The sequence below is a fragment of the Hibiscus syriacus genome, unplaced genomic scaffold (assembly GCF_006381635.1).
Source record: "Hibiscus syriacus cultivar Baekdansim isolate YM2019G1 unplaced genomic scaffold, ASM638163v2 tig00009009_pilon, whole genome shotgun sequence".
Lineage (NCBI taxonomy): Eukaryota > Viridiplantae > Streptophyta > Magnoliopsida > Malvales > Malvaceae > Hibiscus > Hibiscus syriacus.
Genome location: NW_024062181.1, coordinates 2,156,152 through 2,228,240, shown reverse-complemented (window position 1 = coordinate 2,228,240; position 72,089 = coordinate 2,156,152). Strand labels below are relative to the sequence as shown.

Below are 72,089 nucleotides of genomic sequence, written 5' to 3'. Positions count from 1 at the left end.
AATATGAAAATCTTGTTCAACATGTATTCAATGGGAAGGATGAAGTCGATCTGGGGGGAAGATTGCTGTGAATTCAAGCCTGAGAGATGGATTGACGAGCGAGGAGGTATTAAACATGAGCCATCGTTCAAGTTCTTGTCTTTCAATGCAGGGCCAAGGACATGTTTAGGGAAGGAAGTTGCTTTTGTTCAGATGAAATCCGTGGCATCGGCTATAGTCTACAATTATCGTATCTGTGTATCGGATGAAACTCCAGTTGTTCCGGCTGTATCCATCATCTTGCACACCAAGGATGGACTGATGGCTAAGATTTCCACTAGATGGGACTAAATGCTTGGTTGAAAGCCTGTTATTATTATTATTATAATCGCCGTCGTCGTCGCTTTCGTGGTCGTCTGAAATCTGGGATTGTTAATTTCAAATGTAGTTTTTATTTTCTATCTTTTCCACTCTGAAATCTAGCAAGTCACGAAGAATGATCCACTCGGTTATTAATCGGTGCTTACGTAAAGAATAATGGAGTAATACCAAAAGATGATTCTAATGTTTGTTTAAATAGTTCTGTTGGCTTCTATTTATTTCGAGTATTTTTGTCCTTACGTTTCAGTTTAGGATAAAAATACTCATAACGTTTGACTAAATATTTACTTTAACCCCTGTTCTTTTTTTGGAAAGCATTTTGGTCTCAACATTTTATTTCAAGGCAAAAATTCTTAATTTGGAGCGTTAACAATTTGTTGACTAACGGTTTTTATTCACGAAATGATTTTCTCCCAAAATGAAATGCTAAATTCCAAAATACATCAATATATATATATATATATATATCAAAATAATTATTTAATCGAACGTTAATTTTTTTATCATTATCCCAAGAATAATCAACAAAACAAATTAAGCCACTAATTCTACTCTCACCTTTTTGGAAAGAATATCATCACTCATCAATAACCCCAAATTTATGTCTATATCACATAGACCAGATTTTACGTTAAAAATTTACTAATAAAAGATTTCATTTAAAACATTATAATTTGGATTTTTATTTTTATAAAATATTTTTATTAACATATTTGAACTATAAAATAAAATCATTTAAATGTGTATGAAAGCTTTTTAAAAAGTTTGAATGTGTCATATTTGTGCATTGATCGTCTTCAACAATTATAGTTCTTACTTGAGCCAAAAATTCGTTAAAGTACTACTATCCAATCTTCAACAACTTAATTCTTACGTAATATCTGTTAAAGCACCATTGGATCGACCGGAAATTACTCCCTCTATAACTGAAAATTCATTAGAGCAAAATTCATTATGCATGTCTCCAAAACTGCTAACAAAATCCGCAACAACAAATTCCTTCAAAATTTCATAGCTCAAATCATAGCTATGATACCACTTGTTAGAAATTTGTAAGCAGAAAACAAACATTCTGTGATCAGCATAGAAATAAGATATGTGCAAGAGACGAGATTTAACTTGGTTCGACATTGACTATCTCAACGAACGAGAAAAACAAATAATCTACCTTAAATGTAGATATCACAAACATTACAAATACATGGTATCTCATGTATCTCAGAACCCGATATATATCTTAAATCTCGTGTACAAATACATCCGATATTTAACATTTGATTGCAAATAAATTCTATATATTATGTGTGAACTAAATGATGATATATTACGGATAATATTTTGAAATTAAATTCATTAAACTTATTCAGAATTTCATACAAAGAAACCAAAAAAGGAAAGGTTAATTAAATTGTAGTCAAATAGTAATCAATATTTTTTGGAAATATTTTAGAAAATAGAAAAGGCAAAAGCATAACAGTGTACCGTAATTTAAGCAAATTTTTAAAATAGGTTTCCTTCAAAATACTATAAAAAGGTGATATTAAAATAACCCTAATTAACAAAACCGAAGATATATCATGGGAGTCCCTAGCATGAAGACTTGGCTAATTTGCTTGGCAATAATCAGCATGGTTGCCGTCGATGAGATGATCCAAGTGGATGCGGCGGCGACGCCTCTTGATGGAGGAGACTCAAATCTCAGCTTCAACCGTCGTCTTCTCCAGGATCCTGTTAATCCCTGGCAACGTGGCTGCTCAAGAATCACCAAGTGTCGAGGAGGCAATGGTAAATGAAGAATAACTTGATAATGTGAAATGGGAGTTGTCTCAGATTATATATAACTAAGAGCCTTAGCATGTTAAAGCAATATGTCTAGTTTTTGAACCCTACTGTTTCATGGGAGTTCATTTGATTTAACTCAGAATAATTATATTAATGTAAAATAAACTTTAATGAATTTGAAATTTTGTTTTTCCAATATGATTCAGTTTAGTTTAGTGATTGTTTGCATTATGTTTTAGAATCTTAAAGATAAGATTGATGAATTTATAAAATTTTAGGGGCATAAAATTAAATAATAAATAAAAAACACAATATATAAGAATTTAAAACTTTTTTGGAGGACGATTGTCTCCAACCGCTCCCCTCCAATTAGAGGTGGAAGACAATATATAGGGATATGTGGGGTCACGGTCTCCCAAAAATTTTAAAAAAAATTATAATTTAGGCTTTCAAAATTTTCAAAAAATTTAATTTATTCCTCACAAAACTTTTAAAAATTCATATTAAACTTTAATTTTTTAATGTTCTTAATTAAATCCCTTACATAATTTTTAAAAATTCTCATTAAGTCTCTCAAAATTTCAAAATTTTTAGTTAAATCTCTATTTTCTTGAAAAATTGTAAACTTAACCTTTCAAAATTTTTGAAAATTTTAATTTAAACCTCGAAGTTATTTAAAATTTTAAATTAAGCCTCCAAATTCTATCACCTAATCTTGTCATTGTCTTATATCCATCCCTACTCATAGGAGTAGTTGTTACAGACTCATCGTCGTCGTCATCTTTATCTCTTGAATTTTTTTAACACTGTCAAGCTGAAACTATCTTTTTCCTTTCTCTTTATTGGGTTTGGGTTTCTTGCGGCTTTAATTCTCCAGTCGAATAACAGCTCGGATAAGAGACAAGTTTTCTAACATCCTCGAATTAATCTAAACTCAAAAATTATATAAAATTAACGTATAATTATTTTTAATAAATATTTTATTAATTAAAATGTCAAGGAGATATACCCCATTAACTTATGTTAATCAATCCTTATTCTTCTTTGGGAAATATCTTATTAACTCATAACTTTATCTATTAAACAAATGTGATTACAAAGTAGTATTTGTTTTAAATATTCTCAACCATTTGACAATGAAGGTTTAATCACATTTAGAGTCGTTGGTTCTCGAACTTATTAACCTCTAAAAACAACGATTCTTTTAACCACTGAGGTAAGTTGATTTGTGCCAATGTATTAAAAACTTTGTTTTTCAAATATGATTCAGTTTAAATTAATTAATAATTGGTTGTATTATGTTTTAGAATTGGATTGGACTAATTTCGGATTGGTTGATTTCAACCCATGAAATAAACTATTAACGATCTCAATGACTCAACTACCCATCTAATTTTTATAACATTGATCGGTTGATTTCAACTACCCATCTAATTTTTAATTTTTTAATATTCTTAATTAAATTCCTCTCATAATTTTTAAAAATTCTCATTAAACCTCTCAAAATTTTAAAATTTTTAGTTATACCCATTTTTTTGAAAAAAAAAACTAAATCCTTCAAAAATTTTGAAAATTTTAATTTAAGCCTCTACATTTTTTAAATTTTAAGTTGTCCCCCTAAATTATATCATCAAGCTTCGCCATTGCTGAGGTCCCAAGTTCCTTTTTTTTTTACTTTGATAACGTTTGGAGTTTGAAAGTTCCACCAAAAGTTCAAAGTTTGGTTCCTTAGTTTTATCACATAACAGTTAACATGTTAACGTCCAGCTCATACGACTACCAGTTTTTTTAATAAAAAATGAATTTCGAACATATGAATAGTCGAGTGACCATTTTATAACTTATAATAGTCAGGGTATTCAATAAAGCAGCATCATATAATCGGATATTTATTTTGTAATTTTTAATAGTCTAAGTATTTAATAAAACAATGCCTAATAACAGGGGACTATTTGTGTAATTTACTCATAACAATAATATATTTTTTGTTTTCCTAATATAAAATTAATAATCTAGCTGATGGACCAGGACGACCACACTATTTTAAGTAGCGAACCGTCATGTCTGGAATTAATTACGTCAGTGGTCCATTTGTGGCCTCTACTTTCAATAATATAGCAGTGGACTAATAAATAAGATTTGTACAATAAATCAACTGCATACGACAAAGATGCATCGATATGTGGCACCTTCGAACAAATTATTAATTAGTTGTTTGTTACAATCTGATATCGTATCATAAATAACTGACACATGAGATTGAATGATTGAATTGGATACTTATCAAACAAGAATGAAAAATTTGTTAACTACATAATTAAAATTTATAATAATTTTATAATTTTTTTAACTACATATTTTTTATAATAATTTTATGATTGAATAGTATATCATTTGATTTTTTTATTAAATATATCATTTGATTTCTTTTAATATATAGATTCATCTTTTGTATTTGTTTGACTCAAGAATTTAAATTTATTACCTATTTAACATTAACATTTATATATTCTTATAATTGAAAAAAACTTTAAATAATAAAAAATAGGATAAATTATAAATTCTAACGCTAAACTTTGACCTCAATTTTGTTTTTGTCATTAAAATTGAAAAAAATTGAATCAATCACTAAATTTTGAATTTGCTTTTATTTTGGTCTGCCTCGTTAAATTATTGATGGAAAGGATGATATGAGAGTCATGTGTGTTGACATGAATTATTTTTATTTTGGTCACATCATTTTTCCTCTTTTTCTATTTTTGATTTTACCTCATTCTCTTAAAAATAAAAGTTTTACAATTTTAGTTTTCTGTCACATTGACGTAAATCACCATTCATTTGTTTCTTCTCCTATCATTTAAGATACTGACAAACTCATCACATTATTCTCTAGCGATCTAGCAATTTATATTTTGTCAAAATTGTTTTAAAACTCGCAAAACATCAAATCACTTTGATCCACAACATCCAATCAATGTAGAACCAACATATATCGCTCGTTTCCTCCTTCTCCACCTCTTCACCGTTGATATTTGAAAGAAGAAGCTCCGTTATCGAGAAATCAAAAGGAAACTGAAACTTGGATGATTTTTCAAAAAATGAAGAAAGTTATTGAATCATTTCAGAATTTTTAAACGAAAGATATACAATCATAACAACGTAAAAGTATTTAACAATATAGTGAACAAAATAAGAGAAAACCGAAAGTTCGGTGATTAATTAAAATTTTTAAAACTTTAGTTACTAAAATAAGAGTGGGAAGAAAGTTGAGTGATGAAATTTATAATTTACACTAAATAATAAACTGCATTAAGTCAAATCAATTACAAATATTGTTTGTTCATAACCATTGATAGATATAGTAATAACAGTGAATCAGATATATATAATTTTTGGATCATTTAAATTTAAATATATTTTTATTTTTTCTATAAATTATCTTAATATTATTACCTTGATCTGAATCTAAATTAAATACTATTATATTCTAAATATATGAATTTGTATAAATTTAAATTTGAGTCAGCTAAAATTTAAATAACCAAATTTTGAATATTCTTAGAAGAAAATATATTATACATTTTATAATATGGAATTGGATTCAAATACCCACATCCACATATATAAACTCGAATAACGGAGATTTGAGGATATTTATTTTTATCCACTCCAATTTCATAGAAGACAGTATATTTTAATATACAAATCATATTAAATGTAAGTTTGGTATTTAATTAAGTAGGGACAGATCGAGAGAGTGGGAAGTTGTTGTATCCTTTAATGAAATTAAATTTTCATATAATTTAGATATTTTATTTATATTTTATATTAATAATTTAATTCCGCACCAAATAATTTTTTATTATAATTTCTTAAAGGTTCGTATCCCTTATATAAAATATTACATTTGTACTCGTTAAAATAAATATTTTTTAGTTATTTTATTTAAAATTTATATAAACACTACGAAAAATATTATTATAATAATGACATTAAATATTTTTTAAAATAATTTGAGGTGAGTAAAAGATATTATATTTTCATAATATTTTGTAGTTATTGACAATACATACACCCTGCAGACAGAGTCGTCTCAGACATTTTTGGGCCTTAGCTAAACTAAAAATGTCCTTATAGAACGAAAGTATATTCTATTACTTTTGAACAATTAATTTAATATTACATTAATAAATCTTAGAAAAATGATTAAACTAGAGGCCTAAATTATAAAAGTAAAAAGTGGGAATGAAAAATTAGGGGCTTCAATTATAAGGTAGAAAGTGAGATTAAAATAATTAGGGGCCTCAATTATAAATGTAAGAAGTGATATTGAAAAAATTAAAGGTCTCGAATCTTGATTATAAATATAAAAAGTGTGATTTAAAAATTAGAGGCTTCAATAATAAAGAGAAAAATAAAATTAAAAAAATTAAAGACATCAATTATAAAAATAAAAAGTACGATTGAAAATGTTGGGTCTTAAAATAGGGGCCTTGAGGGCCTTGAGCAGATACATAGGATGTTCTCCTTTAGTTTACCCGGTCTACAGACATAATTATTCAAATCTAAAACATCTAAAAAGAATAAAACTTCGAATAACACCTTTTTAAACGAGTTAAATCGCTTAATGAATTCAATATGACATTTAATATTTGGACCATTTGCGTTTTCATTTTAAGAATGTCCCTACATTGGATTTGAAACAACTGGAGCTAAAGAAGCCAACGTTTGCCACTGCTTAGTAATGAATTGCATTGGTCCTGAGAGGATAAGTTCCGTGACCGATTTTTTTAAAAATGATTTTCTAGATCACGTTGAAATATTTTTAAAAAGTAGTGCCAATGGGTCGGTTTTAAATTAGTTTTATGACAATGATTTATCACGACATAATAAAATTTAATTATAACATTCAATTATATTATATTTTAGCCAATATTAATGTTTTATTTTGTAACGACACTACAATTTTTTTAATAATATAAAAAATTTATCCCACCATGATTATTATTTATTAAAATGATTTTTGTAAATATATTTTCACATGAAATACTTTTAACCATATTATTGGTGTGACTAGATTTAATTAGAATTTATATTAATACTTTGATAATTCGATTAGAATAATATGAAGTTTCTTGATCAATTTGAAATTTAACCACAATTTAATGATGCTGGATGAAATGAACCAATAGATATTCTAAATATTTGCTCGTAAATAGGGGTGAAATAAACTTGATTCGATTTAGAAAACCAACTCAAGTCAACTCAAAAAAAAATTAACAAAATTTGAATGATAAAATATGACTTGCCAACTTGACTAAGTTGAAAATATTTAACTCGACTAACTCGAATATTCAACCATAATTCTTTGTACCCTTAATTCTTCTGTCTCAACTTTATTTTTGATCAAATTTAAATCACATGCTCCTCTAATACTAGAATATCTATGTAATTTCAATTCATACAGAATATATATGTAACTTCAGTTTCTATAAAAAATATAGGTAACTTCAATTCATATTTTTAACAATAAATCTACTTTTTCTTTTACAATTTAATCTGTAAACTTATAAAAAAAATAAAGACTCAGACTCTAGGTTGAAGGGGTTTGTCCTAGTTTTCTCTCTTTTCTTTGACCACCGTTAGTCTCTTTTCTTATTCATCTTTTTGATCGACAGTGGCACTAGCTTTGGTGTTGGTTGTCGACTGTCAGTATGTATTATTTTTCTTTTATTTTATTATAGCGTATCTTTATTTATTTATTTTTATTTTTTAATTTTTAATAACTCTACCTTTATGGAACGTTTTCGGTCATTTGACCGTTGTTTTTGTTTATCTTTTTTTAAGGGTTGAATTTGACATCGCCACGACTGATCAATGTGACACTTATTTATTATCATGTTGGTCTTTCATGCTTTGGACCATCATATTGGATTTAGATACATGAATTGCGTTCGTGAATAGTTTTTCACGTCGCTCGACTCTGATTTGCAGTTTGTCAGTGGTATTTCAATAGGTTGATCCCCTTTTGTGGTTTGTTTGCTGATGCAGTCAGATCTATTCGAATCTACCTTTTGTTTGAGTTTATTTGATTAGGGTTTTAACATTTTCCTTGTATTGTCTTTTTGTGATCTTAATAGACTAGTTTTCTTATGCTAATGATTATAGGAAAATATTTTTATTATGTGTTTAATTTACGATTATAATTAAACCTTTATTGTAATTTGTATATTTTCTATTTTTAATAAAAATAGTGACTCCTATTAAAAAAACTATGTATTTTATTCAATTTGTTTTTATTGCTTTTTTACAATTTTTCTCTTCTCATCATTCCTTGATTCCTTCATACTCTCATCGATACTTGATTCCTTCATACTCTCATCAATACTTTTTTCTCAAAATACATTTTTTAAGAAATAAAATTATCAATTTATTTTATAATTTTAGGTGGTATTTTATCAATTAAATAAAATTATAGTGTGAAAAAATGAATATATATATATATATATATCTTATATACTTAGAAAATTTGTTAAAATGGACTAATCCAAACCATAACATAAACTCAAAAACTTGACTCGATTCGATTAAATTCAAATTTTATAATTTTAATTAAAAAAATCAAATAAAATTCAAATCCTAAATAAGACTAGTTGATTTAACTAACTCAAAAAATTATTTTACTCTAATCAATAAATACTCATTTTTAATTATACATATCAATAATTATAAAATTATAAATACTATTTGAGTGTCCACGTGCAAATCAATTCCTATATACAAAATTCTCTTAGTATTAAACTAGATTATGCAGCATTATATTATGTGCGAAGGGAAATATTTTAAGTAAAAATATATAATAAATTATCATCAGTAGAATCATAAAAAAATATATACAAATCTATCATTCACAAAGCAAAACAGAAAAAGGGAAGCCACCAAAACATTAAAAAAAACACACAGAAAAGATATGTCACCAAGCAAAAGTGCAGAAAGAGTAGCACTATTGGCAAAGGGCAGCCATGGAAACGAAGAAACAAAGGAAAGATGGTGGAGTATGAGGAGAGTTTTGGATTTGGAAGAGGCAAGACATCAACTTATGTTGTCGTTACCAATGATTATTTCCAACATTTCCTATGACTTCATTACGTTGGTGTCTGTCATGTTTGCTGGCCACCTCGGTGAACTTGAGCTTGCCGGTGCCACTCTTGCCGATTCTTGGGCTAGTGTCACCGGTTTCGCTTTAATGGTAAGTATCTTTCACGTATATATATACGATAATTCCAACCTAAACTTATATTAATCATCTTGTTTCAGATAGGATTAAGTGGAGCACTTGAAACACTTTGCGGTCAAGGATTTGGTGCAAAATCATACAGAATGTTGGGGCTTCATCTCCAAGCATCGTGCATCGTCTCTTTCTTCTTCTCTATTATTATATCCATCTTATGGTTCTACTCTGAATCAATCTTCATTTGTCTTCACCAAGATCCACAGATTTCGAAAATAGCTGCAATGTACCTCAGGCATTTGATTCCAGGTTTATTTGCATATGGTTTCTTGCAAAACATTTTGAGGTTTCTTCAAGCTCAAAGCGTTGTCATGCCGCTTGTCTGGTTTTCGATTCTTCCTATGGTATCCCATTTCGGCATCGTTTACATCCTGGTTAACTGGACGAGTACAGGTGTAAAGGGAGCTTCAATGGCTGCTTCGATTTCGTTATGGATATTATTCGTTTCGTTGGCAATGTATGTTACTTGCACCAAGCAACTGAAGCAAACCTGGGAAGGATTGTCGTCTGAATCATTTCGTCACATTTTTACATTCCTCAAAGTGGCCCTCCCTTCTGCAGCAATGAATTGGTATGATTTTCAAAATGTACATAACATTTATGTCATGTTTAGCATACGTTATCTAAGATAATCTTACATCTTGAGAATCAAATTCATCTTTAAATACGCAAAGATACATATCTGTGTTTGACATTATAATTATCTCTATAGATTAATTATTTTATTCATTTTGTCCTAGTCTGGAGGATTGGGCATTTGAACTTCTGGTGCTGCTAGCCGGATTGATGCCAAATTCAAACATATCTACTTCACTGATTGCAATGTGGTAAGTTTTGCTCTATTCATTTTCGAATAAACTATATCGATGATCACTTAACTATGGGTAGATTCTAATATGATCATCGATCTTTTAATTTTATCAATCAAATCATCTAACTATTTAAATAACGACAATCAAGTCACCAGCCGTTAATATTTAATAGAGTAGCTGACGTAGTAGTCAACAAAATTGGTATAGTTACACATTTGATCTTTAAGTGGTTAGGACGCATACTATTTCCCCACACATAAAGACCAAACGTGTAATTATACAGATTTTGTTAACTATCACGTCAATTAATTCATCAAATGTTAACGACCGGTTATTTAAATAGTCAAGTAGTCTGATTAACAAAATTGAAGGATTGGTGGTCAAATTAGAATCTACCTATAGTTAAGAGGTAATGGGAGTAGTTTACCCTTATTTTATTTTGAAAAATCTCTTGTTACTTGTTTATTAAGTTTGATAATAATAATAATACACTCCCCCCATTGTATTTAGTGTAAATACACAAACCACTGCCTTCATGGTTACAGGCGGGGTAAGTGCTGCAGCAAGGTTAGTGTTCGTCCCAATGAGCTTTTAAGTCTATCAATTTTTACAGGTACATGAAATGAATGGCATTTGTATGACAGCACAAGGGTTGCCAATGAACTGGGAGGTGGGAACCCAGAGAAAGCTAAAAGTGCAATGGCTGTGACACTCAAGCTCTCCACCATTCTTACGCTTGCAATCGGCCTAGCTTTAGCCTTCGGTCACAATGTTTGGGCTGCTTTCTTTACTGATAGTTCCTCAATCATATCCCGATTCGCCTCGATCACACCCTTCCTTGTCGTCTCAATAACTTTCGGTTGTTTTCAAGACATTCTGTCAGGTTCATTCATCTACCTCAATCTTTTCTTTTCTTTTTTTTCGATTCGAAACTTTTTAACAACAATACTAAACTCGGATCTGAATACGATGTTGCAGCCGTAGCAAGGGGATGTGGTTGGCAGCCCTTAGCTGCATGGGTCAACTTGGGGACTTACTACTTCATTGGTATTCCAATTGCATGCCTTCTGGGATTTATGCTCAAACTCTATGATAAGGTGAACTGTATAATTTTGATTTTTATGCTAAATTCATATTATAATGTTTGTTAATTCTTATTGATTTCTATCTAAACTTTAATTTTTCTTCTTCCTCAGGGTTTGTGGATTGGCATAATATGTGGCCTGTTTTGCCAAAGCATTGCTCTCTTATCATTTGCATTGTTTAGGCAGTGGTCTAAAATTGATATTTCAGTCGAAATTGACGAGGAAACTCAAGTTTTTGTTTAACTAAACTCCACCAGGAACAAATCAAGGCTTAATGTACATCAACTACATTTGGGTTTCTTGAATATCTCAAGTTAATTGGAACAATTTCATTCTACTTTAATTCAATAAATTATATATTGCTGGGAGAAAATAAATGTATTTTCCAAATAAGGAATCATGGAATTGAATGAAATATTTGGATGTCAAAAACTATACATGAAGTACATTATGCAATTTAATTTAAAGGAGACAAAAATTGTACATGAAGTACCTTATACAATGTATAAAATAATGAAAAAAAATAAAGATAAAAATTACATATAATATATAATTTATCAAAATTTATATAAATTAAATTGTTATCATCATAATATGAACGCATTATGATTTAGATTTGAATTTCGTTGTTCTAATTTTTATAAAAATATAATGATAAATTTATTATTATGAAATATTTTTAAAGGAATTTGAAAGAATCTAGACCAAATTTATTGAGTTCACGGTATTTTTAGGTGAAATAAACACCGAATTAGTGTTTGGGGATCAAAAGGGAGTGAATTATAAAATTTGAGGTCTAACGGTCATTGATAATAATGACCAATGGTTAGCAGTGACAACAATCGATGGTGACCAACAACAGTGATTAGCAACGATTGACGATGGAGACTTTCATTGGATTCATGTGTCAAATTGAAATTTTACCTAAACTTTAGGAGTTAAATTAATATTTTATCTAAAGTTCATATTTATATTAGTATTTCCCCCCTAACATTAAGGGGGTCAAGTTAAATCTAACTATTTTACTTGCATGTCATTTTATCAAACTAATGAAAGTTAGCAGCCTAGTGATCGAAACGTAATGAATCAATAACGTAAATAACTAAAATATTATTTTTAAAAATATATAATTAAAATAAGATAGACAGAAAACAAACAAAATCATTAATATATTTTACTCTATACAAATTCTATACGTGGATAACTTTTTTATTTAGATTTTTAACAAAATCATGTTAAAATAAGTTGACAGACATATTCACTGTTTAGCGTGTTCTAAAATAAGCAAGTAAATAAATAATATTTAAATTAAATTATTACATATAAATTAGTTTTATTTATTTTATAAAAATATAAATAATATTTATAAAATATATTTAAAAATATACTTTTTACTGTTCTATGATTAATGTATTTGTTCATGTGCGATCCTATAATGCGGCTCATGCAAGCTGACGCGAATATTTTTAAAGAACTAATGGTTGATCGTGTGGAATAGGGGAAGTACTTAATGTTACTGTTGCTGTCAGGGGTTATTGATCAGTTGCGGTGAACCGATCTGATTTGTTGGACGATTAGCTATTAGCGATGTTGTTTGTAGGTTATGTACAATGGTTGTGCATTCATGGTGTTTACTGGTACTTTTATCAAGTCCTAACTGACTGTAGTTGAACTGAGCTGATTGTTTGTCGGCTTACTATTAGCGATGTCGTTTTATTTACATCGTGTTTAGCGTGCATGCATGGTGATTTAGAATTGTCGGAAAGCTATAGCAATGAAGCCAATCTATATGATGTATCAACAGACCAAGGAACCCTAGAGTGCTTGCAGAACACAAGGACTGCAGCTTCCAAGAGTTCTGGAAGTTCTAAACCAAGAGATGACGGGGAATAACTTGGAGCATCAATTGCTTGAGAGAGACTGACTCAGAGAAAGTTGTTAATCATGATATTGTTCTTCTAATTGGTCCAGAAAATGAGGCGTTTCCAATTGAATGATGAACCAATAAAAACGGAATAACATTTAACAAACGTATTCCGACCACTGTCAAGCCAATATTTTTTTATATTTCTATAATTCAACTAGTCATTATCGGCCACCAGAAAAGAGTTCATCGTCGAATCTTTTAATGAACTTATTCGGATCCTCTGCCCGTACATAAATCGAGTTAGAATCGAAGAGGTATCATAGTATTGATTCATCAGTCAGTTTTATTGCAGAAGAAATAGCAAAACTTGTTCTTATTGTAGAGAGAAGGCAATGGAGTTTGAAGAGTAGAAAGTGCCCATGGTGTTTCGGAGCTTAAAGATGACTTTAAAATTGAAGAGTTGACCGGTCAACGGGCCAAGTAAGCGGTTAACGCTCCAGCTAACTTTTCGTCACCCATATTAACGGTTATTAACATCGAGTGACCAATTTATTACAAATCGATAATGTTAGTGACCAATTTGTTACAAATTGATAAATGTTAATGACCTATTTATAACTTTTGAAAATTCAGTAGGAAAAATGAAAATTTACTCAAAATTAGTGACCATTTGTGTAGTTTATCTTAATTTAAATTAAAGAATTTAATAATAGTTTTAATAAAAAATATTTTATTTTGAGACAAAAAGTACATGTAAGCTGTGTAGCTTACTCTAATATTAATATGACGTTAGGACCATTTGCATTTTCATGAAGAAAATGTCTTAATTTTACACTGATACAACTGGAGCCGTACGATGCACTGTTCATCTATTGCGGCTGGTTAGTGATTGCGTTGGTTCTAGTAGGATAAGTTCCGTGACCATTTTTTAGATTTCTTTTTAGAGCTCGTTCAGTAATTTCCCAAAGAGGGCGATGATTGGGCGGTTTTAGGTTGGTTAAAGTTAATCAAGCTATAATGGTTCGAGCTTTTCGTTAAGTGGGGGCTGCAAGTGGCTCCTTAGTGCTCTTTGTGTGATGAGGTGTTGGAGGATCGGAATCACTTCTTCGTGTCTTGTTCCTTTGCTCGACAGGTTTGTTTCTTGATTATGGATGCTTGTGGATTGAATGTTCAGGTTAAGGTTATTTGGAATGAGTCCAAAGGTACCGGGGCTAGTAAAATGTTGTTGCATGTTATTGTATGTGTTGCATGGAACTCTGTGATCACGAAAGGAATGGTAGGAATCATAGGAATAAGCCTAGATGTGTTCAAGTGATTTTTGAGGCTATTAGAAATATTGCGCGTGATAAGTTGTTGGAGTGTAAAGAAGTGTGCCCCTGCCCCGGTTGCTGTGTTGCGAGGCTGGGGTTTGACTTAGGTTGGCTATTTTTGGTGTGTATTGTGTTGCTTTTTTTTTTTATGAAATGAAAAATTGATTATCCAAAATAAAAATAATAATAATAGGGTAAACTACATCAGATACCATCAAATTTTAGGTATTATATCGTTTATACCACTGAACTTTCAACTTTGTCAATTATAACACTGAACTTTGATTTTTATTTTAATTATACCATTGAACTGTTAAATCGTTAACTACACGACGACGTGGCTAACGGCTGTCGACGTAGACACATCACCAAAACGACATCATTTTGATCTGGTTGTTAACAACTTAACATCTAATTGTATAATTAAAATGAAAATCAAAGTTCAGTGTTATAATTAGAAAAATTGAAAGTTCCGTGGTATAAACGATACAACATGTAAAGCTCGATGGTATGTGGTGTAGTTTACCCTAAATAATAATAATTCATTTTGGTATTATTTATGGTGTTTGATTTAAGGTTAAAAGGGTAATTTTATTTTTGTACTCGTTTCAATTCGGTAAAAGTCTTATTTAGCCCTTGTACTTCATGAATTGTATCAATGTTGCCTTTGGATGTCGAAAAATATTATTGATCGTAAATGAAATTGAGATACTTTCATTTTAAGTATCGGTTTTGGCTTGATAAGCCTTATTAAAAACCAAGTCTTAACAAACCCGAACACACTTGGTTCAATCTGTTAAAACTGACGGGCCTTAGTTATAACAACCTTGACAAGCCTAACAAACTCACCTAACTAATTTCCAATTGCAACAAACTTTGGCAAACATCAATAGGCCTAACGAAATTCTTCAACTTAGAACTGGATAAGTTTGTTTTTTGTCGTCTCGTTGATAGCAACGTTGTTTTTAGGTTAGGATGTTATGATCCAGGGCGGAACTAGAATGAAATTATGGGAGGGGTTAAGTTGTTTATCTTTAAAACTAATAAGGTTTTAAAAGGTAATTAAACCACAAAAAATAGAGGATTGAGGTTTAATTTCACTAATTTCAAAATTATCACGTCCTAGAAAGTAATTAAACCAAAAAAGTTAGTGATAAGACTCAATTTCATTTTACTTTAAAACTTCTCAAAAAATAATTAAACCATAAAATTTTAAGAGAGCCGGGACTTAATTTTAATGATTTCAAAACTTTTAAGAACTTAAAATACAATTAAATCATAAAAGTTAGGATGAGCCATGTCCCCTGTCCCCCTTCCGTCCCCACGTCATTCCACCACTGATTATGATCGTAGGATCATAGTGTTTTATTTGTACGTTGTTTCTCTTTGATCCGAGGTATAATTTGAGGTTTGTTTTTGTGATCATACTTTTTTGAAGTATTTACTGACAATCTTTTGATACTTTACCAATTTTATTTTTATTTATAAAATTAAATTTGTTGTGCGAAAGAATATAAATAAATTTCGTAAGACCAAATATTTAAATAGTTAATATTAGCAACTAATTACTACAAAACGCCAGACAAATCATTTGGTGATATATTTTACAAAATTTCCCAAAATTTTTTTTTTATATAATTAATAAATTCTAGAGCTGTTCCTATTGCAGACTGGAGTTTCCCTCCTTGCTGTCCAGGTTTTAGTGTCAAGCTCGAGGTCGCTCTTTTTCAAGTCGATTTGGTTGCAGCTCTTCGGTGCCTTTTCACAAGAGGTTATGTGGGTAGCTGTTCTACTACTTCTCTTTAAGTGGTGTTCAAGGCTGGTTTCTACTTTCGTTTGTAGCTGTTTTCATTACAGCAGGTTTGATGTTTCTTATAGGTCTCATGTTTCTTAGGCAGTGTTGTTTTATCAGGAGCCAGTTTCTGGTTTTCTTTTTTTTACACCTCATGGTTCACTCTTTTTCCTCCAAATAGGTTTAGGGAGGTTTTTAATGAGGTCCATGGGATGATGTACCTTGTATCTTTATTAATACAAAATACCCATTTTCAAAAAAATAAAAAATAAATGAAGTCATTTTTTCTACAAAATAATAACACAATAAATATCCATTTTATTGGTAAGAATTACCTCATCGTGGCCTCACCTTTCACTTACTGAAATGTCTATTTGTAGAAAATAGAACCATGAAAAGATGCAATTTTTTTAATTTCTCTTGTATTAATGTAAAAAGCTAGCTAGTGGACAACCCCATTCTTTTAGTAAGTGACCTGACCATGTCCAAAATTTAATTTACACCCTTACGTTAGTGGTCCTTTGTGGTCTCTACCTGCATTCATCTAGAAAAACAGAAAAGAAAATTTGTAATATCAATCAAGCTCATAAGAAAACAGATGCATCACCATCTACTCGAAATGTGGCATCTCCGATTAAATTATTTATAATCTTATTTAATCATTGATAACACACACAATGTAGGTGTCGCTGTTTGTACTAATGATCACAAGGGAGAACGACATTCCCTTTGACCATTAAGGTCACTCAATGAATTACTATTTCTTTAATTTAAAGTTATTGATGCTTAACATACGAGATGGTATTTATGGTGATTATGTTATGGATGGAGGAGACTGATTGATGATTTGTGATTCACCAAATCACCTTTCTTTCCTTAATGCTTCGTTCTAGTATTTATAATATGGGTTTCCCTTCCTACAACTTCATTGGTGGTGTAACACCCCAATTTAGGGGCTAAATTTTAGAAATTATAAAGTATTGGATTTAATTGGTATTTTGAAAGAAACAGTAGATTAAATTGTAAAATTTTAAAGTTGGTAGACCGTTTTAAGAAGTATAGGCAATTCAGTGGTTAAACTCATGATTTGGCCATTTTTCTTTAAGAGATAATATAAACCCATTCCCGTATGTTTTCTGGAAAAATTTTCTAATTTTCCTCCTCCGGTTAACCCACTTTCAACTCCGATTTACTCGCCGTTTGACCTCCGATCGACGATCCGAAACCACCATCGTGTTCGTTGTTGACTGAAGAACAAAACCCCTCAAACTTTTCGTTATGAATCGACGTCGTTTTTCGTTAATTTCAGTTGGAAGTATCATCGGTTATAACTCGATTTTCGTTGGTTTTTCGTCGATTTATGTCGGTCGGGCCACCCGTTTTCGACACCTCTCGCACCATCGTGTTCCTTGCATCGTTCCGTGTCCACCAGTGTCCTCCGTTTCTCCAGTGTCATCGGCGCGTGGAGGGGTGAGAAAATCAAAGTTTTCGATGTTTCGGAATGGAGCTCTCCGCCATTCAAAATTGTGAACCGAGCTTGGTAAGTGTCTCAAAATGCCTTAAAATAATTTTTAGGAATTTTTCCAGAAATTTTCTGACACTGTATCACTGTTCACACGCCGCACGCGCAGCCACTACGCGTAGGGTGTTAATTTTGTAATTAATTTTTGTTCAGGTGATATTTGTGTAAAATTCGGGTGTTAGTTTTGTAAATATTTGTGGAAGGTGGCGAATTTTGTAATTAATTTTGGTTAGGGTGATATTTGTGTAAAATAGTCGACTGTTGACCGATGTTGACCACTGTTGAACATAACTTTGACCGGCGTTGATCGGGTGTTGAACGACCTTTGACTTTGACCGGGTATACCTATTTTGATGTTTTTTGACGTCTTGAATTCGTTTTTGGGGTCCGTTTTGCTAAATTTGAACCCAGTAAGTTGGTTTTCACTGATTAATCACCCAATTCGATCAGTTTTTCAGAATTAAGCCCCGTTTTTTATGAAATATTTATTGTTTTGTGTCTGAGGAATTATTGGAAGATGATTTTAAGATCGAGGGTATTTGAATGGAATTTAATGGTTAATCAGTATGACATGAAAATAGAGGTAATACATTACTACCTCTTTATGCTTCATGGAACATGTTGATATTGGTAAATACATGAATAAGTTAATGTTTGGTCTCGTTTGTGTAGTTAATTAATTTCTACACTCGATCTGAATATGGTAAAAATTCGGTAATTGAATATGGTTCAGATGATTTATATAAGAAATTGAAGGATTGTTAGAATTAAATTAAAGTTATGTGATTAGTGATAAGGAATCAACCATGAACGTAGTGTATATTTATATCATCAAAGGTTAAACGTTAAGGGTACTTGGATGAGAAAATGAGAATACTCCGGTTTGGTAAAATTATGAAAATACCATTATGTTGTAAAATGTCAAGAATTGTCCCTGGAAGTTGGTTAATAACTCTAAAAAGACATATTGATTCGGTAAAATTACAGATGTGCATAAGAAATGTTAGTTTTGCTTATAAGATTTGGATAATTGGTTTTTAACCTCATGAGGGTTTGTGCAAGATGCTAGAAGGTTGTTAAGGGAATCATTTCAAGATCAGAGAATGTTCGGGAAAGCAATTAATCATAGGATCTCTAAATTATATTATTTTTGTTAAGAGTTAATACCGAAGTTATCTGTTTAAGAAATTACAAAAATACCCTTGAGAGGTAAAATAGTCTGAGTTAACCCTGTATGAGAAAGTACTTTGAGAATTCGTAATTAACTCGATAAATTACGGATTTAATGGTTAAGATCTGTCTTTGTACAGAAAATTACTGATAACATGTTTGTAACTTCTGAGAAAGCAATTGACCTGAAAATCTCCGAGTTAAGAATAAATTATTGAGGGTGCTATTTTGTCTGAATTGTTCGAAAGAACTGGAAAAGATGATAAGTTTGAATTCGATAATAAGATCGGACGAAAGGATATGATTGTAATACACTGGATCTGTAAAATGACCAGAATACCCCTAGAATGCAAATGACTTAAGAATATCACCAAGCCCGGGAATGAATGCATATCCTTAAGTTTTGAAATGACAGGAACAACATTAAGCACCATTGCATAAAGGAATACCAGTAATGAAATTGGGATATGTTATCCCTATATAAGCCTGTTTTCGTAACCAAGGCTGAATGGATTCTATAAGGATATTTCCGTTATGATTCTTTTATTAGAATAAGGGAGAGTTCTGAAGAAAATGTATACTCAACCTATTAAGGATTAATATAGTATCAATACTTCTGTAAAAGCTACGAAAAGATATGAAAGAACTATTGGAATTTTTATTGCTACAATTATGTGACATGAACAAATTTTGAGGACGAAATTCTTTTAATGAGAGGAGAATTGTAACACCCCAATTTAGGGGCTAAATTTTAGAAATTATAAAGTATTGGATTTAATTGGTATTTTGAAAACGATGGATTAAATTGTAAAATTTCAAAGTTGGCAGACCATTTTAAGAAGTACAAGAAATTTAGTGGCTAAACTCATGATTTGACTATTTTTCTTTAAGAGATAATATAAACCCCCCATTCCCGTATGTTTTCTGGAAAAAATTTCCAGTTTTTCTCCTCCGGTCAACCCACTTTCAACTCCAATCTACTCGTCGTCCGACCTCCGATCGACGATCCAAAACCACCATCGTGTTCGTTGTCAACCGAAGAACAAAACACTTCAAACCTTTCCTTATGAATCGACGTCGTTTGTCGTTAATTTCAGTTGGAAGTATCGTCGGTTATAACTCGATTTCCATTGGTTTTTCGTCGATTTACTTCGATCCGGCCACCCGTTTTCGACACCTCCTGCACTATCGTGTTCCTTGCATCGTTCCACGTCTACCGGTATCCTCCGTTTCTCCGTCGTCACCGGCGCGTGGAGAGGTGAGAAAATCAAAGTTTTCGATGTTTCAAAATCGAGTTCTCCGCAGTTCAAAATTGTGAACCGAGCTCGGTAAGTGTCTCCAAATGCCTTAAAATAATTTTAAGAATTTTTTCGGGAATTTTCTGACACCGTATCACTGTTTATGTGCCGCCATTGCGCGTAGGGTGTTAATTTGGTTATTAATTTCTGTTAGGGTGATATTTGTGTAAAATTCGGGTGTTAGTTTTGTAAATATTTGTGGAAGGTGGCTAATTTTGTAATTAATTTCGGTTATGGTGATATTTGTGTAAAATGGTCGACTATTGACAGTTGACCGGTGTTGACCACTGTTGACCAGAACTTTGACCGGCATTGACCGGGCGTTGAACGACTCTTGACTTTGACTGGGTATACCTATTTTGACGTTTTTGATGTCCTGAATCTATTTTTGGGGTCCGTTTCGCCAAATTCGAACTCGGTAAGTTGGTTTTCACTGATTAATCACCCGATTCTATTCGTTTTTCGGAATTAAGCCCCATTTTTTATGAAATATTTATTTTTATGTATCTGTGGAATTATTGGAAGATGATCTCAAGATCGAGGGTGTTTGAATGGAATTTAATGGTCCATCAGTATGACACAAAAATCGAGGTAATACATTACTACCTCTTTATGCTTTATGGAACATGTTGATATTAGTAAATACATGAATAAGTTAATGTTTGGTCTCGTTTGTGTAGTTAATTAATTTCTACACTCGATCTGAATATGGTAAAAATTTGGTAATTGAATATGGTTCAGATGATTTATATAAGAAATTGAAGGATTGTTATAATTAAATTAAAGTTCTGTGATTAGTGATAAGGAATCAGCATGAATGTAGCGTATATTTATATCATTAATGGTTAAACGTTAAGGGTACTTGGATGAGAAAATGAGAATACTCCGGTTTGGTAAAATTACGAAAATACCCTTATGTTGTAAAATGTCAAGAATTGTCCCTGTAAGTTGGTTAATAACTCTGAAAAAGACATATTGATCCGGTAAAATTACAGATGTGCATAAGAAATGTTAGTTTTCTTAGAAGATTTGGATAACTGGTTTTTAACCCCATGAGGGTTTGTGCAAGATACTAGAAGGTTGTTAAGGGAATCATTTCAATATCAGAGAATGTTCGGGAAAGTAATTAATCATAGGATCTCTAAATTATATTATTTTTGTTAAGAGTTAATACCGAAGTTATCTGGTTAAGAAATTACAAAAATACCCTTGAGAGGTAAAATAGTCTGAGTTAACCCTGTATGAGAAAGTACTTTGAGAATTCATAATTAACTCGATAAATTACGGATTTAATGGTTAAGATCTGTCTTTATATAGAAAATTACTGATAACATGTTTGTAACTTCTGAGAAAGCAATTGACCTGAAAATCTCCGAGTTAAGAATAAATTATTAAGGGTGCTCTTTTATCTGAATTGTTAGAAAGAACTGAAAAATATGATAAGTTTGAATTCGATAATAAGATCGGACGAAAGGATATGATTGTAATACACTGGATCTGTAAAATGACCAGAATACCCCTAGAATGCAAATGACTTAAGAATATCACCAAGCCCAGGAATGAATGCATATCCTTAAGTTTTGAAATGACAGGAACAACATTAAGCACCAAAATGATCAAAATACCCTTATGGCCAAGAATAAGTAAATGTTTTGAATTCATTAAAGAATTCAAATAAATATGGATGTGGCATTGCTCATAAAAAGTTATGGAAAACACCTCATGCAGGTCGGTCAACGATAATACTATGTCAATAATTGAATGGCATAGATATCACTTGAATGCGTGTTGATTTTCTCATGTTTGGATCGATGATAAATATGGAAGTAATTGGCTCAGCTCAACTCTAAAGCTCATTCGGTACTAAGAAGTGGATATTCGTAAGACAAATCAACCACGAATATCAGAAAGATTATTATATTATTAAATTGAACTGAAAGAAAGTACGATATTTATCCAGAATTCAGAAACGACTAAATTACTCTAGAAAACTATGAAGTAACCGGGATAGACATGATTGCTAAATGAACTAAGATACCTCAATGACTGAGAATAAATTAGGTGATTTGGATGAATCTGGAAACACTATTGAACTTGCATGATGAATTGTCCTTATGGATCATTAACCATGAATTAAGTATGTTTGTATTCCTGATATCGTTGAATCGTGTAAATAAAATAAAGACCATATAAAGATCTATTCAGTGGTGATTATGAAGATGATTTATGGACAAGAATTGTTAGTATTTAATAGTGAATACCCAGAAAGGTAATAAATTGACGGGTCAACATGCATTAATTCTGAGAGATTGTTCAGTTCGAATTGTTTGATAAACCGATCGATCAACATGGATTGTAAATGTCTGATTAGACTAGTTATTAATCGATCCTCTCTAATGGAACCTCGTTCCTGTAATTCGATCAAATTGTACAAGCTTCATGTTATCCATACTGATAACTATAAAATGCCTCTGAAAAAAATACGTGGATACTCTAGTGTGTTTCACATGTACTACATAACTGTTTTATATGTTTTGAAATGAGTTTTAACAAAATTATTGATTTACTGGTTTATGAACCATGGTAACATGGTATGTGATATCTGGTTACGGTTTTCATCAAAAACTATGAATTGTTATTGATTTATGGACCATGAAATATACTGGTTACTTATGGAACTGTTTTATTGAGATATTATATGGGTAGGCTATCAGGCCCCAAGGCACTCCCTTGGGTTAATCATGGAACTACTTATGGTGTACAGGTGGAAATCAGTTATACGGTTTATTTCATTATTATGATTATGACATATTACTGGATAACGATCAAGGTATTAATATTTATGGCTAAAACTGATTTCTACTGTATTTTTATATGTATAGGATTCTGGAGTATGGAGGCACAACCCTGATACAGCTGGCCTTACGGACCTAAGGATACCCTTGGGTAGGCCCATGGGCCCTAAGGTAAATCCTTAGGTTGGCTCCCTTTGCTGTGTGCTTAGGGTAAGCCCTACGGATGCTGTTCTAGGGAACTGCATAATGGAGTTGGTTGGAGGGTTCCACTATGGTTTTAAAAAGATTTATATCTTTTCACTGGTTTTGATTGGAACACACTAGATATCCTATTCGATCTCCTGAAAATGTCATACTTTGAATACTTCCTATGAACTGTGATCTTCATGGTTTCAACTTGATGAACTACTGATGGATCCCATATTATTCCGCAACCAGTATACATTTGATTCAATAAGGAAATTATATGGCTTTCCATTTATCTGCATGTCATGTAGCATCATCTGGTAGTTCTGTATTACTGAGCTTTCCGAAGCTCACTCTATTACTCACCATTTTCGGTTAAAAGAATTGTACTAGTGCAGCTATCGATATCAATAAGGGAGATATTCTAGCGTTGCTTTTAGAGGATGGTACATGTGATTAGGGGGCATGTAGATTGTATTTCGTTTTATATCTGAGTATGAAAAACCTGTTTTATTTCTGAATAATAATAAATCATTTTATGAGTTACATGTTTTTACAAAAGTTTTAAATTTTCCGCTATTTTTTTACGGTGGGTCACTCCGGTGGCCTTAATGTGACACTCCAGATCGGATCGGGCTATTCGCATCGGTCTGAGGGGGTTACATTTGGCAATGCAGGTAAAATGATTAGATGAATAGTCTAAGCTGATTACAAGGTAATATATGTTCATAATTCTTTTAACGTAAGATAACGTACACATCATGTAGATGTAATTGTTCGAATTTGGATCTTCTAAAGAAAACAACATTCTCTTTTTTTACTAGTGAGATCATTCAATAAATTTTATCATATAAATATTTTTGAAGTTCGTAAACTAGTTTAATTTTATATTAATATAGTTGACGCATGAGGCAATGTTCTTTTGTTGGGACTAGTTAGTAATCTATGTATTGCTTTGATCTTGAGAGGATAAGTTTGGTGACCACTTCTACACTTTGATAACCATTTTACATCTTTTACTTTTGTACGTTAAAGGCAATCTTTGCTCCATCTTTTTTTTTCTTTGTGGAAGAATGAATATTTCTTTTTAAGGTCAATAAAGTTGGTCTATTATTTTTTTTTAAACTAGAATTGATTGACTTAACGAGCTTTGATGGTCTGCTTTTATAAAGTTTTTGCTTATGGAGTCTCTTACTAGTCTACATATCGTGAAACACAAAGTTTGATCAATTGCAGCACATACAAGACTTTTAACAGACAAGCCCTCTGGCATGCTTATGTGATGTGTCATAATGAATTTAATGTATGATCATGAGATTTGTTTAACCTGATCAACTTACAAATAATCATCATAATCACATGGTTGACACGTATTAAATGTCACTAAATACCCCCAATCAAGATAGTAAAAGGAATGGACCTTCCGTAACTGGCCGATCTTTTTTTTTCTCGTGATAATTCTTTTTCTCCCTCCTTCAAACTCTGATCAAAATTTTTCAACACTACGATTTTCAATCCAAATTAAAAGGGGTAAATCCTTTCTACTCCTGTTGGGAGTATGTGGTATTTTGGTTTAAGGTAATTGGTATTTTGGTCTGTTTGGTATTTCAAGGTATAATGAAGATAATGTAGCAAGATCACGTTGACATTGACCAATCTATGCAGCTTCCATGGAGTGCATGCGCAATCACATCTTTTGCGTTTTTTCATTTTCCATATCCTCCTTTACTTTCGGTGTGTGCAGCCTTGGATTCTTTATTGGTATTCCAATCGCATTCATGAAACGCTTGTAAATTATAAAATCTGATCAAAATTAGTCGGTAAATAAATCAATTATAAATAATTAATTTAAAAAATATTAATTCAATTATCATCCTTAAAATATTTAAATTTATATTAACTTAAAATTATTTTTAAAAAGTTGAGTGACATCAATGAGATTATTGATGTTAAATTGATGAGACATCATATGGATAACTTAAAATTGATTTTTTTTATAAAAAAGTTAATGATAAAACCGATATATCTTTAAAGTTTTGTATCTAACACGATATTATTTTAAGCATCAATAAAACCATTGAAGCGGCGTTGTTTTATTCATGTTATCATAGCGACAAAAAGATATATACATGTCTTCGTGTCATTGAAGTTTAAGAGTCCACTAACATAATTAAAGTCAAAACTAAAATTTATTGTTATAATTGAAGAAATTAGAAGTTCAATAATATAAAATGATACACCACCTGGAATTTAGTAATGTTTGGTGTAATTTATTTTAAAATAATTTATTTATAAAATTTAATGTGAATATATAAATCATGATAATTAAATATTAAAATCACATACAAGTATAACTCTTATAAATTAATAGAAAATTACTATAATTTATGTAATAATTGATTTGGTTGTAAGATGTATTTCTTTTTCGTATCTTTATTATTAATATTTTTTGACAATAAGAAACATTTAAATTATAATAAAACATAAAATCGATTAATAAAGCATTATTAATACTATGATATATGAAACTTAAATCTAAATTTTTTTGAAGTAATTAATATAAACTATTTGTAAAATTTAATTGAGTTAATTGCATCACATGTCCTTAAATTAGTCCCTAAATTTTAACACATTTCAATTTCATCACTAAACTATGACTATCATTCTACATTAGTCCTCAAATTTGTAAAATTTAATATAAACTATTTGTAAAATTTAAAATTGCATCACATGTCCTTAAATTAGTCCCTAAATTTTAACACATTTCAATTTTATCACTAAACTATGACTATCATTCTACATTAGTCCTCAAATTTGTTAACATTTCATTTTCATCCTGTAACCCCCTCAAATTAGGGTCACCGGAGCGACCCACCGTACAAATCCCGAAAAATTTTAATTTTTTTTGTTAAAACATGTAAAATCATAAAAATAATTTATAAATACAAAAGTAAAATTTACTCATATTCAGAAATAAAACATATTTCAGACTCGAATATAAAAACAAAATACAACCTACATGCCCCCTAAACACATGCACCGTACTCCACAAGCAACGCCGGTGGAACTCCCATACTGATGTCAATAGTTGCACTGTTCAATCCTTTAGACTTGAAAAGGTGAGTAGTAGAGTGAGCTTTGGAAAACTCAGTAATACAATACTAACAGATGATGTTGAAGAACATATAGATAACGGATAAGCATATATTTCCTTATTAATTTAGACATCTACAGACTTTTATGCAAAGCTGAGGTCCCAGTGATATTTCAGGTAGTAAAAGATAGTAAGCTTTCAGTTCAGAGGAAATGTTTTGGATGACTGGGTTCAGTAGATTAGAACAGGGTGTCTAGTGTGTTCCCGCAAAACCAGTAAAAAAGTACAAATCTTTTTAAAACAATAGCAATTTAAAATGTATTTTTCAAAAACTATAGTAATCCCTCCAACCAAACGCCATATGCAGTTCCCCATAACTGCATAACCTAAGGGAACACCTTGGGGCCTGAGAGCCTACCCAAGAAAGATTCTCAGGGCCGCAGAGCCTATCCAAGGGTCGCCTTAGGTCCATAAGGAATTACCAGTCGGTGCTAAACCTATACAAGGAATTACCAGCAACAACTGAACCTACCAGAGATAGGAATTACCAGTCAGTGTTGAACCTATACAAGGAATTACCAGCATCGACTAAACCTGCCAGAGTCTTCACACCAGATCCCAGAGTAACTCAAATAAAATAGTTTTACTCAGAATCCAGAGATATCAGAAATCAGAGCAGAGATCAGAACATAAATCAGAAAAATATCCATGTGATCAGGGAACTCACTAGAGGTTCCAGATATTATTCGGAGGTACATGATAATCTTATCGGACAGGGGAAACACAAATCTTCAATATACCGATGGATGCCTGAAGTTAGAATCATTATCGGTAGAATTCATTAACTGATAGGATCATCAGTTATTCAGAACGTGATATATCAGGATCATATAGTATTCGAATATTTTTCGGAGGCACTATGAAATCATAAAGGTATTTAGAATTCTTTGAATCTGAGTTAGTTGTGTTTTCATTTATAACCAGAGTGATTCCATTATTCAGAAAATCAGAGGGATTTTGGGCATTAGGTTCTAGAGAATTCTTGGTGATTTGTCATTTGTGCTGATAAGGGAGAGTCGAAGATTCAGGGCATTTACAAATTGTGTTAATCTATCGGAATATCAAGTTAACTTGAATTGTACATATCCCATCAATGATACCTGTCAACCAGTCAAATCATTGCACTTCAAGAGTATTCACTTTTTAATACAAACAACTCTTGTCCATTGATCATCTTTAGAATCATCATGGAATAAATTTTAGGGAGATGAACATATATTCCATTGATCTTTATTTCATTTCTACATTGCAACAATATCAGAAAATGTCGATGTACTTGATTCATGGTTCATAACCCTTAGGGATGGTACATCAAAGTTAATCAGTATTTCCAGACTTAACCAAATCACTTACTTAATCCTCAGTCATTGAGATTACTTAGTTCATTTAATAGTCAAGTCTATCCAGGTCATTTAAAAGTAATTCAAAACATGAGTTTTCGTTCAGTTCAAATTGGTCATATAATAAAGTCATTTTTGTATTCTAGATTGATTTAATCATTTCAAAGCTCGAGGGTATTTAGTTATTCCATGGCTTGGAGATATTTTAGGTCATTTTACACTTTAAGGGCATTTTGGTCATTTTACACTTCAGGGGCAATTATATAATTCCAATATAGATCCATAATTTAATTCAATGATTCCAAAGTTCAAATGGATCAAAACATAAGTTCTTAAATCATCTCCCTTATCATAGTCATTCATTGTGTTTTTTACACTTTAAGCGTATCATCATCATTCCACTCAATTCTGTTAGTGGCATACTTCAATAAATTGGGCTTGAATAATTCTAGTTCCTTTACCGTTCATGGTATTTTGTTCCTTTGATCGTTGGAAGTTATTATAGTTATTACGAACCTTGAGGACATTTCAGTAATTCCTTTAAATTCAAACATATGCAGTTTCTCTGATAATTAGTCAAGTCTGTCCTTTCAGAGTTATTTTTCACCATCCGGGGAAGTCTTGGTCTTTTTCCATTAAGGGCATTTTTGTAATTTTATCTCATGGTTCTCTTTTCGGTAATTTCATATCCAAATAGCCTCAGTATTTAACCTTTAAGAAAATTTATCAAAATTCACGGATCTTAAAATCAAATCAATTTATTATTGAATCATCGAACTTATTATTATTATTTTCGATTAATATTCCACTTTCTTATGCAAGCAATATAAGTCATATTTGGTTACCGACTTTTTATAATATTCGGATCGAGTTTAGGAAGTGATCATTACATACGTGTGACCAATTATACTCATCCATGCAGAAATCAATACTAATATGTTCCATAAAGCATGAAACAAGTATTAATGTATTACCTCGGTTTCCATGCCATATCGATCGATCATTTAAACTCCATTTGATCGCCCTCGAACTTGAATTTAACATCCAATAATTTCTCATATACAAAGTAACCGAATTTACGTTAGAAATTGAACTTAAACGAGAAACCAACTTGAATCCGAAGATAAATTATTGAAAATGGCCTACTGGGTGTGAATTTGGCAAAACGGACTTCGGATTCGGACTCTAGACGTCGAAAAATATAAAATAAGACTTTTTAGAAAATTTGAATTTTTCGGTCGAAGTCAACGAGTTAAAGTGGATCTGTTAGTTATTCAGATGTCAATGTGGTCTTCCTGTCGGCCATGCACATGAGATGACTAGGTGAATAAAATGATTCTATGTGATTGGGATTTAAGGACGATGTGCGATAATAAGGGGATCTGTTGGTGGGAGTCCTTCGACAGAAAAGATGAGTGGATGACTAACTAGATGGTGACATACGAGATTTAAGTATTTTTGTAGATTTTTTAATTTTGGATAATTTAGGGATTTTAGAAAATTAATGATTTTAAGATTTTTTTAAAAAACATGTCATGATTTTGACTCAAATTTTTTTAACGTTCGTTAATGACCAAACACTTAAATTAAACAAACGGTATAATTTGAGTACATATTTTTTAATTAAACCAATTTATAAATATACATGTACAAAATTGTGACATAGACATATAAATAAATTAGTGAGACATTTTTAATCGATTTATAATATTTTCCACAAAATATAAATAAATAAATAAAAACGAATTGCAAGTGGAATATCCCTTCTCAAGCACACTTATATATAAGTGTGACATAGAATGTAACACCCCAATTTAGGGGCTAAAATTAAGAAATTATAAAGTGGTGGATTTAATTGGTATTTGGAAGAAATTTGGGGATTAAATTGTCAGATTTCAAAGATGGCAGACCGTTTTAAGAAATGCATGAAGTTTAGTGGCTAAAGTCATGATTTAACCAATTTTTATATATGTTGAATTATAAGTTCCCCCGTGCGCAGGTTCAGCGGAAAATTTTCCAGTTTTCCTCTCCCGTTCTCCCTACTTCGAACTCCGATCTACTCGCCGTTCGACCTCCGATCGACGAGCCGAAACCACCATCGTGTTCGTTGTCAACCGAGGAACAAAACCCCTCAAACCTTTCGTCGTGAATCATCTCCGTTCGTCGTTAATTTCAGTCGGAAGTATCGTCGGTAATAACTCGGTTTTAGTTGGTTTTTCAACGATTCACAACGATCGGGTCATCCGTTTACGACACCTCCCGCACCATCGTGTTCCTTGTGCCGTTCCGAGTCCACCGGTGTCCTCCCTTTTCTCCGGCGGCGGCGGCGCGTGTGGAGGTGAAGCGGTTAAAGTTTCCGATTTGTTGAAATCGAGCTCTCCGCCGTTCAAAATTGTGAACCGAGCTTTGTAAGTATCTCGAAATCGCTCAAAATAATTTTTAGAAATTTTTCCGGGATTTTATCACTGTTCACGCGCCCCCACTCGCCACCACTGCGCGTGGGGAAGACAAAAGTGACCGGTTTGACCGGTTTTAGTGGATAGTTGACCGGTTTGACCGGTCATAACCCGACCCGACCCGACCCGTTTACCCGACCAGTTGACCCGACCAGTTGACCCGACCCGACCCGTTGACCCGACCCGTTGACCCGTTGACCGTTGACCGTTGACCCACGTTGACCACTGTTGACCAAAACTTTGACCGGCTTTGATCGAGCATTAAACGACCTTGACTTCGACCGAGTATACCTATCCTGACATTTTTCGACGTTCCAAATCCGATTCCGCTGTCCGTTTTTCGAAATTCAAACCCGAAGACCTTTAAATTGCCGGTCAAACCCGTTGACTTTGATTTTGACCGAATATTCCAAATTTCCGAAAAGTCATATTTTATGCTTTCGACGTCCTGAATCCGAATCCGAAGTCCGTTTCGCCAAATTCGAACCCGGTAAGCCGTCTTTCACTGATTTATCACCCAATTCGATCCGTTTATCGTAATTAAGCTTCGTTTCTGATATAATTTATGTTGATATGTATCTGAGGAATTATTGGAAGTTGAATTGAAGATCAAAGGCGTTCGAATGGAATTTTTATGGTCGATCAGTATTGCACGGAAATCGAGGTAATACTTTACTACCTCTTTATGCTTATGGAACATGTTGGTATTGATAAATGCATGAATGGAAATGTTTGGTCTCATATGTGTAATTAATGAAGATCTACACTACGAATACGGTAGAAAGTAGATAACTGAATATGGCTCAGATGACTATTATAAGAAATTGGAGGACGGTTTGAATAAATTACAAGTTCGGAATTAAGTAATAAAATTAACCATGGATTGTAGATTATAATTTATCTCATTAAAGGTACTTAGATGATAAATTAATATTTTTTAGGGAAAATACGAAATTACCCTTATGTTGGAAAATGATAAGAATTGTCTCGGGAAGGGATTAATAAATCTGAGAAGAATTATTGATCTGCTAAAACTATTGATGTGCATAGAAATGTTAGTTTTACTTGGAAATTATGGAGAACCGGTTTTTAACCCAAGAAGGTTTATGCAAGATACTAGAAGTGTGTTAAGGAATTATTTCAAGATCAGAGATGTTCAAGAAAGCAAATTAATCATAGGATCTCTAAATTATATTATTTTCGTTAAGAGCTAATATCGAACTTATCTGGTTAAGAAATTACGGAAATGCCTTAAGAGTAGAATAGTCTGAGATGACTCTGAATGAGAAAATACTTAGAGGATTCATACTTAACTCGATTAAGTACGGATTTAATTGTTAAGATCCCGACTTAGTGCAGGAAAATTTATGATATTCCGTTTGTAAAGTCTGAGAAGACACTTGACCTGAAAATATTCGAATAATGAGTAAATACTGGAAGAGTAATTTATCGGGGTATTCTGCTGTCAGAATTGTTCGAAAGGACTGAAGTAAATGATAAGATTGAATTAAATAATAAGATCGGATGGAAGGAAAAGATTGAAATACCGTAGATCTGTAAAATGACCAAAATACCTGTAATGGAAATGACCAAGAATATCACCAAGCTCAGGAATGATTGATATCCTCGAGTTCTGAAATGAATGGAACAAAACTAAACATCAAAATTACCAAAATACCTTATGGCCTAAATTAAGTAAATGTCTTGGATAATAAGGAATCCAAGTAAGCATAGGTATTGGACTACCTTTAAAGGTAATGGAAAATAATTTAAGTGAGTAGATCAAACTAAAGCTATGTCAATACCTGAATGGATAGATATTACTGGAACATATGTTCGTCTTCTCAAGTTGGCTCGATGACGAATCTTGGAAGTATTCAGTTCAGCTCAGATCTAGATCGTATTCAGTACTAAGAATTGGACGTTTGTCAACAATCAACCACGAAGACCAAATTGAATGGGATGGAAGTACAACATGTATCTGAAATTCAGGAACGTTGAATTACTCTGGAAAATTCTGAAGTAACGGAATGGAGATGCTAAATGAAATAGGTAACCTTAATGACGGAGGATTTAGTAAGTGATTTGGATAAGTCTGGAAACTCTGATGAGTTTACGTAGTGTACAATTACAATGGGTATGAACAAATTAATCAAGTACGTCAACATTTCATGATATTGTGGAAGTGTGGAAATGAAATAAAGTCATTGGAAGATTATCAGCGATAATTCCGAAAATGGTCTACGGACAAGAATTGTGGTATTAAAGAGTAAATACCCTAGAAGGAAAATGAATGACCAGTCGACATAGATTGTTAAGGTTCTGAATCTCGTTCTCAAGTTGTTCGATTATCCGATCAATCGACATGGATGTAAAGGATTCTGAATACCCTTCTGATTACGTACAGCTTCTGAAAACTGTCCGAAAAGATAATATCCTGATAATTCACATTCTGAATAACTGATGATTCTGTCAGTTAATGAACTATTTCAAATAGTGATTCTAAATTCCGATATCCTATCGGTATACTGAATATTGCGTTTCTCTGCCGATAAGATTATCCTGTATCTCTAAATAATATCTGGAAACTCTAGTGGTTCTACTTATATGAATATTTTATCTGATTTCTGATTTGAATTCTGTTTTGACATCTGATCTGAAATCTGTTCTGATTCCTAACCTGGATTCTGTTATGATATCTGATCTGAATTATGTTTTGATTTTTGATATCTCCGTTTACCGATGGAGAAATGTTTTAAATGGGGGTATTGTTGAAGGATGAAGTTCCGCAGGTTCCTCGGCTTTGTGCTCAGGGCCTTATATGTTGTTGGGTTGGGTGTATGGTTTGGGGAACCTACACATTATGTTGTGTTGGGATGGGGGTATATATATATATATATGTTTAAAAGATCTGAAAAGTTACATGGTTTTGGGAATACACTAAAAACCTATTCTGATATCCTGAACTCAGTCATCTGAAATATTTCTCTGAACTGAAAGCTCATTGTCCGTTACCACCTGAAATATCAGTAGGATCTCTGCTCAGCATAAAAATATGTAAATGTTCGGAAACAATAAGGAAATAAATATTTATCTGTATCTGCACGTTCATCAGCATCATCTGGTAGTTCTGTATTACTGAGCTTTTCGAAGCTCACTCTATTACATCTTTTCAGGTTAAAAGAATTGTACCAGAGCATCTATCGACTTCAGTAAGGGAGTTCTTCCGGCGTTGTTGCAGAGTATGGTACATGTGATTAGGGAGCATGTAATTGTATTTTGATTTATATACGAGTCTGGAAATATGTTTTATTTTTAAATAGTGACAAATGATTTTATAAGTTTACATGTTTGGATAAAAAGATTTAAATTTTCCGCTATTTTTACAGTGGGTCGCTCCGGTGGCCCTAATGTGACTTCCCGGATCGGATCGGGCTACCCGCATCGGTCTGGGGGGTTACATTTAGTGGTATCAGAGCTATGGTTTGAGTCAAAATTTTCAAGTTAGACCGGCCGGTCGAATGTCAAAATATGTCTGATCAATACATGCCCCTAGACTGCAATCGTACCTCTCTGAGCTGGAACTCCAGGGCTGAGCCCCTATCTGTAATGAACAAACTGAAGTTTCTATCTGTTAAGGCTATACTTGTACAAAAAGAAATTCCAGTAACATCTGTCTTAACGCAGTAAAGTACCTTAGCTATGTGAGAGTTATTCATCTGAGAATTCTGACTCGACTCCAGAAATAAAATTGAGATATGTTGCTGCTCTACGAGGCTGAATTGATTTCACAAGGATAAAGTTGTTTTAATTATTTACTTGGACTGAGGGACAATTATGAAGAGATTGATACTCGAGAAAATTTCGTTCAGATTCTTTTATTGAAATGAGGAAAAGTTCTGATAAGAATGTATACTCAACTGATTAAGGATTAGTGAAGGATCTGTTTCTATAAAAGCTACATGAAAGATATGAAAGAACTGATGGAAGTTTCATTTCTGCAATTATGTGACATTAATGAATTTCGAGGACGAAATTCTTTTAAGGAGGGGAGAATTGTAACACCCCAATTTAGGGGCTAAAATTAAGAAATTATAAAGTGGTGGATTTAATTGGTATTTGGAAGAAATTTGGGGATTAAATTGTCAGATTTCAAAGATGGCAGACCGTTTTAAGAAATGCATGAAGTTTAGTGGCTAAAGTCATGATTTAACCAATTTTTATATATGTTGAATTATAAGTTCCCCCGTGCGCAGGCAGCGGAAAATTTTCCAGTTTTCCTCTCCCGTTCTCCCTACTTCGAACTCCGATCTACTCGCCGTTCGACCTCCGATCGACGAGCCGAAACCACCATCGTGTTCATTGTCAACCGAGGAACAAAACCCCTCAAACCTTTCGTCGTGAATCATCTCCGTTCGTCGTTAATTTCAGTCGGAAGTATCGTCGGTAATAACTCGGTTTTAGTTGGTTTTTCAACGATTCACAACGATCGGGTCATCCGTTTACGACACCTCCCGCACCATCGTGTTCCTTGTGCCGTTCCGAGCCACGGTGTCCTCCCTTTTCTCCGGCGGCGGCGGCGCGTGTGGAGGTGAAGCGGTTAAAGTTTCCGATTTGTTGAAATCGAGCTCTCCGCCGTTCAAAATTGTGAACCGAGCTTTGTAAGTATCTCGAAATCGCTCAAAATATTTTTAGAAATTTTTCCGGATTTTATCACTGTTCACGCGCCCCCACGCGCACCACTGCGCGTGGGGAAGACAAAAGTGACCGGTTTGACCGGTTTTAGTGGATAGTTGACCGGTTTGACCGGTCATAACCCGACCCGACCCGACCCGTTTACCCGACCAGTTGACCCGACCAGTTGACCCGACCCGACCCGTTGACCCGACCCGTTGACCCGTTGACCGTTGACCGTTGACCCACGTTGACCACTGTTGACCAAAACTTTGACCGGCTTTGATCGAGCATTAAACGACCTTTGACTTCGACCGAGTATACCTATCCTGACATTTTTCGACGTTCCAAATCCGATTCCGCTGTCCGTTTTCGAAATTCAAACCCGAAGACCTTTAAATTGCCGGTCAAACCCGTTGACTTTGATTTTGACCGAATATTCCAATTTCCGAAAAGTCATATTTTATGCTTTCGACGTCCTGAATCCGAATCCGAAGTCCGTTCGCCAAATTCGAACCCGGTAAGCCGTCTTTCACTGATTTATCACCCAATTCGATCCGTTTATCGTAATTAAGCTTCGTTTCTGATATAATTTATGTTGATATGTATCTGAGGAATTATTGGAAGTTGAATTGAAGATCAAAGGCGTTCGAATGGAATTTTTATGGTCGATCAGTATTGCACGGAAATCGAGGTAATACTTACTACCTCTTTATGCTTTATGGAACATGTTGGTATTGATAATGCATGAATGGAAATGTTTGTCTCATATGTGTAATTAATGAAGATCTACACTAGGTACGAATACGGTAGAAAGTAGATAACTGAATATGCTCAGATGACTATAAGAAATTGGAGGACGGTTTGAATTAAATTACAAGTTCCGGAATTAAGTAATAAAGAATAACCATGGATTGTAGATTATAATTTATCTCATTAAAGGTACTTAGATGATAAATTAAGATAATATTCGATTAGGGAAAATTACGAATTACCCTTATGTTGGAAAATGATAAGAATTGTCTCGGGAAGTGGATTAATAAATCTGAGAAGAATTATTGATCTGCTAAACTATTGATGTGCATAAGAAATGTTAGTTTTACTTGGAATTATGGAGAACCGGTTTTTAACCCCAAGAAGGTTTATGCAAGATACTAGAAGTGTGTTAGGGAATTATTTCAAGATCAGAGATTGTTCAAGAAAGCAATTAATCATAGGATCTCTAAATTATATTATTTTCGTTAAGAGCTAATATCGAACTTATCGGTTAAGAAATTACGGAAATGCCTTAAGAGGTAGAATAGTCTGAGATGACTCTGAATGAGAAAATACTTAGAGGATTCATACTTAACTCGATTAAGTACGGATTTAATTGTTAAGATCCCGACTTAGTGCAGGAAAATTTATGATATTCCGTTTGTAAAGTCTGAGAAGACACTTGACCTGAAAATATTCGAATAATGAGTAATACTGGAAGAGTAATTTATCGGGGTATTCTGCTGTCAGAATTGTTCGAAAGGACTGAAGTAAATGATAAGATGAATTAAATAATAAGATCGGATGGAAGGAAAAGATTGAAATACCGTAGATCTGTAAAATGACCAAAATACCCCTGTAATGGAAATGACCCAAGAATATCACCAAGCTCAGGAATGATTGAATATCCTCGAGTTCTGAAATGAATGGAACAAAACTAAACATCAAAATTACCAAAATACCCTTATGGCCTAAATTAAGTAAATGTCTTGGATTAATTAAGGAATCCAAGTAAGCATAGGTATTGGACTACCTTTAAAGGTAATGGAAAATAATTTAAGTGAGTAGATCAAACCTAAAGCTATGTCAATACCTGAATGGCATAGATATTACTGGAACATATGTTCGTCTTCTCAAGTTTGGCTCGATGACGAATCTTGGAAGTATTCAGTTCAGCTCAGATCTAGATCGTATTCAGTACTAAGAATTGGACGTTTGTTCAACAATCAACCACGAAGACCAAATTGAATGGGATGGAAGTACAACATGTATCTGAAATTCAGGAACGTTTGAATTACTCTGGAAAATTCTGAAGTAACTGGAATGGAGATGACTGCTAAATGAAATAGGTAACCTTAATGACGGAGGATTTAGTAAGTGATTTGGATAAGTCTGGAAACTGATGAGTTTACGTAGTGTACAATTACAATGGGTTATGAACAAATTAATCAAGTACGTCAACATTTCATGATATTGTGGAAGTGTGGAAATGAAATAAAGTCATGGAAGATTTATTCAGCGATAATTCCGAAAATGGTCTACGGACAAGAATTTGTGGTATTAAAGAGTAAATACCCTAGAAGGAAATGAATTGACCAGTCGACATAGATTGTTAAGGTTCTGAATCTTCGTTCTCAAGTTGTTCGATTATCCGATCAATCGACATGGATGTAAAGGATTCTGAATACCCTTCTGATTACGTACAGCTTCTGAAAACTGTCCGAATAAGATAATATCCTGATAATTCACATTCTGAATAACTGATGATTCTGTCAGTTAATGAACTATTTCAAATAGTGATTCTAAATTCCGATATCCTATCGGTATACTGAATATTTGCGTTCTCTGCCCGATAAGATTATCCTGTATCTCTAAATAATATCTGGAAACTCTAGTGTGTTCCTACTTATATGAATATTTTATCTGATTTCTGATTTGAATTCTGTTTTGACATCTGATCTGAAATCTGTTCTGATTCCTAACCTGGATTCTGTTATGATATCTGATCTGAATTATGTTTTGATTTTTGATATCTCCGTTTACCGATGGAGAAATGTTTTAAATGGGGGTATTGTTGAAGGATGAAGTTCCGCAGGTTCCTCGGCTTTGTGCTCAGGGCCTTATATGTTGTGTTGGGTTGGGTGTATGGTTCTGGGGAACCTACACATTATGTTGTGTTGGGATGGGGGTATATATATATATATATAGTTTTAAAAAGATCTGAAAAGTTACATGGTTTTGGGAATACACTAGAAAACCTATTCTGATATCCTGAACTCAGTCATCTGAAATATTTCTCTGAACTGAAAGCTCATTGTCCGTTACCACCTGAAATATCAGTAGATCTCTGCTCAGCATAAAATATGTAAATGTTCGGAAACAATAAGGAAATAAATATTTATCTGTATCTGCACGTTCATCAGCATCATCTGGTAGTTCTGTATTACTGAGCTTTTCGAAGCTCACTCTATTACTCATCTTTTCAGGTTAAAAGAATTGTACCAGAGCATCTATCGACTTCAGTAAGGGAGTTCTTCCGGCGTTGTTGCAGAGTATGGTACATGTGATTAGGGAGCATGTAATTGTATTTTGATTTATATACGAGTCTGGAAATATGTTTTATTTTTAAATAGTGACAAATGATTTATAAGTTTACATGTTTGGATAAAAAGATTTAAATTTTCCGCTATTTTTACAGTGGGTCGCTCCGGTGGCCCTAATGTGACTTCCCGGATCGGATCGGGCTACCCGCATCGGTCTGGGGGGTTACATAGAAGTGGAAAAATCATAACTTATCTACGAGGGGTTTTCTTTCATCTTCTTGAAAACACCCAATAATAATTGTAAAACCCAGGAAAGAGATGTCATCGAGCAAAACTCCCGAAAGGGTAACACTATTGGTAAACGAAGAAGACAAGGGAAGATGGTGGAGTATAAGGAGAGTTTTGGATTTGGAAGAGGCAAAACATCAACTTCTGTTGTCGTTGCCGATGATTATTTCCAATGTTGCCTATTACTCCATTACTTTGGTGTCTGTCATGTTTGCCGGTCACCTCGGTGAGCTCGAGCTCGCCGGTGCCACTATTGCCAATTCTTGGGCCAGCGTCACCGGCTTCGCCTTCATGGTATGTCTATCCCACCTTTTCCCTCTTTTGTACCAAAAGGGACTTTGGATTATACTAATTATAAATGAAAAACTTAATCATACATAGGATGATATATATAGTATTGTATTTTATAAGATGAAAAGGAATGGGATTACGAAATCGATTTGGGGACTGATAATCGGTAGTGATATTTTTCGTTAATACACTTTAATTTTTTTTAAATAGTTTGAAGTGAATGTAATTTATAAGATAATAATTGTTTAAAATCTTTTTAAGCCATTGACAACACGCATACATAGATAATTGTTTAAATCTGGAATCTCTAAAAATAATAATATCTCTTTTTTACACTAAACTCACTTCAGGGTTTAAATAATACACTTTGAATTTAACTCACATATATTTTAAAAATAATAATTAAACAAAGTCTTACTTTTTACCTACATATACTAGTTAACCACACTCGTTATAAAAGAAAATAATATGAACTATTTATTGATTGAAGAAAAGGATTTGAAATCAAATGAATATTATTTTTAAGGGTAAAGTACATAAATGATCCCTTGATTATAGGGTGCTGCTTTATTGAGTCCCTCGATTATTAAATGTTACAAAATGGTCCTTCGACTATAAGGCATCACATTGTTGAGTTCCCTAACTATTAAAAGTTACAAAATGATCATCTGACTATTCATATGTTTCAAACTCGTCCTTTGACGGTAAAAAATTAACGACAATTTGAGTTGGATGTTAACCTACTGGCTGAAATATGTTAAAATTTGCTCCTAGAATCTCAAATAACTAACATATCTCAGTCAACATGCTAACGTCCAACTCAAATGATCATCAAATTTTACCCAAAAAGGACGAGTGTGAAACATATGAATAGTTGAGTGACTATTTTGTAACTTTTAATAGTCGAGGGACTCAATGAAGCAATTTCCTATAGACATAGGATCATTTTGTAACTTTTAATAGTCGGGGACTAAATAAAGTAGGGCCCTATAATTAAGGACCATTTGTGCACTTTACCCTATTTTTAACTACAATATTTTTATCAATATTTTGTAACTGGCTTTACATGAGTTGGAAGAGCCACTAAAAGGGAAACAAAAGAAGTCCCTTTTTTCGTTGTGTTTTGATTCAATGGATTGAATTAAGTTAGATTCTAAAAAAATGAAAAAATATATAAATTATTTTTAATAATCATAATTTTAATATATGAATTATAAATTGTTCAAATATTATGATTTGATTCGAATTTCGATTTACTCGATTTGTTTGTCATCCTAATTTAAAATATTAATTATTTTTTTATTATTTTACACGGTGAATGAATGAGATAATTTCTCTACTTGTTTCAGATAGGACTAAGTGGAGCGCTAGAAACACTTTGTGGTCAAGGATTTGGTGCAAAATCATACAGAATGTTGGGGCTTCATCTCCAAGCATCGTGCATCATCTCATGCTTCTTCTCCATCATCGTATCCATCTTATGGATCTACACCGAACCAATCTTCATTTGGCTTCACCAAAATCCTCAAATTTCGAAAACAGCCTCAATCTACCTTAGGAATTTGATCCAGGTTTATTTGCATATGGTTTTTTGCAGAACATCTTGAGGTTCCTTCAAGCTCAAGGCATTGTCATGCCCCTTGTCTGGTTTTCGATCCTTCCTATCGGAACCCATTTCGGCATCGTTTATGGTTTGGTGAACTGGACAAGCATTGGTCTAAAAGGAGCTTCAATGGCCGCTTCGATTTCGTTATGGATGTTATTCATTTCGTTGGCAATGTACATTGCTTGTGCCAAGCAATTGAAGCATACATGGGAAGGATTTTCGTCTGAATCATTTCGTCACATACTTACGTTCCTCAAAGTTGCCCTCCCTTCTGCAGCAATGCATTGGTAAGTTTTCTGCAATGTACGATAACAATCAAACAGATATCGATGTAAATGTATACTCATTTTCGACACATTCGTATTTGACATTACAATTTTTTCCTAGTTTGGAGGACTGGGCATTTGAACTTCTGGTGTTGTTAGCAGGATTGATGCCAAATTCAAACATATCTACTTCATTGATTGCAATGTGGTAAGTTTTGCTCTATTTTTTGGGTAAATTATAAATTTTACTGTTCAACTTTCTTCTTACTCCTATTTTGGTCATTGAAGTTTAAAAATTTACAATTTAATCATTGAACTTTTGATTTTCTCTTATTTTAGTCACTTGGGTATTAGATCGGAAAGATGACATGGAAGTTACGTGTGCTAATTTGAATTTCTTTTTATTGACATAGAATCAATGTGTCTCTACATTATTTTCTCTCTTTTTTTATCTTATTCCTCCAAAAATGAAAGTTTTACAGTTTCATCTATGTGTCACTTCCACGCTCAATTACCATTCTCCAACCTCTTCTCTAACCACTTACGATATTGATGAACTTTTCTCATGATCTCCTACCACTCTATAAATTTAGATTTTACCTAAATCACTTTAAAAATCATGAAACTTTACCACTTTGATCTATAATATTCAATTAGCGTTGAAATCAAGATATACAACTCGTCCATCTCCCCACCGTTGGGATTTGGAAGAAGATACTTTACTATTGAGAAATCAAAGAGAATTCTAAACTAGGTTTTTTTCACAAAAATGAAAAAAGTTTTTGGGCTATTTCATGATTTTTTAAAAGAAATATGTTAGTCAAAATTCCGTTAAGTATTTAACGAAAAAGTGATCAAAATAGGAGTAAATCAAAAGTTTGGTGAGTAAATTGAAGATTTTGAAGCTTTAGTGATTCAAATAAGAATGAGAAGACAGTTGAGTGATGAAATTTGAAATTTACCCCTTTTTTGATCAATTAATTTTAGTTCCTCAACTTAATAACTTATGCTTTAATTTTCCCACATTATATATAGTGTGAATACAGAAACCATTGCCTTCATGTTCACATGTGGGCTTGGTGCAGCAGCAAGGTTAGTTTTCAGACCATTTTCTTCTTTGAATCTATCAATTTGTATAAGTATTTGAGATGCAATGAATTGAATGGAATTTGCATTGACAGCACAAGGGTTGCTAATGAATTGGGAGGTGGGAATCCAGAGAAAGCAAAAAATGCAATGGTTATGACACTCAAGCTCTCCACCGTTCTTACCCTTGCAATTGGCCTTGCTTTAGTCTTTGGTCACAAAATTTGGGCTACTTTCTTCACTGACAGTTCCTTGATCCTACACCAATTTGCCTCAGTCATACCCTTACTTATCATCTCCATAGCATTCGATTCTTTTCAAGGCATTTTATCAGGTAGAACTACGCAATCAGAGAAAGAATCACGATTAAACATCAGGAAGAATCAAATTATTTAATAGTAATATTAAACTGGAATCTTAATACCATGTTGCAGCTGTGGCAAGGGGATGTGGTTGGCAGCATTTAGCTGCGTGGGTTAACTTGGGGACTTACTATTTCATTGGTATTCCAATTGCATGCCTTTCAGGATTTGTTCTACAACTTTATGATAAGGTGGACCATAATTTTTTATTTTTCTGATAAATTCATGTTCTGATGTTGATTAGTTCATATTCTAAACTTTATATTGGTTTTTTATTTCAGGGTTTGTGGATAGGCATAATATGTGGTCTGTTTTTCCAAGGCACTGCTCTCCTATCAATTGCTTTGTTTAGGCCATGGCCTAAATTTGATCTTTCAGTAGAAAGTGGTGAGAAAACCCAAGTTTTGGTTTGACTAATACTCACCAGGAAAACCCAAATCAAGGTTTAATGTAAATTAATTCCATATGCGGTTATTTAATAAATAAATTTTGGGTTTGATAATATCAAGTTAATTGACTTTTAGAAAATAAAGATTCTTTAACAAATATTGCATGTATGTATGTATATGAATCACCTCATACTTGCTGTAATTTGTTTCCCTGTGAGATGCTTCTCCTTGTGGCGAACCATGCATGATGCTGAAGCTAAGAAACTAGGGTTCAACTGTTAATGGAATAAAGCTACCGCTACAAACTTATAATTAAATATTGCCAACTTGAGCATCACCTTTAATCTTACCAGGAATCGTGAGTTGGATGAAACTCTGATTTCGAGATGAAGAAATTGTATAATGAAGCTTTTTGGAATTTAGTAAGTAGGCGCGCCTTTGCTATTATCTTATGGAAAGCTGTAGCATTTGTTTAATAAATCCAATAAACTCATGGCCTTGAGAATTGGATCCATTCTTGATCAGCCAGCTATATCGAATAAAACTGAAACATGAACACACTTGAAGCTATCTGAAAATTCTAAACTAAATCAACAGACACCCGTGAGTTTATTCGATCTACGTCCATGCAATATTCTGATTAATAGCAGCAGAGACTGTCATTCTCAGCCTTCCAGCACTGGTTTTTTTTCTCTTTCTCTATTGGTTGAAATTTGCTCAAGTTTAAGAGAGAGAAGGGAAGGCGTAGAAAACCCATGTGTGGTAGCATTAGGTCATCTGCAACTGCAAGGAATTTCGCTGGTTTCGTTGTTCTTCTTTGCTGTTCTCTTCTCTACAGTCACCATCTCCAAACAAGTTTGGTAGGGCATGTATTTATTATATTTTACAATCTATATTCTTCTTACAAGTCTCTTGGAACTGAAACTATTTTTTCTAGATCTTCCTTGGGTTGTGTTCTAACTTTTAAAATAACATTCTACATGCTTGATGGATATAATTAGCCTTATGATACCATAGAAGAGCAAAAGATGCAAGTTTTTTCATTTGCTAAAATCCTAGGTTTTCTTTTTAGATGATTTAGGGTTCTTATTGATCTCTCCCAAACTCCTCTCTTCCTGATCTTTTGTATGAACAATTATGGTACAGAAGTAACATAAATGACTTTTGAGATAGTTTGTTATTACATAAAGAAGAATTAATACAAATCTATTAAGTAGAAAATTTCTGGAGTTCCATCTTTATAGAGCCACCTTGTTTACTAACTTGTTGAAAATTTGTGGTTCAGAAAATGGAGTTATTTTCTTGCTATAGATCTGATATTGCATTCTTAGTTTCTAACATATTGCATATCATGCAGTACTCTTGACTTGCAGCCATGGATTTTTTCCTGACTAAGATGGATCAACTCTTGGACAATCACAGAAGCATTGATCAGCATGTGAATGACCTTAAAAGGAAAATAAAGGAACTGAATGGTTTGAAGGATGATGCAGAATCTAAAATGAGTGCAGAGCTGCGGCCAGCAAAGAAACTCAAGACTGAAGTCCAGATATGGCTAGAAAATGTAGAAATAATCAATGGTGAAGTAGAAAACCTTGATGGAAGAATTGGTGAAAGCAGTGCTCTTACACGTGGATTTCGAGCAGATGTGTTAAAGAGGATCAGGGAAGTAGAAGAACTTATTCAACAAGCTAAATTTCGTGAAAGTCTAGTGGTTGAAGATTCTCAACGGATAGGACAAGTTTTACTCACAACAACTTTATTTGGTGAAACCGTGAAGGCATGTGTGGAAGAGATTTGGCAGTACTTGATGGATGATGAAGTTCAAAAGATTGGAGTTTGGGGAATGGGAGGAGTTGGTAAAACGAGCGTAATGAAGCTTATAAACAATCAACTCTTAAAAGAGATGAAGAAGTTTGATACTGTGATTTGGATTACTGTGTCCAAGGAGATGAGTATTGCTAAATTGCAAAATGACAATGCAAATAAAATTGGAGTAACTTTTTGTGGTGATGAAGATGTAATGACAAGGGCAGGGGTGTTGTTTGAAACACTGTCTCAAAAGAGAAGGTTTGTGATAATCTTTGATGACCTATGGGAGAAAATTTCCCTTGAGATCATAGGAATTCCAGAGCAGTCTGCAGGGAGTAAACTAGTGTTGACAACTCGGTCATTCGATTTGTGTCAACAAATGGGGTTTAAAGAAATTAAAATAAATCACGGTGGCTTCTTGTATGAAAGGAATTCATGACCTCTCTGAATGGAGGAATGCACTAAATGAATCAAGTGTACACATAAAAAGTGTTAATGGGCTGAAAGATGAGGTTTTCCAGCAGTTGCAATTTAGTTTCGATCGTTTAAAGGATGTAAAACTCCAGCAATGTTTCCTAAGCTGTGCATTATATCCTGAAGATTGTGAAATCAGTGAGGTAGATCTTGTTCAACTTTGGATTGCTTTAGGGCTTGTAGATGAAATGGATAACAGGGAAGCAGAGTTTGACAGGGGTCATGCAATAATGAATAGACTCAAACAATTGTTTGTTGGAAGTTTGTCCTGAAACAGAAGATGGAAGATGTGTAACGATGCATGATCTTGTAAGGGACATGGCATTACATATCACAAGAGGAACACCTCGGTTCTTGGTAAAAGCCGGCATGAGCTTGACAGAGCCACTCGATGTACAAGAATGGAAGCAGGATCTAGAGCAGGTTTCATTCATGAAGAATCGTGAGTTACAAGTAATGTATCCTTTGAAAAAACCACCACCAAGATGTCCGATGATCACCACATTACTGGTGTCTGATTGTGGTATAAAGAGTATTCCAGGAGCCTTCTTTAAGCATATGCATGGACTCAAGATTCTTGATCTTTCTGAAAATCCTATAAAGAGTCTCCCTGGTTCCATATCAGATTTGAAGAATCTCACTGCACTATTACTTGCGTACTGTCAAAATTTAAAGAAGGTGCCATCGTTGTCAAAACTCGGGGTTCTAAAGGTGTTGAATCTTGAATCAACAAATATTGAGAAAGTCCCCCATGGGATGAAAACTTGCTAAATCTCAAATACCTTAATATGTTTGATATTCAGATGCTAAATGGGATCCCCAACGGAATATTATCAAAACTTTCTTGCCTTCAACACCTGAATGTTGGTGAAACGTCTGTAAGAGGAGAAGAGATCGCTGGATTTAAGAAGTTGGAATTCTTCGAGGGGCGGTTTAACGACGTGAGCAACTTAAATATGTATGTTCATGCTTTACATGATCGAGAAGGTCCTCGTGAATACTTAATAGTGGTAGGTGAAAGAGGTTTTTTGGAGAAAATTTGTTCAAGAAAATACGTTGAATTATGGGGTTGTAGCATCTATACCAATCAGATTATGCTTCCACGTGATATCAGAAGTGCAATCTGGTTTGCAGTGAAGATGACTTGCTGTTTTCCAGGTTTTTCCGAATCCCACTTGCCACCTTTTCCACTCTTAGAATTCTTAATATAAACAATTGTGAAAATATGAAGAGGTTGTTCTCTCCAAACTGCGTGCCGCTAAATTTACAACAGCTTAGCGTTACGGACTGTAACCAAATGGAGGAAATAATAGCATCAGAACCTGAATCAGAAGGAGGAGGACTGGTTTCTCTGGAACATCGTCTCCCACAACTGACTCAGTTGCTATTGATGGATCTACCTGAATTAAAGAGTATTTGCAGTGTCAATGAAGTGATGATTTGTGATTCTCTTGAAAAATTTTGGGTACTAAATTGTCCAAAATTAAAAAGGATGCCTCTTAATCCTCCCGAACTTGATAATGTCCGATCATCTGCAGCTCCTGCTCTTCGTATTTATATAAAGCCAAAGGAATGGTGGGAATCAGTGGAATGGCATCATCCAGATTCCAAGTCTCTTTTGGAGCCCTTCTTGAGGTTCTGGTAAGATCAAACCGGAAACGTTTTTGTTAAAATGTCATGAATGTATGCGTCTATGAATGTATGCGTCTGTAGTGCCGTTAGGTTGTTTTGGCATTGGTTATCTTGGTTGTCATAAGTTGTTAGAGCTGTTAGGATTTTCTGTTATACAGTTCACAGCTCATGATTAGTCTCTGTCCATTGTATATATTTCCCTGGTCTCTATTGAGATATTACAGGAGTTTATTCAATAAAATGTAGAGAGTGCTGCCTCTCTTTCCCTATGACTGTGGAATCGTAACATGGTATCATTAACTCTTGATCCAAATGGGTGTGATCTTTGACTGCTTCTGCTGATTTGTTTTTTGTTTGATCGTGGTAATGGCTGTTGATCCTCCTCCTGGTGACACTACGCATTCTTCTCCAGCTGTGACTGGTGCGAATGCTGCGTCGGGAAGCTCGTCTTCTACCTCCTCGGTTATTTATCAGTTACATTAGCTTGACAAGGTTAAACTTTGTGATTCTTCTTTTCTTCTCTGGAAACGTCAAGTCTTGTTGATTACTGATGGCTATGGCTTGATGAATTTTATTGCTGAGGATTGTTGTTCTCTTGAGAATTTTCTTTTGAATAATGATGGAGTTTTGGTTAGAAATCAGGCATATTTTTCTCATCGTCAGGTAGATAAGCTTCTTGCGTCCTGGTTGTTGTCTACAGTATCTTCAGAGGTGCTTCCTCATCTTATTCGTCTGTCGATTTCGAGTGCGATCTGAAAGGCGATTTGCCGGTTGTTTAGTGCACATTGGATTGCAAAGGTTTCTGCACTGCGCCTTTCTCTGCATTCTCAGAGGAAACATGATATGTGTATTAATGAATTTTTGGCCAAGATTAAGATGATTTGTGATAAGTTGTTGTCTGCTGGTATGGTTGTTACGGAGCAAGAGCATATCCGTGTTATTCTTGTTGGGTTATCGGTTGAGTTTGAATCTCAATTTCATCCGCATGAGTATTTTGTGAAGGATTCTCAAACTTAGGCTATACTTCTAAGAGGGGAGCGCACTTCTGAAGGCTTGTACAGGCTCCATGTCTCTGGTCTACTTTTGATGCTCCTGTAGGTTCGTGAGTCGAGGCTAATGTTGCTTGTCAGAATCCCGGTTCTCTTGATGTGTGGCATCAACGTCTTGGCCATCCTTCTTTGAATGTTCTTAGGACTGTAGTTAATTTGTGTAATGTTGCAGTTACTACTAATAAAATGTCGCCTGTTTGTTCCTCATGTTTGCAGGGAAATGCTCATAAATTGTATTTTCCCTTGTCTGAGACCAAGTATACTAGTCCTTTTCAACTTGTTGTGTTTGATGTTTGGGGTCTTGCTCCTATAGTCTCGGATGGTTTTTGTTATTATGTGATTTTCATTGATGTCTTCAGTAGACACACTTGGTTGTTTTTGTTAAAAAGGAAGTCTGAAGTTTATCAGTCTTTTGTTAATTTTCATAAGATGGTAGGTAAAGGTTCAATTTGGTTGTCAAATTAAAGCTCTTCAGACGAATGGTGGGGGAGAATATATGGCTCTGTAAAAATGGTTAGCAGCTCATGGTATTCAACATAAAGTGTCTTTTCCTCGCATGTCTGAACAAAATAGGAAGGCTGAGAGGAAGCATCGTCATGTAGTCGAGATGTGACTTACGTTGCTTGCTCAAGCTTCGCTGTCTTTTGTGTTCTGGAGTCATGCATTCATCACCGCTGTTTATCTCATCAACAGACTTCCAACAGCTGTGTTGAGAGACAAGTCCCTCATGAGATGCTTTTTGGTGTAAATCCAGATTATTCGTTGCTTTGGGTGTTTGGTTGCGCCTGCTACCCATTATTACGCCCATTTAATCAGCATAAATTAGACTATCGGTCCAAACAATGTTTGTTTCTAGGTTACAGTGTGACACATAAAGGCTACAAGTGTTTGGTTGAGAATGGTCATATGTTTATTTCTCGTCATGTCATTTTTTATAAGTCTTTGTTTCCTAGTGCAGGGGGATTTCGGGAGATACAAAATTTTGCTGCTAGGTGTGCTGATAATTTTCCTTTTAGTATTGTTGTTTCTGGTGACAAGAACTCGTCTGTTGCTGTGCCTGCTACTCATAGGTGTCCTACTCCTGTGCCTGCTGCTAATAGAAGTTCTTCTGTTCCTACTCCTATTCTAAGTACATATGTGTTTGATGTCGATACTGGTTTGGCAAAAGAAAGGTCTGCTGGTTTCAATATTGATGAGGTTTCTCCGTGTGATGTACAGGTTCCTATTGATTTTATTCCTAGTTGTTGTTCGACCTCTTCTTCTGTTGATGATTTCATTGAAGGTCGTTCCTTGGGGTCAGCTTAGGATAATAGTTCTGGTCTTGATAGTCCTGCTGTTGATGCAGATGCCGTTGTTGTTGAGGAACAATCTTCTGATGGTGCATGTGTTGCTGCTATGGAGCAACCTTTGGTTGCTTCTAACAATAGTCATCCTATGCAGACTAGGTGCAAGAGTGGTATTAGAAAGCCTAAAATCTTCTATGTATCTAAGACAGTTGCATCAGAAAAGGAACCTCGTACGATTGAAGAAGCAATGAGGGATCCATCCTGGAAGCATGCTGCTCAGGATGAATATGATGCATTGATCAAGAACAATTCTTGGTCGTTGACTACTTTACCTGCTCATCGACGGGCTGTTGGGTGCAAATGGATTTTTAAGCTAAGAAGGAATGTTAATGGATCGGTTGCTCGATACAAGGCAAGGCTTGTAGCTAAAGGATACTCTCAACAAGCGGGACATGATTTTCATGAAACCTTTAGCCTTGTGGTCAAGTCATCTACTGTCCGTACGATTTTGTATGTGGCAGTTGCAAAAAATGAGGACTCAGACAAATAAACATCAATAACGCTTTTCTTAATGGAGATTTAGCTGAGGAAGTCTATATGACCCAACCTCCTTGGTATGAGTAGGGAGACAAGAAAATGGTTGTGTCGCTTAAACCAGGCTCTTTATGATCTAAATTCTAAAGCAAGCCTCGCGAGCATGGTTTGAAAAATTAAGGAGCTATCTTGTTTCTAAAGGATTTGTTGTGTCAAAATCGGATGCCTCTTTATTTGTAAAGAAGACTGGTGAGAGACTGGTGTATCTTTTAATTTGTGTGGACGATATTATTTAGACTGGTAATGATGGCTGTGAAATTCAAAAGATTATAACCAGTCTTGATGTTGTTTTTTCATTAAAGGATCTTGGCAGGCTGAACTATTTTTTGGGCATTCAAGTTTCTTATACTCGTGATGGTCTTTTCCTTTGTGAGAGGAAATACATTGAGGAGCTTTTTGTAAGTGTGGTCTTGAGAAGGCTAAAGGGTTACCTACTCCTATGATATGTAGTTGCAAGTTGTCTGCTCGGAGTGGCAATCCCTTGTTAAATCCTACAGAGTATAGGAGCCTTGTTGGGGGCTTCCGATATGTGACTATTACAAGACCAGATATTTTGTTCGCAGTTAACCGTGTCTTTCAATTTCTTCAAGAGTCCTTGGATGAACATTATGTTGCTGTCAGATGCGTTATTTACAGGGTACACTTGAGTACGGTCTGAAATTTTCTTATTCTGCTCGATTGTCTATTGTCTGTTTTGCAGATTCTGATTGGGGATCGGATGTGGATGAACGTCGGTCAACCTCAGGGTTCTGTATATGTTTCCGGAGGTAATCTTGTGTCTTGGGCATCCAGGAAGCAGCAGGTTGTGTCCAGATCCACTGCTGAAGCGGAGTATCGTAGTGTTGTCTGTGCAACAATTGAGGTAATTTGGCTATAATCTTTATTGCGCGAACTTCACATTGTTCCTAATGGTAAATCCGTGTTGTGGTGTGATAATTCGAGTGGTGTGGCTGTTTCTACAAATCTTTTGTTACACTAAGTTCAAACATGTTGAGATGGATTTATTTTTTGTTCGAGAGAAAGTTGCATCAGGGCACCTCCAAGTTGGTGAGGTTCCTGCGTGTGAGCAGGTCGTTGATATGATGACAAAACCCTTGTCAGGATAGTTTTTTCTCGGAGCAGAGATATCCAAGTTGCATGTATTGTTTTTCCTTTTGGGTTTGCTTTGTCTTCTGTTCGCTTGTTTCTTATTTTTCAGGTTTGAAAGGAGTAGACAGTAGGGAGAATGTTATAAATGTGTTCGTCTATGAATGTATGCATCTGTGATGCCATTAGGTTGTTTTGGCATTGGTTATCTTGGCTGTCATAAGTTGGTAGAGGTGTTAGGGTTTTCTGTTGGACAGTTCACAGCTCACGACTAGTCTCTATCCTTTGTATATATTTCCCTGGTCTCTGTTGAGATATTATAGGAGTTTATTCAATAAAATGTAGAGAGTGTTGCCTCTGTTTCCCGATGATTGTATAATCGTAACATAAAAAGCCGGAGCACGTCGTTGGCATTGCTTTTATATTCTGATGTCCGGGAAAGATTGTCTTTTGACTCATTTCACAAGCTTGAAATTATCCCCTTCCCGCAGCAGCCATGGCTTGGTAAGTGCTCCAAAAATTGTGTTCTTTAATACATCTTTTTTCATACACTCTAATCGATTCATATGACTTGCGTAGCAAGTCAACTTGGAAATCCTTTTACGTCTTTCGTGTCTAGTGTTCTTTATTTTCATGTCATCCATGTAAATATATACACAAACACACATGTTTTTTGTATTTATTTAAACGTATCATGTCATATCATGCTTCTTTCTACATTTTTATCAAGCTTGCTCATGGAGGATTCTGTCTTTTTTCAGAGCATTATACAGAAAACATCGCCTATATGATCACATACGGCCTTAGTGCTGATCAAGGTTAGTTTTCTTGTTTACTGAATCAATCTCTTAACTTCAATTCCTTCAGCGTTGTTATATTCGATATCGAGATAAAGGCAAAGAACTTGTCTTTAGGTTCGGATCTGGAAATCCGAACTGGACTTAGCTAGCCATGGCAGTGATTCTCAAGCTCTCTATCATTGTTGCTGTTGCAGTTATCATATCTAGCCATGGCTGCTTTGGTTCTCCCTTCATTAATCAACAAAGTATAGAGACTCAACTTAGCAAAAATAAAGTATAGGGACTAAATTTAAAATTTTCAAATAGTACAAAAGCCTTTGATATATTTAAACTTTATTTTAACCTTATATATTTTACGTCAAAATATATGTTTAATACGTGTGTTATGCGTAAATTGTAAATTTAGTCCATATATTTTAATTTTTCAATTTTAATCTATGCACTTTTTAAAATTTACCACGCGTAAGTTATAAATTTAATTTATATACTCTAATTTGTTCAATTTTTAATATCTATATTTTGCAAAATTTTAAATTTAAATCAAATTATACAATAAGAATATAAATAACTTGCATTACTTAAAATTATCAAATTAAAAAACATAATTAAATCTACATGTAACGTATAATAATATTTTTATTAGTATGTGATGATTACAATATAATTTATATTTAAAAAATTTCTTAACTTTATTTATATTTCATGGACACCTTGTACTTAAAATCGAATTTTCTAAAAAAATAATTTTTTATCATTATGATCGTTCAATAAATACTAACCATATAATTTAACCTATATCATCCGACGTTACCTCGTTTTGCTTATTTGGTTTCTGGATCAAAAGGAGATCTGGAAATCTTTGGAGAACCCTTCATGCCCTGTATCATCCGCGGAATGAATATGTGGTTCATTTGGACCTTGAGGCGCCTCCAGAGGAAAGAATGGCGCTTGCTTCTCGAATCGATAACCATACTATTTTCTCTAAAGTTGGGAATGTTTATATGATCACTAAGGCTAATATGATTACTTACAGAGGGCCTACAATGGTTGCTAATACACTTCATGCTTGTGCCATTCTTCTTAAGAGAAATAAAGATTGGGATTGGTTTATCAATCTCAGTGCATCAGATTATCCTTTAGTGATTCAAGATGGTTAGTTTCTATCGCATGCCTTTATTTTGGGGTAGTGGATCTTCATTGAGATTATAATCAGATTTTAAGAGTGTTCGGTCATATGTAACTAAAATGATCAATGACGATTCTAAACACGTAATAAACTCTTTGTGGGTTAACCATTAAAGCACTAGTTTTTTCAATTGCATAAACATTCATATATTATAGGCAGTTTCTTATACAATGCTTTAGATATCATAGCCACAATCTCTTTCTAGTATTCTATGATTACATTGTTCCACTTGTTCCCTTATTGCTTAATCCAGTGGAGAGCAAAGTATTCTATGAGATTTTTAGAAAGTAGGGTTTTACAATCATAGTTTTTGCTCAAATATTCTAACATGGCGATCTCATTAAGAACAACTACCAGCAGCAAATCCAACCCTTCCGTTAGCATCATCATAGACAACCTCGTACCCTTTCTGTTGAAAGTTTCCGACGATCATCACATCATCGTCTTCATTGTTTTTCGCAAATGCCAAACATGCTTGAGATATCTTGTTGATATACAATATCCCTCGAGCATCAATAGGCATCTCAACACCCCCATCAAAGTATAAGGTAATGGTCGGCATTACAACAGTTGAATTCCCACTGAAATCATAGCACGTCCCAAGGTTTTCAAATGCCGGTGCCGTAGGATAATTGGTCATCTTTGCTACAAAAGATCTCCTGACTCTTGAATAGGCGGCCGGAGGGAGTCGGGTGATCAAAGATGCCGAATCAATGACGGTGCCAGATGTTGAAAAAACAGACCTGTCTATGGATAATCTTTCACCACCTACGCCGATATCAACTATATCGAGACCGTAATAGTTAGTACCTTCGAATGATTTCGACATCGGAGTGAATTTGATCGAGCTCGGAAGGTTTCTGTCACCAAACTTTAAATATCCAGCCGATTCATCACTTGACGGTAAGCAATATGAGAAAACCTTGTGGTACTTCTTAGAAGTTTGGGACACTATAGAAAACCATCCACGGCCGAGGCCTAACACCCCTGCTGCATTTCTACCGTTTGGGAAGCGATTTCGTTGGCCACAGCCGAATAAGAAGCCTCGGAACACATCGGAAGATGTTAGGCTTATGGTTTCTCTAGCAAGAAAGCCAACTGAAAACGTAGTATAGGTGTATGTAACGCCATATATGCATGTTGAAGAGGAAGAGCAACCTTTTTGCATACCTGCAATTAAAATATCGACCATGTCAATAGAAAATCTCTACTTACTAAGCAACCATCGTCATTACCTTCAGAAGAAATTTGATTGCAGGTCACCGATGGGCACCGAATGCTGGCATAAGATGAAGACTTCAATGGATTGAATATTGGGTCCTTTTGATCATAGCAATATCCAGAGCATGGCTGGCATTGAGTCCATGTTAATTGGCTAGCAGTGTCGAATACCAAGGAAAGCTTTGTATTCGATTGGCCAAAGCCTATGCCGACTTGGTATTTTCCGGTGCCGATCGAGATTCCAGGTTTGTCTTGAAGTGATGTCTTCTCCAAGAAATTTGAGGAGAGCATCGAATGGATTGAATCTGCTCGGGCCTTGTCTTGGCGAAGAACCTCGGCATGAGAGGGAACAAGATTTTCTTTGTCTTGGCTCAGTCCCCAGCATGGACCAAGCTTGTTCACTATTGGTATTGATGATCTTTCCTTCATACCTGTAATAGATAAACATAAATTAATAACTTGTTTTTACTCTTTACATCTGTCTCTGCATATATATATATATATAAAAGCTATGGGAGATAAAATTTGAACCTTTGGGAGAGGATTTGCAAACAGTTGATGGCAACAGAGAAGTGGTTTGAAGAGAGTGAGTACGAGGAAGATCCATGATTTCAACAGTTGCGGTTTCGGGCAGGAAGCCATAGCTGTTCTTGAAAGAGCAGAGAAGCAAGAAGAAGAAAAAGGAGATCGCCATGGACTAAAAATCCAGTTTTCCGATTGTTTCAACTTGGAAGCAATTAGTGCTTCTTTGTTTCCTTTATATAGAACATACAAACTACTATTTTTATTCTAACATTATATATAAACAGTCGTACAATGATGACTTTGGTGGAAGAATTGAGCACTGTTAGTTATTTGAGCACATATTGTTTCTTTTTATGTTGCAATAAGCATGAAAAGTCATGGAAATTGGAGATTACCATTTAGTCGTAACTCATTGAGTACCACCTTCATTTTTTTATTATTATTTTGTTTGTTGCGGGAAAATGTCATTGGCCTGTTCATGTAATGACGTTGAGGTGATTCGTTTCTATTTTGTATTTTCTTATATCTTCTTCACAAGAATTGTCTGTCTAGTTCAGTTGGTAAAGCGCAAGGCTCTTAAGTTTGTAGTCGTGAAATCGAGTCTCACGGAATTCATAATTCGAAAGTCTCTCACGGAAACTACTCCCAACCTGGTAATTAGTTTAAATGCAAAAGATTATTGGGCTAGTTATTTAGTTATATGTAGGGTGCATATTATATAGGCCTAAGTCTGATGGCCCAGACATTTAGGGTTTAGAGAAACCCTAGCCCTCCTCATCATCCGTGCGCCGCCAATCGTCGGCCTTTGTATGAAGGGCAGTTCAACAATCTAGATTAGGTCTGATTTAGGGTTTGTTTACCCTAGAATATTGTTGTTGCCGCCAACGTGTTACAACCGTTGGATCCAATCAGCGATCCAATGGTCCAGATTCATACAGGGAGCATCAAACCGTTCGGATTCGTGCGTTGGATGCATGCACACCTCCCAAGCTTCCACGCGCCCCTCTCAAAACCCGTAGATCAGACACACCAACAGGAGGGGATCCATCGTTCTCTCCAAAAAAAAAAAACAACACATCAACAGAGCACCAAAAAAACCCATCTCTTCATCAGTAACCTACAGTAACCATAACAAAAAACCGAAAGAAGGCATCTTTTTCATCTCTTCAGCGAGCCATCAACAAGACAACAGCAAAAAAAATTCTTTTTTTTCTCATCATCAACAAAAAAAAAGAGTTTTTCCTTTTTATGTTTAAGGAACCCAGAACCAAAAAAAAGAATAAGCCCCAAGAAGAAAAGCACTTACTTTTCCCATTCGAAAGGGATTGTCACCGTCTCTCGGAATCAAAACCTCCTAAGTCGAAGGTAATTCGTCTCTTGGGTTTTATTTGGGAGTTTAAAGGGTTGTTTCATCGGGTTTAGGTATGTTTTGAGTTGGGGGTTGAAGTTTGAGCGTTTTAGAAGCATTGGCAGCTCGTCGGAGCCGTTTAAGGGTGGTAGTCACGATGGCTGCCTAGTTGGGGAGGAAGAGATTAAAAAAGAGTTAGGCTAGAGAGTTAGACAGAACGGCGGGGAGAGGGAGTAGCCAGCGAGAAAATAGAGCTTTTTAGTAAAAAGGGTGGTATGAAATGAGACCTAGGAGTTTTTTTAAACCCAAAATACCATATTTATCTGCAGCTAAAACGGCGTCGTGGGGGTTGGGATTGAGTCACCCGTTTTAGCATGCAATATTCTTGTAGGGGGTCCGCCTAGTTTTAGGTAGGTACATTTTGATCCCCATTTCCATTTTAGCAAGTTTCCATTTTGGGCGCTAAGGTTTCTGTGAGTTGTATTTTGGCCCATTTTGCTTGTTGGCCCTTATCTTTTGCCGTTTCACATTTGGCATGCATTGTTTAAAACTCTTATTTTGGTCCTTATTTGTGTTTTATCTCTATTAACTTGATCCATGAATATTACGATTTAATTTTTGTCCTTAAATGTGTTTGCTCCTTTGTGATTTAAGCTTTTTTTTTATTTTAATTTTTATACTTTTACTCCGCTTCGTTGGAATAAAAGAATCTGCAACCTCGCCATGCTTCCCGAACAGTGACCACAGACCCTTCCAATGGAATTTCTCAAGGATGTTATGAACGAAAATTGTCGACAGCTGAGCCCTCTTACCTGGCCTCATGTTTCTTTCCTACCTGGCCTAGTTGTTGTGCAGGTGCTAAATCTATTGCTTTGGAGTGACTTCAGTACACACTCGTGGATGACCTCAGTAAATATCTTGGTGTACCCTTGCTGAATTATTTGATTTAGTTCCCAGTTTTGATAATTGTCTAATATGGTACATCTTATTTGTCCTTATTATCCAATATGAATTAACGGTTTGATGCCGCAGTTTTCATTTGATGTGTAGGATAAAACCTGAAGTTGATTGTGTATGAACTAGGAAGTTCCTTGAGTGTTCTCGTTCATTGTTGTCACCTGTGGTAGCATTCCATTGGAGTCATCTTAACAGAGGATGTCGAGATGCGTATATGTTTACATCAAATTGAACGAGTACAAAGGATGGGGTGGAAAATCTGCAAATCCTAAACATCGCAACCTCTCCTGGGGATATAGACATTCTGCTGTATTTGTTTTGGCTTAGAATAATTAGTGTTTATGGTTTAGGGTCGATCATGTTTGGCGAACTTGACAATGTTGGTTTTTCTTTTTATTCTCCTAGCCTATGTTTTTTTTGTTTGTAACCAGAAATATGTTGTTAATTTCTACATATTGGATTTTCAATATGGGTTAAGAGCACTAGTCAGAGTAGGCTATGGAGGAACTTAGTGGACCCGAAGTGATGAGGTTGAAGCGGCATGGACCTGGACCAATTCCTGATCGTACTCGTGTTCGACCTGGGTCACTTGGATCCACTGTTGGGATGAAAAGAATAGGAAGCACGTTAAGGCTGCAGAACTTGCTATTGTTGCTTCGAGTTGGGGTTGGAGTTGGGTTTCAAAGGCGGAACACTGGACGAGGAACGATCAAGCACTGGGATATCAAACATTTTCCCCAGCTCACCGGATTTTTTGATATCACCAACTGCGTATGGCACTGACCTTGATGACATTGTTGATTGTCGCTCTTTTAGCTGCTTCGGCCTTCCCGTAACAAACAATCCATTGTCGCATATACTTTATTTTTTATATATATGTGTGTGTAAAGTTTCATAAATTTTATTAAAAAGAGAAGGAAACACAAATACAATGCTGATTAAGATAGTCCTTACAAGCTATAAACACACAAGCAGACGCTGCTGCCATGAGAGAAGACCCTGTTAAACATAATACGAACAACACAACATACATCAAAGCACCCAGGAAGAAAACAATACCGACCACCGAGAAATGAAGTTTAATGCTCTGTCCAAGGCCTTTATTTTTCTGAAAAGGAATCAGCGAAGGAGTTTAGTTCTATACCATTTTGCAAATCTTTGTTGAACTTTCACGTAGGTCCGAATGAACCACCATGGTTTTCCTGTTTTGAATACAATGTATCCCATGCTCAGTCCCAGCACCAACCCACATCCATACCCCATCAGTATAGAAAATTTCCAATCCAATCCATCATCATCATCATCTCTATCAAATTTTGCTGGAGTTTCCTGATTATTATCACGACTTTTTGATAATGGCAGCCCCCATAAGCCCAAGTTTCCTATGTAGGAATCACTGGTGAAAGTATCAAATTGTTTGCCTTGAGGAATAGGTCCCACCAGATAATTATGAGAAAGGTTTAACACCTCCAAGAATCCAAGATTATTCAACTCCATTGGAATCTTTCCTCGGAGCTTGTTTGATGAGAGATCTAATGATTCAAGATTTGACAAATCACCAAAGCATGATGGGATAGAACCCTTCAAACAATTGTGAGAGAGGTTTAGGACAATGAGAGAATGAAGCTCACCAATTGTTTTAGGAATTTCTCCTAAGAATTGATTATTGGAAAAGTCAATTACCATCCAGCTGGTCAGTAGTTCTTGAAACTCTATTTCGAACCCTTTTATTGTAAAAGATAAACCTTGCACATAATACACTGCTCCGTCAGCAAATTCATCTTTCATGTACTCTGGTTCAACTTTCTTTCCATCCCCTTCTTTAATAGCATGCAAATTTTCAAAAAATTTGGTAGGTAAGTAACCACTGAAGTTATTATGAGAAAGATCAATGGCGTGCAAATGAGTGAAGGAAACTGCAATATCTGAGCTATTCACTTGTCCATAGAATCTGTTCGATCTCAAGATGAGAACTTGTAGTTGATCCAAATTTCCTAACCAAAATGGGAAAGTGTCATGTAACTTGTTTTTCCCAACGTCAAGAAGGTGCAAATCTTTGCAATTACCCAAAGATCGGGGCAGTGACCCTTCTACATGATTGTTGTTGATCAGAAAACTCTGCAACTTGCAATGTTTAACAAAATTATCTGGTAATTTTCCATGAATATTATTATCCTGCAGATCAATGTGTGAAAGAGAAGAACTCAAGTTTCCAATGCAATATGGAATTGTTCCACTCAATCTATTCTTCATAAAGTTGAGAACATTGAGGGAACTCAAATTGCATACTGAGGCAGGGATTTCTCCAACTAAGTTATTCATTGAAACATCGTACCTCTGCAACGAGGGTGGTGGGGCTGGGATATTCCCTAGGAAAAAAAATATTGGAATAGAGTTTAGAATTAAGAGTGGAGATTCTTTAAAAGAAATTTTAAATAAATTATAGGATAAACTATCTATTTAGTTAACCACCTATTATTGTGTTTTTGTTTTAATCATCCAACTATTTTTTTAAAAAAAAATATCTAACATTAAATTTCTTTTTTCGGTTTTGGTCACTCGTTAAGTTTGACCGTTGATTTAACGGATCTAGTGACATGGCATTGGTATAATAACAGTTTTAGTGCACCAAACTTCCACATTCTATCAAATTGATCATAATTTAAATTGATTCATAAAAATCCTCAATATTTAAAAATCTTATCAATTTGGTACTCAGTTGAATTTGAAATAGTTTATTAATTTATTAATAATTTACGTCAACTTTTAAAACCGTCAAAGTTTTGGGACTTATTGTGTGAATGTCTCTTTTTCTCACATAGTCACTCTCCCAACCATTTTCTCACCATCACATTGTAAGAAGTCGATGAAGTGTATGTAATTGGTGTGGAGATATGACGACGATAAGAATTTGCGAGATGAATTTTGGAATTTTATGTTCGACCAGATTGAAATATTTTTTAAAAAGTGAGGATTCTTTTTGAATTATTTCGAATTAAGACCAATTTGATAGAATGTGTAAGTTTTGATGACTAAAATTGTTATTATACCATGTCACATTACCACTTCCGTTAAGTCAATGGTCAAATCTTCTCGGTGACTAAAACAAAAAAATAAAACATAACGTTAGATAAGATTTTTTTTAAAAAATAATAACTATGTTATCAAAACAAAAATGAGAGAATGTAAGGGACTAAATAGGTGAATTATATTTGTGATGTAACACTTGCATGGATGAGGTACATAGCTAATAAAAGTGACGGATTAAATTAGTGACCAGTGAGGTAGCTTGATGGGTTCTAAGATTCTAATCTATCTAAAGAACTACATAAATGTAATAACAAAAATGAGAAGACAGGGAGAAGGAATTGTACTTGTCAATTCGTTATGGCAAAGAAGAATGTGTGTGAGGGATGTCAGGTTTCCAATAACGGGAGGAATTGGACCTGAAACATATATATACTTACCGTTATAAGCTATCTGTCTTTTACATTTAAAAGAAAAAGAAAGAAAATTGAATGGAAAAGAGGAGAGGGAGATGGAATTGTACCTGTCAACTTGTTATGGGAAAGAAGATTGTGTCTGAGGGATGTCAGGTTTCCAATAACGGGAGGAATTGGACCTGAAACATATATATACTTACCGTTATAAGCTATCTGTCTTTTACACTTAAAAGAAAAAAAGAAAGAAAAGTGTATGGAAAAGAAGAGAGGGAGATGGAATTGTACCTGTCAACTCGTTATGGGAAAGAAGAATGTGTGTGAGGGATGTCAGGTTTCCAACAACGGGAGGAATGGGACCTGAAACATATACTTACCATTATAGGCAAATGTTTCATTTATCTTTTACATTTAAAAGAAAAAGAAAGAAAAGTGTAACTTCTGTTAACCGGTTAGCTGATTCCATGAAAGATCAAATATCTGAAGCTTTTTGTTACTGCCCAACTTCTGAGGAATGCTCCTAGTGAAGTTGTTTTCCCATAAATTTAATATCTCCAACTCGGGCCATTCACCAATAATCTCAGGAATCTGTCCCTGAAGGTTGTTTATATGAAGGTTGAGCAAAGTTAGGTTTTTAAGTTCTGCGAAACTCTCCGGAATCTCACCTGTAAGTAGATTGAGAGATAAATCCATGGATTTCAAGCTTTTTAAGGTTCCCAGCTCCGGAGCTAAGTAGCCGGACAGAAAATTGGAGAAGAGATACAACGTTTCGAGCTTCTGCAGCTTCCCTATCTCTGGTGGTATTACGCCGGTTAACGTGCAACTAGCGGCATCGAAACGAACAAGTTCAGACAAGTTTCCAATCTCCCGTGGCAAACCACCTTCAAAAGTATTGAAATAACTAATATACAACTGCTGCAACTTGGTCAGGTTGCCGATTTCAGGTGGGATTTTTCCACCAAGTTCGTTGCCCGAAACGGCCAAATATTCGAGATGCTCCCAGAGGCCATAACTTGATGGGATGTGACCAGTGAAATAGTTCCCTCCCAAATGCAAGTGTCGCAGATTGGGAAGCTCCGTGACGGAAACCGGTAATTCCCCAGTCATGTTATTGTTGTATAAATCAAGGACTTGGAGGTTTTTCAGCTGGGAAAGCTGGGTAGGAAAGGAACCGTTGAAAACATTGTTGGAAAGGTTGAGGTAACGGAGACCGGAAAGGGCAGAGAGTTCCATTGGAATTGGACCGGAAAGCTGGTTGGCTGCAACGGAGAGGTTTTGGAGGAAACGGAGGTGGGAAAATGATGGGGAAAGAGTTCCCGACAAGGTGAAGTGGTTAGGTCGATGGAGGTCACATGACGACCAGTGTAATTGCACGTTACACCGGTGAATGAGCAAAGCGGAGTAGTTGTATTCCAGTTGGAGAGGTAAGATCGAGGGTCGTCGGTAATGGAGGATTTAACAGCCATGAGCGCACGATGCTCCGAGATGGCTCTTGCGGCGGAGGAGTGGGAAAGGTGGAGGATAAGGAGGAGGAGGAGGAGGAACCTCATTGTTCTTCTTTTTACTCCTTGAAATGGAATTGGGAGGGAAAGGAAAGTAGATGAAATGAAATTATTGCAAGCTGTTATTATAGAAATATAAAAAGAAATTCTTGGTCTTCCAACACAAACATTTCAAGTTTTTTTAATCCAAAGTGACTTTAATTCCATTATAAAGAAACAAAAAGTGTACTTTAGGAAAGCTTTAACGAAATTTTCCAAAGGCAATCCATTATTAGTTCAATGTTTCTTTGGTCAATAAACTTTCATTGTTAAATTTCCAGGGATGATGTTCTTCTCATGCAAAGCCCTCTGGTCATATTATTAATACTTTTACATATTGTTGCACCTGGTAAAAGCGTAAGTCTTCATATTGGAAGAAACTCCCTAACAGCACTCTTTCCTGCTATATGCCATGGTCTTAGAGAAGATAGATGAATGTAATATCAACATGATACTAGAACTGAAATTGAGATATAAAAGTGTTCACTTAACCTTTTGATTGTATAACATTTTGTATGGACAAAACAATGAGACATGATGAGCAATGTTGCTCTCCTAAAATCACAAACGTTGTTGGTGTTTTTCCCTAAAGCAATCAGATTGCCCCAAACATTATCCAAATTCACTAAAGAACTGCTGAGCGGGATATTTAGAGATTTTGTCTCTTCATGTTATATTATAGTTTGATTGAAAGTAGGATTCGATATATCTTAGTTCAGCAGTTTGGTAGCTTGCGTGATATTGAGCGATTTTTGTCCCCAATTGTATTGGTTGATTTCTTGTGAGAGTTTTATTTCATGTCATGTTTATATAGGTGTGCTTCTCTTTTAGTATAGAAGGAATTCTACCCGTGTTCCGTTGGTGTTATTCCAAAGTTTATCAAAATCGTTCGGATTGTAATGTATGAAGTTTCAGGTGGAGAGTTTGATCTATAGAAAGATATTGGGATATAGATGTCCTAGTAAGGGGATCTTTTTAAGTTAGGAGTGGGTATTGTATGAATTCTTCCGGGAATCGTTTTAAGTTTTTTAATCTCAAAGTGACTTTAATTCCATTATAGTAAAAAAGTTTACTTTAGGAAAGCTTTTGGAAATTTTCCAAAGACACTCCATTATTAGTTCCATGTTTCTTTGGCCACTAAACTTTTTATTATTAAATTTCCAGGAATGATGTTATTCTCAAGCAAAGCCCTCTAACCATAATATTAACAACTATGATCATTCATTAACAAATGATATATACATATTGTAACGACATGAATTTCCGTGTTGATGTATGATAGTTGATGTAACCCCCTAGACCCGGCCTATGCGTTTCGACTAAGTCTAATGGATCACATTATGATTATTAAAGACATTTTTCGCAACCGTTATTCCATCAATATAAAATCACATTATAAATAACATGAAATTATAAACAAATTATACTATCAAAATCCAACTCGTAAATATAGTACAAATAAATAATAATTTAATTTAAAACATGTCTTCAAATTCAAAATCACAATAAACCGAGCAGTATTAGTAAAAGAGTTATCATTATAAAATCCGATATTTTAAAATAAGGTCCATGTCACCAAAATAAAGTCAACTTGCCAGATAAAAACATTACAATCTGATTTACTTCAAGAGATATGTTGATCCTCCAAGTGCTCGAACCAAGGTATCTAACCAACAATATCTGAAAGGGGGAAAACATTTTCAAAAGGTGAGCTAGGCTCAGTGTGTCCCAACATTTCCATAAAATCACAATAGGTACAAATCATAGTCCAGTAATCTCACAAATTCGTAAAAAAGTTTAACTTTTTGAAAATCATAGTTTAAACCCTTTTCTGGTACACCATCAGTAGTTCCCAAAATTATTTTCCATATAGCTTACTTTATGCACATAGCAAAAAGAAAGCCGACTTAAGGATAGGCTCTGAAGCTTGTATCCTTAAGCCCAAGTCAATAAGTCCATATAGCTTACCCTAAGCACAGCAAAGGAAAGCCGACCTAATGAAACATCTTGGGGCCCTCAAGAGTCACATTAGGCCCAGTTAGCTTGATCAGAGCTATTCCATCGTAATTCAATTCCAAAATTCAATTGCACCGTGACATAAATTACATAAATCCAAAACCATGGTAATCATATACCATTTCAAAACAAAAATTAGATAGCAGCCATATTCCATAAATTGTCACATTAAATTGGTGCATCCATAAAACAATAACCAATGAATTCGGTGTACCACATATTAAAACCAATAAAACAGTTCAATAATAAGTAGGGAACACACCTCGACAATAGATTCAAATAACAAATCTACTGATTGCTGGTTTCACCACGCTCTGCTACAGTTTTCGAACGGGTGAATACTGGCACACGTGGTTTAACTGATCTAGAAGAGCTGGGTCGAGCTGTCGAACAATCCGGAGAGTCTCTTGTACCTTCAAACAATAATATTTATCAGTCTCAAATCCTATTTAATTGTTCAAAGCTAAACATCTTAAGTATATACGCATTTTTTTTGTTTGACTATCAATTTGAGGTATTTCGAGTCTGAATTTGGCCAAACGGATTGCGGAATCGGAATCAGGGCGTCGAAAAACATAAAGTATGACTTTTCGAAAATTCAAATTCTTGGTCAAAGTCAAAGTCAACCACTTTGACCATAGATTTGGAGACCTTCGGATTCGAATTTGATAAAACAGACCATGGAAACGGATTCGGCACGTCGAAAACTATCAGGATAGGTATACTCGGAAAAGATTAACGGTCGTTTAATGCTCGGTCAAAGCCATTTTAAGTTTTGGTCAAAGAAAGTCAACGGTCAACGGTCAACGGTAAACGGTCGGGTCGGGTCAACGGTCGGGTCGGGTCAGACCGGTCAAACCGGTTCGAATCGGTCAGAACCGGTTGAAAACCGGTTAAACCGGTTTCCAGCAGCCACTCGCCCTGCGGCGGCGCGTGAGGCGTCCTCCGGGGCCCTAAAAATCCCGGAAAATTTTCTAAAAATTATTTTGAGCGATTTCAAGATACTTACAACGATCGGTTCAAATTTTTGAACGGCGGAGAGCTCGATTTCAAATCGGCCGAATCTTTGACTGCACCACCTCCTCACGCTCCGCCGTCTACGGCGGACAAGGTTGACACCGGTGAACTCGGAACGGCACAAGGAACACGATGGTGCGGGAGGTGTCGTAAACGGAGCAACGATAAGCGGTGAATTTAAGATTTCCTCGGCGATAGAGCTAACAAAACCGTCGCTACTTTGACTGGAAATTCCCGACGTTTGGCCGCGTTTCGCTTCAATTAATTTGAAGGGTTTGTTCCTCGCTCGATGATGAACACAACGGTGGTTTCAAAACAACGATCGGAATTTGGACGGCGTTTGGATCGGACTTGAAAATGGAGGTGTGAGAGGAAGAAAATTGAAGAAAAGCTTTTGTGTTTTCTGATTGAAATCAGAAAACACGTTAGTTATAACAAACTTGCCGACACTTTTAGGGGAAATTCAGGGCTTGGTCCCTGAATTTCCTTTACTTTGAAAATGGCATACAAGTTTTCATAAATTATACTTTAGTCACTTAATTTCACCCATTTTCACAATTTACCTCCAATTTCAATTAAATATTATTTTGAAAATCGGGTTGTTACAATTCTCCCCCTCTACAAGAAATTTCGTCCTCGAAATTTACCTTATGAGAATAGTTGAGGAAACTGAGCCTCCATTGACTCCAATGTCTCCCAAGTAGCTTCTGAGGGGCCTCGATTACTCCACTGAACTTTAACCATTGGAATTCGTCTATTCCGAAGAACTCGTTCATCTCTCTCCAAGATCTGAATGGGCTCCTCTTCATATGACAAATCAGGTCTCAACTCTACTTCTTCAACTGAATAATGTGACCTGGATCTGGACGGTATCTCCTCAACATTGATACATGAAAGACATCATGAATACGACTTAGCTCAGAAGGCAACTCAAGCTGATATGCAACAGGTCCTACCCTCTTCAAGATACGAAATGGTCCAATAAATCTTGGACTCAATTTACCCTTACGCCCGAATCTCAATACTTTCTTCCAGGGTGAAACTTTCAAAAAGACCCGATCTCCCACTTCAAACTGTATATCCTTACTTCTTTGATCTGCATAAGATTTCTGCCTATCAAATGCCTCTTTCAGACGGTCACAGATTAATCTGACTGTGTCCTCCGTCTCTCGCACTAACTCAGGTCCCAACGTTTTCCTATCACGCAACTCAGTCCAACAGATCGGAGTGCGACATTTACGCCCATAGAGCGCTTCATAGGGTGCCATACGAATGCTGGTCTGATAACTGTTATTGTAAGCAAATTCAGCCAACGGCAAAAAGTTCTCCCAACTACCATGAAAATCGATTACGCAACCCCGCAACATATCCTCCAGAATCTGAATTACTCTCTCAGATTGACCATCAGTTTGTGGATGAAAGGATGTACTATAATCCAATCTTGTTCCCAAAGCCGTATGTAACGCCTTCCAAAATCTCGAAGTAAATCTCGGATCTCGATCAGAAATAATAGACAATGGAACACCATGCAATCTGACAATCTCTGAAATATACAATCTTGCCAGCTTATCCAAAGTATAATTTACTCGCACAGGAATGAAGTGAGATGACTTTGTAAGTCTGTCAACAATCACCCAAACTGAATCTTTTTTCGAAGGAGTCATCGGCAAGCCAGTAACAAAATCCATAGTAATACGCTCCCATTTCCATTCAGGAATCTTGATAGGCTGTAACAAACCTGATGGATGTTGATGTTCTGCCTTAACTTGCTGACAAGTCAAACACCTAGCCACAAAGTCAGATATGTCTTTCTTCATACCAATCCAATAATACCTCTCTCTCAAATTCCGGTACATCTTATCTCCTCTGGGGTGCATAGCATATGGACTACTATGAGCCTCAGTAAGGATAGTCTGCCTCAACTTAGCATCATCAGGCACACAATATCTACCTTTAAAGCATATAAGAGAATTTAATTTTTCTAGGGTGCAACCACACCCTCTCGATCCATCCCCGATTAGGGGTGTAAACAAGCCGAGTCGAGCTCGAGTATTACTGAGCTCGATTCGACTCGAAAACTCGCGAGCTTAAAATTTTCAAGCTCGAACTCGAAATCCTAAACTGAAGCTCATGAGCAGCTCGAAAAGGCTCGAAATGAAAAAAAATCTTAAACTTAACTCGATTAAAGCCTCAAACTCAAACTCGAACATGAACCTTAAATACATGAAATCTTACTGAAAAAATACATAAATGTTAATATTATTAATAATTTATTTTTTTTAAAATAAAATCTTAATATATTATATTTTCGAGCTACTCACGAGCTTTTCGAGTCGAATATCAAGTAGCTCGTTTCAGATCGTTAAGAACTCGAGTCGAGTTCGAGTCCATTCGATCCGACTATTTATTGAGCCTTGATCGAGTCGATCTCGAGTAGCTTGCGATCTGTCTCGTCTCATTTACAGCATATCCCTGATTGTGGCATTCCTTTTCTTTTATCCCTGATTGTGGCATTCCTTTTCTTTTATTTTATTTTTCTTTCCCTACGAGCGGAAATAACCAGCCACTCAGAGCAGCATCTGATTTTCCCCTTTCCTTTTTTTGTATTTTTTATTAAATTTTTTTTTATTCTTCTCTTCTTTTACTAAAAGAAGGTTATGGGATAACATTAAATTGTTGATTAGTCAGTTAATCAAAGAAAATATTGGATAATTTTATATTTTGTATTTTGTATTTATATTTGTATATGTAGATATAATACTAATTGTATTTAATAATACTAAATCATATTGGCTTATTAAGGAGATACATTTATTTTACATTGATGTTATGTGAATATGAAGAGACATAATGTTAACAATAAGAGATGTTATGTTAATATGAACATGTTAACACTAACGGGTCAAATGAGAGAAATCAAGTTCTTCCTAATCGATTCATTTCAACAAAAGTTTTATACAAAATCAATTCGATGGATCAATGTGTTTTTCTTGATTACTTATTCTAATTGTGGAAATCATAATATTCTTCTATCCTTAAATCAGCATGCATAACTGTTTTGTATCAATTAATTAATTCTAATATGTGGTGTTAGAACCAAGTTAATAACCTAAGGATTTGTGTCAAAAATTCTCATAATACCTAAGGGTTCATTCCCTTCACGTGAGGGGTGGTACAAAGGTGGCAGTGGTCCCCTCCTAGGTGGCAGGTAGCTAAGGGCACTTGCAGACAAGATAACTGACTTTTTATAAAAATATCCTCTTTTGTCTTTTTTACCCATAAATGTCGTTCGAGTTGTCACAGTATTCGCATTCTGCTCAGCATTTTTAATTTGTCACGACAATTCTCCTCGCGCATCCTTGCTCCCAAATCCTGCTCATCATCAAACAAAGCACATTCCCCATAACGCAATACTGTTTTAAAAATAAAATGTCACGGCCAGTGGCGGATCCAGAAATTTATAAATGGAGGTCCAAAATTTTAATTTTATTTTCTTAAAATTAAGGGGGTGCAAATTTTTTTATTTTTTCCATTTTTCCTTAACATATTATACTAAATTTCACTTTTTTTTCCTAAATAATGGGGATGCACTTGACCCCTATGGGGCTTAGTGAATCTATATGCTCTTATAGGGGTGCATGGGGATTCACCACATGCAACTATATGCTCCTAAATGAATTTATATGATCCTATAGAAACTTTTATACAATTAATAACTTAAGTGAAAGGCTCTAAATGTAGTTTTTTTATGGAGTTATCAGAATGGAAGTGAATGAAAATTTCACTGTGCATTTTGAACTCTTTACCTTCTGAGTATTCTACATTTTAAATGGATTATAATATCATTAAAGATAAGTTAAATGTGCATGAACTGCATAATATGTTCATTCAAGAAGAAAGTAGGCTAAGGGATTCATTCAATTCAAAATACAGCCACAAAATACACACGGCTCCTTAAACTTATACAGATATATGTACGCCTCTTGATGTTCCATCTTCTTCTGAATGTGAAAAATATTTTGTCACCTTTATTCCTTTTATTAAAGCTAACAGTAACTTAAAACATGGAAAAAGAATGATCACCTTTTCCAATAAGTAATTTGATACTTTGTCGTGTTCACATTGAATGTCTTGATCATGATTCACGATTAAACCAAAGATGGAATGTTTTTTCATCTCTTCATTGATTTCTATCAAATATAATATTTGTCTTACCTTCCTCCTTTCTTCTTAATTTCTGTCTTTTGTTCCTCTTTTCTCCCTCTCTTCTTTTCCTTACTAAAGTAAAGAAACAAGTGGATATTTCATGGACATGGAAGACCAAGTCAAGAGTCTTTGCAAATCAGCTTGAAGCTAATGCGCAGACCAATTAATTTGAATGCATTATTATTGAAAGTTTCATATGTTTGCTTTTAGAAGGTAATTGGAAAATGGCTTCTGGTTGAAGTTTGGAAGAAGAAAATGTCAAGAGATAATTTTATAAAGTTCGAGTTTTGTTATATTATGGGTAGGTTGACTTCCCTAGGGATGGACATAGAATCTTATGTTAGGGGACAAATTTCTAAAATTTTAGTAGGGATGAATTTATAAAATTTTAGGGTGGACTGGCGAAAACATATTATCAATTAAAAATAAAAAGTAACTATCTAAAATATATACTAATTTGAAAGTTTTAGGAAAAACCACTACCCCGTCCGTACTCCTCAGTCCATAAACTGACAAACTCGATTAACTGCAAACGCAATATCTGGCCTTGTAATGATAACATATTGCAGGGCACCCTCAATGTTTCGATATTTAGTGGGATTAAGAATAGGTGTACCGTTATGAAGGGTAGTTTACAGTTCGAGACCATAGGAGTAGGCAAGCTCTTTGCTTTGTCTAGACAACATCGAGAAAGAATATCTTCAATGTATTTTCTTTGATTTAAGAACAGACTATCCTGGTCATAGGTAACCTGCACACCCAAAAAATAATTCAGCTTGCCAAGATCTTTTAAAGAAAACACCTTATCAAGATCAGACACAATTCGTTGAACATCATAATGATCACTTCTTGTGATAAGGATGTCAACAACATAAACCAGAAGGTAAACCAAACTATTGTTGTGGAATTCGGGTTAATTTCCACCAATAACAGATTCACTTTCGAAACTATTATCTAGGTGACTAGTGTGAAAACGATTGTACTAAAAATCACCCCAAGGTATATTCCCAGGAAAGAGGAGGGGTCACAATGGTCCCTCTTAAAACCCACTTTCCTTAGAGAACTACCAAGACAAGTAATTTAATAGGACAATAATTAACAACAATTATACCCGACAATAGCTATTAAATAGATATAAAAGAGAACACCAAAATATTTCACTAATAGAGGAAATATTACAAAGAGATAAAGAATACAAATAGCCTTTAATATAGAAGAATGCTTATATTTGTGGGATGCTAAACTAAGGAGGAGGAGAGCTCTATTTATAACAAAAGAATTTCCCCTCCTCCTTATACAAACCAATGTGGGATATTTGCCAAAAACCAACAAATCTCCACCTTGGCAAATTCCACACACGTCTCACAAAAAATCAAATCTTCAGTAGTGTCTGCAAATTCATCTTTCAATTTGTAACAATATTGACCAAGTCTAAACAATGTTTAAACTTGACCGCAGTTACCACTTTTGTCAACATATCAGCAGGATTCTCAGTGGTCCGAATCTTCTGGATTATGACTCCACCTTCTTTTAGAATCTCTCATACAAAGTGATATCGAACATCGATGTGCTTCGTCCTTGCATGGTAAACTTGGTTCTTTGCTAAATGAATAGCACTTTGACTGTCACAATGCACTTTGATGTGCTTTTGTTCCATTCCCAATTCACCAAACAACCCTTGAAGCCAAATTGCCTCCTTCACAGCCTCTGTAACTGCCATATACTCTGCCTCTGTAGTAGACAAAGCCACTGTTGACTGTAAGGTGGACTTCCAACTGACTGGTGCTTTTGTAAATGTAAAAACATAACCAGTAGTTGATCGACGCTTGTCCAAATCACCTGCATAGTCTGAATCACAATACCTAACTACACATTGACTATCTTGTTTGTCCTGCTGAAAGACCAAACCAACATCTACGGTGTTCAGAATATACCGCAGAATCCATTTCACAGCTTCCCAATGCTCCTTTCTAGGATCATGCATATACCTGCTCACAACCCTAACTGCCTGTGAAATATCGAGTCTCGTACACACCATTGCATACATTAAGCTACCAACAGCACTTGCATACGGAACCTTTGACATGTATTCTCGTTCTGCATCATCCTTAGGTGACATGGATGCACCGAGCTTGAAATGAGGAGCAAGAGGTGTACTAACTGGTTTTGACTTCTCATTCATGCCAAAACGTTTTAGTACCTTCCTCATATATTCTTTCTGAGATAAACAAAGCCTCCCCAATTTCTTATCTCTTGATATCTCCATGCCTAGAATCTTCTTTGCTTCACCAAGATCCTTCATCTCAAACTCCCTGTTCAATTTAGTCTTTATTTTCGCAATTTCTGTCTGACTCCTGGAAGCTATCAACATATCATCAACATAAAGAAGAAGATATATATAGGATCCATCTTCTAGCTCGCGTAAATACACACAATGATCATATTTGCTTCTTGTGTACTTCTGCCCTATCATAAACTTGTCAAATCGCTTGTACCACTGCCTTGGAGATTGCTTCAATCCGTAAAATGATTTTTCTAATTTGCACACCATCTCTTCTTTTTCAGCAACTTTGAATCCATCTAGCTGAGTCATGTAGATTTCCTCATCCGAGTCTCCATGTAAAAATGCAGTTTTTACATCCATCTGAACTAGTTCCAAATCCAACTGCGCTACCAAAGCCAACAAAATTCTGATGGAGGAATGTTTTACAACTGGAGAAAATACTTCATTATAATCAACTCCCTCCGTTTGAGCGTAGCCTTTAGCCACCAATCTTGCTTTGTAGCGGATGTTATTCTTGTCAGGAAATCCATCTTTCTTTGCATATACCCACTTGCACCCAATTGCCTTCTTTCCCTTCGGAAGACTAGCTAGTTTCCACGTCTGATTCTTTTGAAGGGATTACATTTCTTCATTCATGGCGATCCCCCACTTTTTATGTTCTGAACTTTGAACTGCTCTGATACCAATTGTTGTGGAATTCGGGTTAATTTCTACCAATAACAGATTCACCTTCGAAACTATTATCTAAGTGACTAGTGTGAAAACGATTGTACTAAAAATCACCCCAATGTATATTCCCAGGAAAGAGGAGGGGTCACAATGGTCCCTCTTAAAACCCACTTTCCTTAGACAGAACTACCAAGACAAGTAATTTTAATAGGACAATAATTAACAACAACTATACCCGAATAGCTATTAAATAAACATAAAAGAGAACACCAAAATATTTCACTAATAGAGGAAATATTACAAAGAGAGAAAGAATACAAATAGCCTTTAATATAGAAGAAGGCTTATATTTGTGGGATGCTAAACTAAGGAGGAGGAGGGCTCTATTTATAACAAAAGAATTTCCCATCCTCCTTATACAAAACCAATGTGGGATATTTGCCAAAAACCAACAACTATTACCAT

At 34.7% G+C, this 72,089-nt stretch overlaps 5 protein-coding genes, 1 long non-coding RNA gene and 2 pseudogenes across 6 annotated transcripts in view; 5 read left to right on the top strand and 3 right to left on the bottom strand.

Annotated features, from left to right (window-relative positions):
* LOC120202995 (alkane hydroxylase MAH1-like) overlaps positions 1–556 on the top strand; it is a 1,784-nt gene extending 1,228 nt beyond the window's left edge. The window contains exon 1 of the mRNA XM_039203373.1: positions 1–556. This exon is cut by the window's left edge and continues 1,228 nt beyond it. Coding sequence (XP_039059304.1) covers positions 1–330 — 330 coding nt within the window. The 3' untranslated portion in view covers positions 331–556.
* Positions 557–9,112: 8,556 nt separating this feature from the next.
* LOC120202807 (protein DETOXIFICATION 18-like) lies at positions 9,113–16,401 on the top strand. The gene is made up of 9 exons (XM_039203173.1): positions 9,113–9,391; positions 9,460–10,004; positions 10,174–10,260; positions 10,756–10,812; positions 10,890–11,128; positions 11,224–11,342; positions 11,442–11,561; positions 14,372–14,473; positions 16,177–16,401. Exons 1-9 carry the CDS (start codon positions 9,113–9,115, stop codon positions 16,399–16,401), a joined length of 1,773 nt encoding a protein of 590 aa, XP_039059104.1.
* Positions 16,402–38,358: 21,957 nt separating this feature from the next.
* On the top strand, positions 38,359–42,594 carry LOC120202713 (annotated as a pseudogene).
* A 1,261-nt stretch (positions 42,595–43,855) lies between these two features.
* LOC120202717 (putative disease resistance protein At1g63350) lies at positions 43,856–44,758 on the top strand. Its single transcript, XM_039203108.1, has one exon. It carries the CDS (start codon positions 43,857–43,859, stop codon positions 44,730–44,732), a length of 876 nt encoding a protein of 291 aa, XP_039059039.1. The 5' UTR covers position 43,856; the 3' UTR covers positions 44,733–44,758.
* A 306-nt stretch (positions 44,759–45,064) lies between these two features.
* LOC120202806 (putative disease resistance protein At1g63350) lies at positions 45,065–46,412 on the top strand. Its single transcript, XM_039203172.1, has 3 exons — positions 45,065–45,478; positions 45,571–45,777; positions 45,882–46,412. The coding sequence occupies exons 1-3, from the start codon at positions 45,065–45,067 to the stop codon at positions 46,410–46,412; spliced, it is 1,152 nt and encodes a 383-aa protein (XP_039059103.1).
* Positions 46,413–52,545: 6,133 nt separating this feature from the next.
* LOC120202994 (aspartyl protease family protein At5g10770-like) lies at positions 52,546–54,335 on the bottom strand. The gene is made up of 3 exons (XM_039203372.1): positions 54,153–54,335; positions 53,636–54,052; positions 52,546–53,570 (listed from the first exon to the last, which is right to left on the bottom strand). Exons 1-3 carry the CDS (start codon positions 54,313–54,315, stop codon positions 52,741–52,743), a joined length of 1,410 nt encoding a protein of 469 aa, XP_039059303.1. The 5' UTR covers positions 54,316–54,335; the 3' UTR covers positions 52,546–52,740.
* A 478-nt stretch (positions 54,336–54,813) lies between these two features.
* LOC120202724 lies at positions 54,814–55,757 on the bottom strand. Its single transcript, XR_005523753.1, has 2 exons — positions 55,453–55,757; positions 54,814–55,263 (listed from the first exon to the last, which is right to left on the bottom strand). It is a non-coding gene; the product is annotated as an uncharacterized LOC120202724 (long non-coding RNA).
* A 1,813-nt stretch (positions 55,758–57,570) lies between these two features.
* Positions 57,571–61,483, bottom strand: LOC120202805 (annotated as a pseudogene).
* Between the last annotated feature and the right edge of the window lie 10,606 nt (positions 61,484–72,089).

Bases quoted from the DNA above. Each gene is read 5' to 3' on its own strand.
- LOC120202807 (XM_039203173.1), top strand. From the start codon at position 9,113: ATGTCACCAAGCAAAAGTGCAGAAAGAGTAGCACTATTGGCAAAGGGC. The intron at 11,129-11,223 runs GTTCATTCATCT...ACGATGTTGCAG, and splicing joins TTTTCAAGACATTCTGTCAG to CCGTAGCAAGGGGATGTGGT. The intron at 11,343-11,441 runs GTGAACTGTATA...CTTCTTCCTCAG, and splicing joins TGCTCAAACTCTATGATAAG to GGTTTGTGGATTGGCATAAT.
- LOC120202994 (XM_039203372.1), bottom strand. From the start codon at position 54,315: ATGGCGATCTCCTTTTTCTTCTTCTTGCTTCTCTGCTCTTTCAAGAAC. The intron at 54,053-54,152 runs GTTCAAATTTTA...TATCTATTACAG, and splicing joins TTGCAAATCCTCTCCCAAAG to GTATGAAGGAAAGATCATCA. The intron at 53,571-53,635 runs GTAATGACGATG...TTTTAATTGCAG, and splicing joins CAATCAAATTTCTTCTGAAG to GTATGCAAAAAGGTTGCTCT.
- LOC120202806 (XM_039203172.1), top strand. From the start codon at position 45,065: ATGCATGATCTTGTAAGGGACATGGCATTACATATCACAAGAGGAACA. The intron at 45,479-45,570 runs GTGTTGAATCTT...TTTGATATTCAG, and splicing joins CAAAACTCGGGGTTCTAAAG to ATGCTAAATGGGATCCCCAA. The intron at 45,778-45,881 runs GTAGGTGAAAGA...ACGTGATATCAG, and splicing joins CTCGTGAATACTTAATAGTG to AAGTGCAATCTGGTTTGCAG.
- LOC120202717 (XM_039203108.1), top strand. From the start codon at position 43,857: ATGGATTTTTTCCTGACTAAGATGGATCAACTCTTGGACAATCACAGA.